This window comes from Sturnus vulgaris, chromosome 2, assembly GCF_052056855.1.
Source record: "Sturnus vulgaris isolate bStuVul1 chromosome 2, bStuVul1.hap1, whole genome shotgun sequence".
NCBI lineage: Eukaryota > Metazoa > Chordata > Aves > Passeriformes > Sturnidae > Sturnus > Sturnus vulgaris.
Genome location: NC_142244.1, coordinates 4680216 through 4750980, shown reverse-complemented (window position 1 = coordinate 4750980; position 70765 = coordinate 4680216). Strand labels below are relative to the sequence as shown.

General features: G+C 48.4%; 2 protein-coding genes across 4 annotated transcripts; one reads left to right on the top strand and one right to left on the bottom strand.

Annotated features, from left to right (window-relative positions):
• Positions 1–47937: 47937 nt before the first annotated feature.
• WDR73 (WD repeat domain 73) lies at positions 47938–53851 on the top strand. 2 transcript variants are annotated; one of them, XM_014882106.2, is made up of 8 exons: positions 47938–48003; positions 48079–48146; positions 48506–48594; positions 49266–49354; positions 50476–50543; positions 51230–51394; positions 52511–52885; positions 53454–53851. In XM_014882106.2, the coding sequence occupies exons 1-8, from the start codon at positions 47963–47965 to the stop codon at positions 53690–53692; spliced, it is 1134 nt and encodes a 377-aa protein (XP_014737592.1). In that variant the 5' UTR covers positions 47938–47962; the 3' UTR covers positions 53693–53851. The 2 variants fall into 2 exon arrangements, with proteins under 2 accessions (XP_014737592.1, XP_014737591.1); XM_014882105.2 differs by having other exon boundaries at positions 51230–51403.
• A 3443-nt stretch (positions 53852–57294) lies between these two features.
• On the bottom strand, positions 57295–70516 carry ARRB1 (arrestin beta 1). Of its 2 annotated transcripts, XM_014882088.2 has the most exons (16): positions 70246–70516; positions 65146–65176; positions 64509–64569; positions 63993–64037; positions 63422–63618; positions 62768–62827; positions 62573–62640; positions 62002–62137; positions 61838–61922; positions 61668–61740; positions 61193–61330; positions 60925–61008; positions 60704–60727; positions 59803–59873; positions 59374–59425; positions 57295–58749 (listed from the first exon to the last, which is right to left on the bottom strand). In XM_014882088.2, exons 1-16 carry the CDS (start codon positions 70263–70265, stop codon positions 58638–58640), a joined length of 1257 nt encoding a protein of 418 aa, XP_014737574.2. In that variant the 5' UTR covers positions 70266–70516; the 3' UTR covers positions 57295–58637. The 2 variants fall into 2 exon arrangements, with proteins under 2 accessions (XP_014737574.2, XP_014737575.2); XM_014882089.2 differs by lacking the exon at positions 60704–60727.
• Positions 70517–70765: the final 249 nt, after the last annotated feature.

Below are 70765 nucleotides of genomic sequence, written 5' to 3'. Positions count from 1 at the left end.
ATCAGTTTAAACTATCAAACACCATTGAAATACTCAATTTTCCCTTTTTGTTGCCCTGCCTTTCCACCTCTTTGTTTTGACTAGATGATGTCTTACTGGAGGGAAGCTATAATGAAATTATTACTGTCATTCCATGTACAAGGCCTTGAAGCTGACACAGGTAATTTTCAGATCATGGAGAAATGGATTTCACCACATTGGTTGAGAGTGTGATTTTGCTCCTTCTATGTTGTTTTTTTTAGGCAAGCGCTGAAAAGAAAAGAAATTTGCAATCATAATCCTAGGAAGAGAAGAAATTGGTTAGAAATGCTCTATTTTTGTCATGTTCCTTAAACCCTTTGATCCTTCCCATAACAAGCCCTTGTTCCATCACTATGTCATCATTTTTTTTATAGCTCACAGGTGTGTTATTTCCAAAATGCTTCTGCTTCCTGCACAGTGTGTTAGCTTTTCTTGAATAATATAACTTCCACTCAATGACATACTTCAGAATTTTTTTTTTCCATGGAGGAAAATGATTGAAACCGTGGCTTAAACCCTGAGAATGGTCCTTGCTGTGCAGACATGTGCAGTCTGTCATGGTAGTCCCTGTGTGTACTGCTTCAGGTAGAACACACTGCAGGTGGAGAAAAGTATCTGCACCATCTAGCTGATGCCCTTAAGTGACTAGCTAGAACAGAGGTCAGACAAGATTAAGAGAATGAAAAGTAGGTATTTATTAAAGGCACACCTTGGGTGTAAATAGGTACACTTTGGGCAGTCAAAAGCCCCTGAGAGAGGCTGCACCCAAGATGAATGACGGTCACGAGTTTTTCAGACAATTGTAAGTTTGGTGCATTTACATAACAGGGGTTAATCCCCCTGTTACAGCTTCAGGTAAAGAAGTCATATACCCCCCAGTTTGCTCCCTCCCCAACTTAATTTTGTTTATACTTTTTGGGCCCTGAAGCTGTAGGGTGTCCTTGAATTCCAGGCCTAGAGGGATTGTTTTGTCCGACCAAAATGTGAAGACAGTTAACTAACACTTTATATGGAGTTTAGAGTTATGCAGTAATGCAGTACAGGATTTGAAAAATATAAAGGCTAAAATACTAAGGCATCATAACAACCCCTTTGGACCAAAGAATGAAGCTGGGGATACACTGGGAGACATAGGGGAATGTTGGATTTATTTCAATGCACTGAGAAAGCAGACACAGGGCAACAATCTGAAGGTAACCATCCTGCTCATCTATCTGATTTTTCCAAACACTGAAACCTAATTTGCTGCTGAACATCTAGATTTCAGAGGTGGGATGCACTCAGCAAAAACTTCAGAGCCAGTGCACAGGCTACTTTTCCACTAGGAAGTTCAGTGCACTGGAATGATGAAATATGGGCCACACACAAGCACAGATAATTATGGTCAAATATTTATCACCAGCTCCCTGACAGGTAGAAGAAGTGATGGCAGCAGGTTTGAAGAGCTGAGTAAACTCATGGTCTCCTTTTTCTCATAGAAAATTGTAACCCCAGAATGATGCCATAGGTGAAAAAGATGTGATATCTCTGATCAAATGTAGACATGTACAAGGTTAGTATCTATCAAAGGACACATTCTGATAACCTCCACAGCTCATGGAGGGAAATAGAAGCTCTTCTTGCTTGTGATTCATCTAATTCTCCAGCAGATGAGTCACCCACAAGAAGCTCCAACCTTCTGCCGTGAACAAGGGAGTGGTGAATGACTAACACAGCCATGGATTCAAAATTAAGGGAAATTAGTCCCTCTTGTAGTCAGGAAACGGAGAATTTGGGGACTTTTTTTGCTGGTTGTGGATTTACCTCTTGCTGGTGTAAATGCCAGCTTTTCAGCCCAGGTTGGATATATCAATTCTTTCAGTTAATTTCCAGGTTTCCTTGAGAGAAGCCAGTTGGGGATGGTATCTCTGGATGTGTTGCAAACATTATAAGTGATTCTGCCACTCTATTGTTGCTTTGAGGGTCTGACATCCATCATCCCACTGAGCAAAGCCCTGAACATAATTCCTCCATGAAGAGCCTCACTACCCCCATAAAGCATGAATATGCTTTCCTCATATGAAAAGTGTAAAGATCTTTGTTAAGAAACTGGCATGCAGCTTCTGGGGTTAGATTGTACACCTTTTTTCCTCCTCAGGTGAAAGGCACTGTGTATTAGACAGTGATCCTTACAGATCTCATGGCCCATCTAGAAGGTGCATCTATGCCATATTATAAGCATCTCCTGGATGAAGGGGTGTGCATCTTTGGATTTGCTCTCTATCATCAAGATTACTGTATTTTTATCCTCTCCACGTCATGAGTGAAAAGAAGAGAAGCTCTTCTTTGTTCATTGGGCATTTTCAAAAGGTCCCTCTTGCTGAAGCACACTTCACAACTTAATAGATGAAATCAGCAGTTCCCAGGACTAAGGACTATGCGAATGGACAAACCTATCTATGCTAGGTTTAGATCTCAGCCATTTCAGCTCTCAGGTAAGACGTTCTTGATAAGGGACCACTCCTTTTACCATACATAAGTGAATACTCACTTATGCCCAATGAAAAGTGGGTAGACATACAGCTCTTACTGACCTCTCCCTTTCTCCAGACACACACATGCCAACACCCATGCCACCCGTGAAAGATTCTAGCAACAGCACTGAGGAAGTTTCTTACCTTTCACTCGTGACATTTCTTGGGGTTAACCCATGATGAACCACTCTCAGCTCAGACCATTTCATCCTTGAAAAATGCCAAGAATTTCAAAACAAAAAATAGCCATCAAACTGTGCTCTATGAGGTTGTTGTAAGGCTTGAGATTCAGGATAAAAACTTTTTAGAAGGGCCTGTTGTACTAGAACAAGGGGTAATGATTTTAAGTTAAAAGATGGATGATTTGGTTTAGATATTAAGAAATGAGAGTGGTGAGACAATGGCACAGGTTGCCCAGAGAAGCTGTGGTTGTCCCATCCCTGGAAGTGTTCAAGGCCAGGCTGGACAGGGCTCTGAGCAGCCTGGTCTAGTTGAAGATTTCGCTGCTCATTCCAGGAAGAGTGAACTAGATCACTTTGGTGCCTTTCAGACCAAACTATTCCAATGATTCTATAATAAGAAAGTCACTGGAGATGATTAAAGAGAACAGTGGTGATATTTTCTGGACACTGAATGATTTGCTCATTAGCATGTGCAGGGAACACACAGGACAATTGATTTTCATATTCTTTGTCTGCCCTCTCGTGGTGAATGAGTGCTGATTAAGTGTATGCATGCATATCTATTTCTATATACATATATGAATGTATAAGTACATATATGTGTGTGCAGTGACATATATAGCAGAAAACAATTTTGTCTGATTTGTACCTTGTGTTTGATGTTACAGAAGTGAGCAGTAGTTAATTTTTCTTTCGGTTGTTGCTGGTCTTTTTAATGCTGAAGATTCTCCTGTGATTGGTTAAAATTTAGTTCAGATAAAATATTTCAGCATGAAAATAATAGACTATAATGAAATTTTTTTTCCAGCTTGGAGAGACCAGAGAGGCCTCCATGTGTCATTTTCCTCTCTCTAAACTCTGCCGAAAATGGGCGAGCTGTACAAAATCAAGAGCAAAATGTTTTTCTAGGATGAGTTCTTATGGCAAGTACAGGGCAGCATAAAAACAACTGCTGCAGCATCAATGTGCCTTTTCCTACAATGCCAGTATGGGATAGCAGAGGGGCACAGAAGGTGAAAGTTTAGATAAGATATATTCATTCACCTTTGGTGGGGTTTATTTTCAAGTCATTTTAAACTCATTTCCCCTTGTAGGTGCAAAGAGCAGAGGGATTTGCTGCATAGCCTGTAACACCTCCTAGAAATGTGTCCAGCACCGGGTGTGAGGTACTGAGGGTAAATGTGTTCAATACTGCATCTCCTATGACTTACATAAATATCAGAGGTATTGCCTAAACATGGTGTTCCAGCCTTTTCTCTTCAGATGACCCATTACAGTGAGAAGGACAGCAAAGGTGGAATTCATATGGATGGGCCTTGTCTATGTCCAGAGGAAAGTGAACAAGAGTAACTTCTCAACACCTTAATTCACTGCTCAGTGAATTTATCATCATCCTGACTACATATTTACTTGGGATTTTGTTTTGAAGCACACTGCATAGTATCTAGATATATATCTGAACTTGTATAGTCTTAGGCAACATGGAGATTATGTCCAAAGTCCCCAGCTCCCCAAGGACATAGTCACAAAGCCTGCCAGAGCTGGAAAAATGTTTGGACAACAGTCTTAGGCACATGGTGGAGTTCTTGGGGTGCAGGGCTAGGAAACAGACTTCATAATCCATGTTGGTCCCTTCCAACTCAGGATTCTCTGTGATTCTGATCTATGATTCCATATTGTGCAAACCCACCATTTATTGCACATGGTCCAGTGGCTGGGGCAGTACTTTTTTGCCTTTCTATGGTGACTCCATCTGAACAGGTCACCAGTTCCTGAGTGCTTGATTCACCTGTTAAATTGCTACCACCAGTGGTCCCTAGCCCAACAAGCACCACCCTAAACAACCTTGGGGCATGTTTGGGGCCATGGATATTCCAAACATGTAATTTGGGTGTTTGGAAGGGGAAGGCAGTTTATCAGCTGTCTCCAGCACCAGGGAAAGGTATCAAGCAGATGCCATTTAATCACAAAGGCATCTCCAGTGCTTTCTGAACAGCATTCATTTGTGGCTTTTCTTTTCTGAGTCCACAGAAGCAACATGCAAGGCTTGCTCCTCTCATTGCTGTTGTTCAGATATGGGGAATGATCTGCTAGAGACCTCTCAGGATGTGAAGCCTACTGTCTCATTATAGCTGGAGAATTTCCTGTCTGGAGAGATTCTTCACTCGTTTTTTTCCACCTGACTCTTCTCTGATATCTGGGTACCTATGGACAACAGTGCCTGGGTGGGCAACCAAAGCAGGTTAATCCCAACTAAATGAAGACCTTTTTGTCTTCTAACCTCACCTGGTCAGGGCATTATTCTCATGTTTCCTGTTCCTCTCCACAAACAGACGCCAGTGTCCACAGTCTGCAGTCTTCATAATATCAGCCACAAGGACAAAGCTACAGCAGCAGGAGTAAAGAGGAGGTTTTTGGGCTGATCTCTCCCCTCCATGGTGTGAGAAATGGAGTTCCTGGGGTCAGCCTACAAACAGGACTTAAGGCTTGAACCCACCATGAGTAGGGAGTCATATTTCCCTCTTTTCCTGGCTGTCTTACAGTCAGACAGGGCAAACTCAATGACATCTCTCCATGAATAAACTCTGGCACCTTATTTGGATAACAACCCACAGTTATTTCCCCCAGTGCCTTCTATGTGATGATGGTGTTCAGGCAGCCAGAGTTACAGATCTGGCCAGGTAGACAATCACCTCCATGGGGCGCCCACATAAGTAGGTTAAACAAAAGTTTTGTTTCCATACAGTGTTCTCAGGATATGGTGCCAAGATTTCACAGACAGCTCAAAACAAGGATTGGCAAGGAGTGCTGTGCTCCTATGATGCTTCTTTTTGCAAACAGCCACAAGTCTCAAAATGCATATTCAGAGCCAAGAATGAATTTTCTTTAAAATCAGAACTGTTTAGATTAACAGTTCTCAGGTTTGTTCTCTAAAGCAATAATGTACCAAACCAGAGTTCACATGCAAGGGAGTATAGCTCTGTGGAGACGGACCTCGAGGTCCTGGTGGGCAACAGTCCCTGAGCCAGCAGTGCCCTGGAGGCCAAGGAGGACAGTGGGTGCACTGGGGTGCACTGGCCAATGGACCAATGGGGCAATCTCAGTGGGCATTAGGAAAAGAAAGCATTGACAGCAGGTCAAGGGAGGTGATCTATGACAGCCAATAGCTCACCTGGAGGCCTCACAGTCATAGGTAGCCCTAACTGTAACCTTACCATTAGGGTAAAGAAGTACACAGCACTAGGAGAAAGGCACGGAGAAGCCGGGAGATTCAAATCCGAACAACAGATGCCAGCCAATCCCTCATGAGCATGAACACAGGCAGCTCTTGGCTGGGTGGTAACCAAATTTAGCCAACTGGGGTCAACTGCATGGTTTTTTGAAAATCTTATAAAAGGAAGCTGCAATCAACAAAATTTGCTATTGCTATACGAACATTGGAGTGTCGAGTCGTGCCCGTCTCAACTGCAACAGTGATCCTGCCCCTCTGCTCAGCCCTAGTGAGGCACCTCTGGAGTGCTGTGTCCAGTTTTGGGCTCCTCTGGACAAGAGAGACAGGGAGCTCCTGGAGTAGGTCCAGCAGAGGCTGCAGAGATGATGGAAGAAGCCACAGGTAGAAACTGATGCCCAGGAAGTTCCACCTGAACATAAAGAACTTCTTTCCTGTGCAGTGAGGGTGTGGAGTCTTACTTGAGATATTCCAGAATTGTCTGGACACAACCCTGTGCCATGTGCTCTGGGGTGACCCTGCTTGAGCAGAAAGGTTGGAACAGATGACCCAACGTGGCACCTTCCAACCTGGCCCATTGTGTGATTCTGTGTGTAAGCAAATTCTGCAGCTGAGACAGGGCTGTGTATATGGACTGGGGAATGAGAGGCTGGAAAGCAGCTGCAGAAAGGGACCTGGGGTGCCTGGTCCATGGCCAGTTGAACACGAGTCAGCAGTGCCCTGGCAGCCAGGAGGGACATCCATGTCCTGGGGGACATCAGGGACAGCATCACCAGCCAGGCAAGGGAGGGGATTGTCCTGCTCTGCTCTACTGGGGCAGCCTCACCTCCAGTGCTGGGGGAAGTTTTGGGCATCATGAAATAAAAAAGACATTGTCATTAGAGAGCATCTGAAGGAGGGCAACAAGGATGGTGAAGGGCCTTAAGGCTCCATATGAGGAGCGGCTGAGGCCTCTCGGTCTGTTCAGCCCAGAGAAGACTGAGGAGAGACCTCGTTAAAATCTTCAACATCATCATGAGGGGAAGTGAAGGGACAGGTGTCAATCTCCTCCCTCTTGTGACCAGTGACAGAACTCAAGGGAATGGCATAAAGCTGAGTCACAGGAGGTTTAGTTTGGATATCAGGAAAAAGTCTTTCACTCAGGGTGGTCAGGTACTGAACAGGCTCCCCAGGGAATGGTTATGGCCACAATGCTGCCAGAACTCAAGGACTATTTGGACAACTCTCTCAGGTACATGGTGGGACTTTGGGGGGTTTCCTGTGTAGCTCTGGGAGTTGGACTTGAGTGGGTCCCCTCCAACTGAGGATATTCTGTGATTCTATGATTTACAGCACCAGACTCAGTCCATAGTTTAAGTCATCTGGTACAACAGCAGAAGAACTATTCAATAAACCATGGCTATTAAAGATGTTAATTTCAGTCCATCTGCATTCAGATATTATTCTGCAATGCTCAGACATTGCTCCTGGTGAGTGAAGGCCTCAAGGCTGGAGATTCAGCCATGCAGAGTGAGTTTGCTGCCTTCTCTTCCTGCCCACAGTTTTCTGACTAGAGTGGAGAAAATTTAGTTGGTTTACTGAAGCATTTCAAGATTTTGAAATGTTTTTTTAGTTCAAGCTTCTGAACAAAAAAATAAATAAAGGAGGAAATCCGACATAGAGGCTGGATCTAAGCAAACTGTCTCCAGGGTTGTTTTGGAATCAGTGACTGTGATAGCCCAGAAGACAGGCTGTTGAGGTGCCTGGTAAACAAACTTTGAAAACCAGACCATTTTCCACTTGAAAAATGTAGAACATTTGCAGCTTGGAAAATAGCAAAATAAAAAAAGTTTTATTGTTTAATAAATATTGAAGATAAATTAGAATTTCAAGCATCATATTGTGGCATTCATTTGGGCACCAGGCCTGTGTGGATATATAATATGTCAGAATTGGTCCTTGGCCCTGTATCTGCTTTGACTGAACAAATTCATGCAAGCTCCTGCTTCTCCCCATGGACTATTCAAAGTACCTGCCACAACAACTCACATCGGTTCACACATCCAATCTGGCCACGTTGAGCACTCTCGCCAGGCCCTGCAGCTCCTCATTTTCATGGGACCTGCCTAATCACTGGACTGAGCCCAGTCTCCCAACTTCTCCCTGGGACTGACTTGGAAACAAGAAATCTAAGGATGAGGAAAGGAACTCTGCCTGGCTGATGCTGTGGGCTGCAGTGGGGAAGGATTCCCTATTTTGGCTCCACTAAAGGAATAACAGTAAATTTTCATTTTACAGTTGCACTTCCTTAGCCTTGAAAAATAACCCCTTCCATGAAGCCATCTGAAATCTTGTGTGCATGGAGCTGGCTCCTGAAGATGACTGTCCACACAGTTTCAGCACTGTCATTTAACCCAGTCCTCTGTGTCAGGACAGCCCTCAGCAAACTCCTGCAAGATGCCCAAAACTTGGCCTGCTCCAGCTTATCATCCTCTTCAGGAGCTGATGGAGACTTGGTCCTTGGTGAGAGCATTGAGGCCCTGGGGCTAGGGACCTGGAACAAGCCCAAGTAGCCAGAGTTCATACACCCATCATAGCAATGCAGCGATTGTTGTACACGCACATCTCTAGGATCTCTCTTCTGTCTGGGTATCAGCAATAGTTCTGATGAGGCTCTGGATTTTCATCTGAGAGGGACACCCAGCCATGCCTAAGCCAAAAACCACCTGAGTTCATCGTCTGTGGCACAAATGGTCTCACAGAAGCATCCAGTGAACAATTATTCAATATCACCCTGAAGATGGGTTGACAAACTTTCTTTTTCTGGTTGGGCTTATTCTCTCCAGAGTATTCAGAATCTCTCCCAGACACTCCACACTGAACGAATGGTGTCCATCTACATTCTCCTTTATCCCACCTCTTCTGTTGAGGCCCGGTTTCTCACCTCCCCTTTCATAATCTATCTGGCCACATCTGCATCTTTATGAAGATTAAAGCAAAAAAAAAAAAAAAATTACCAAACTCCTCTGCATTCCCTGCAACCTCCTCTGTCCTTCTTTCCTGCTGAGCAGTGAATGAAGCTCTTTTTCATCTACCTCCCTTCATTCTGTATGGTTCCCCTGCACACAGCAGCCTTTGCTTTTCCATCAACATTCTGCTCCCTCGTGTTACACCTCCCAGTTCAGCCTCCTCATATTCTCTTCTCTCTGATGCTCTGGTGGTCAAGGATTTGTGCAGCCCCTCCACCCCTCTCCTGGCAGGCCCCATGTTTCTCCATGCTGCCAGCATTTTCCATTGTCCTGGTTTCAGCTGGGATAGAGTTCATTTTCTTCCCAGTACCTGGCAACATGCTGGGGTTTGAATTTAGTACGAGAACAAGGTTGAGAACACACTGACATTTTTGCTCAGTAGTACTTACTCTAAATCAAGGACTTTTCCTTGTCCCATGCTGTGCCAGTGAGGAGTTGCATACAGAGCTGGGAGGGAGCGTGGCCAGGACAGCTGACCCAAACTGGTCAGAGTGATCTTCCACATGTCATGGGTTGACACTGGCCAGATGCCAGGAACTCAGAAAAGCCACTTGCTCACTCCCCTGCTGCAGCTGAACAGAGGAGAGAAAATTTAATGAAGAGTCCATAAGTTGAGATGAGGACTAGGAGAAATCGCTCACTAAATACCATCAAGGGCAAAACAGGCTCAGCTTTGAGATACAATGTGAATTTATTGCTAACAAAATCAGAGCAGGATAATGAAAAGTAAAAGAAGCCCTCAAAAGCATCTTCCCTGCAGTCTTCCCTCCTTCCCAACTCTGCTGCCTACACCAGCAGTGCAAGGGGACAGAGAATGAGGGTTATGGTCAGTTCATCACCCATGGCTTCTCCCGTTGCTCAGGGAGAAGAGTTGTTCCCCCACTGCACTGTGGGATCCCTCCCATGGGAGAGAGTTCTCCATGAACATCTCTGCCATGGCTCCATCTCACGTGCAACAGCTCTCTGTGAACTGCTGCAACCAAAGTCCATCCCACAGGCAACATTCCTCTCAAAACTGCTGTGGCGTGGGTCACTCTTCCACGAGGTGCAGTCCAACAAGAACAGGCTGCTCCAGTCTGGGAGCAGGGCCCCTCTCTCCATGAAATCTCCCACAGGGTCACAGGCTCCTCTCAGTCATCCACCCACTCTGGTGTGGGTCTCCTCCACGGTCTGCAGGTGGATCTCTGCATCCCCATGGATCTCTATGGGCTGCAGGGGCACAGCTGCTTCACCATGGCCTGCAGAGGAATCTCAGCTTCAGTGCCTGCAGCACCCCCTTCCCATCCTTCTCCACTGACCTTGGTGTCTGCAGAGTTGTTTGTCTCACATATTCTCACTCTGCTCTTCTCTGACTGAAATTAAAACTGCACCCCAACCTTTGTTTTCATTTCTTCTTAAATATGTTATCACAGAGGCATTGCCACGATTTCTAATTGGCCCAGCCTTGGCCAGCTGCATGTCCACCTTTGGTGCCATTAGAGATTGGCTCCACTGGATGTTGTGGAAGCTTCTAGCACCTTCTCACAGAAACCACTTCTGTGGCTTCCCTGCTATCGAAAACCAGGCTGTCAAATCCAGTTCACCACACCACAGAACATCACATCCAGTATATAAACTGTGGGCAGTCAGCCAGGAAGGGACAGTCACCGCTCAGGGACAAGCTGTGCATCAGTCAGCAGGTGGTGAGTAACTGTCCTGTGTATCACTTGTCTCTCTGGGGCTCTCATTATTATTATTGTTGTTGTTTTTATCACTATTATCATTATTGTTAGTATTATATTTTACTTTAATTATTAAACTCGTCTTATGTCAACACACAAAAGGTTTCCTGTCTCTGATTCAACACTCAATCCAACCTGGGAGGGAGAGAGAGAGAGAGAGAGAGTGTCTTTTGAATCCTCGTGCTCCAGCTTCATTCCAACTGAAATTGGCATCAGTACCTTTTCCCTGGCAAACCCTTGCTTGAAGCTGAAAATGAGAGCTCTGTTTTAAGCATGGCATCTCTGTTTTCCACTAAAAATAAGCCTCCTCCACACACTCTTCCTTTTAGCAAGATGCAGAGAACCTGGAAAGCCACATGCCTTCAGCTCCTCACCATACATCCAGAACAACGAGGTGGTGACGCCCTCCCCAGGCTCTGGGGAAAATAGCAGAGGGTTTGAACAGCGACATGGGCAGCCAGGGCACACATCCAGGCTGGAGAGCACATAAGGGGAAGGAACAAGCATCAGCTTTCATGGCTGTCATTTCCACTGCAGAGTCACAGAATCACAGAATGAACATGGTTGGAAAAGACCTTTAAGATCATCAAGTCCAACCTATGACCTAATACCTCCTCATCAATTAAACCATGGCCCTGAGTGCCACGTCCAGTCTTTTTTTAAATATGCCCAGGGATGGTGACGCCACCACCTCCCCATGCAGACAATTCCAGTTCCCAATCACTCTTTCAGTGAAGAATTTTTTCCTCATGTCCAATCTAAACTTCCCCTGGTGCAGCTTAAGACTGTGTCCTCTCATTCTGCCAGTGGTTGACTGGGAGAAGACACAAATCCCTACCTGACTACAGCCACCTTTCAGGGAGTTGTAGAGTGATAAGGTCACCTCTGAGCCTCCTTTTCTCCAGGCTAAACAACCTCAGCACCCACAGTCGTTTCTCACAGGGTTTGTGTTCCAAGCCCCCACCAGCCTTGTTGTCTTCTCTGGACACATTCGGGCATCTCAATGTCCTTCCTAAACTGAGGGGCCCAGAACTGGACACAGCACTCAAGGTGTGGCCTCACCAGAGCCAAGTACAGGGGAAGAATGACCTCCCTGCTCCTGCTGGCCACACTGTTCCTGATACAGGCCAGGATGCCATTGGCCTTCTTGGCCACCAGGGCACACTGCAGGCATCAAGCCCAATTTGACCCCTAGGTCTCTTGCTGACCTCACCCTCCTTGATCCCCAGGCCCTCCACAGCTTTCCAATACACCCCCCTCCACCAAAACCCCTGGGTCCCCAGCAGATCTATGCCACCTTCAACCCCTTTGTCCCCTAGTCACTCCCCATTGCCTTCAACCTTGGGGTCCCCAGCTGCCCTCCATCCCCTGGATGAAGGGTGAATGTTTTATGGTAAAATCAGATGGATTTGGGGTCACCTACCTTTGCTAGAGGCCAGGGGAGTTCCCTGGCTCTGCCCACCTGTGGGGGTTGCAAAGCATGGTGGCTATCATCCCCTACTTTGGGGTACTGCCAGTTTTGGCGGGGTAGGGGCATCTCAGCTGCCATATTGGGGTGCTGTGGGAATGGAGGGGGTCTCCAGGGGTGTCAAGCAGCTGCAGAAGAGGGGCAGGAGCGTCTGGGAGACCCCCCTATGCAATTACCCAAAGTTGTGGTGCCCCCTTTACCTGTGTACCTGGCCACAGAGCTGCTGATGGGGGTGAGGAGTGTCTGGAAGGGAGGGAGAAATCTGGGTGAATCCCCACGAGGAAGGGGGAGTAGGAAGGAGGTGGAGGAGGAGGTCTAAGGGGTGGAGAACCCACTAAAAAATGTGGGGGGCCCTCACCTGTCTTTGTGGGGGAGGTGATGCACATGGGGTGGGACAGCTGCTGCAGCACTCCCTGCACCAACTTGGGGGGGAAGTTTGGGGGTGCAGGGGAATTTGTGGGTCACCCAAGTACAAGGCAGCTCTGCGTTCTCCCAGTCAAGTGAATCCATCTCCCTGTGAAGGATGTGATGCAGGCTGGGGACCCCCCCAACACAGCAGCTCAGAGAGGTGGTCTGGGAGTATCTTACTCTGTGATGCAGAGGAGGCAGAGCTAGAGACAGGCGTGGAGCTTCATGCCCTCATCATCTTTATCCTCCTCACCTGGGGATTTGGAGGGAAAAAAAGGCTTTAAATTGAGGGGAAAACCTCCTTTACTTTTTTTTTCTGTGTTTCAGTTGAGTGAGATCTTCCTTTATTTGTGATTTTAAGGATTTAAATGAGGAAAAGTTACTTTTCCCCTGGTATTATAAAGGTTTCAATTGTCTGGGAATCCAAATTTTCCATTATTTTACTGTTTATATGGAATGGGAAAGCCTTTCAGGGGGTTAAATTAAAGGCCAATACTCCTTTTTCATAACTTCGAGGCTTAAATGGAGGGTGAATCCCTCATTTTTAAAGGATTTAAATTGGGGGGAACCTCTTTATGTGCCACATTAAAACTTACATTGAGAAGAAGCCTTTACTTTTGAAAGGAAAAGTACAAATCCATTTGGAAGGGGAGCAATGCATTTCTTTCATATGAGCCATGGAATAGGGGTCATGCAGTGATGACTTGTCAGGGAGCTGTGTCACAGCAGAACATATGTGAACTGTCTATTTTAAGGGACCTTCTCAGGGCATCTATCTTTCCAATCTCTCACAGCTTCATGAGGGAAAAAAATGTCAAAAAGCTGCAAAAATTGTGGGTTTTGAGGGGAAAATCACAGAATCGCTAGGTTAGAAGAGACCTTTAAGATTATCAAGTCCAACCCATGCCCTAACACCTCAACTAAACCATGGTGGTGGGAGGGGGAAAAATTTGTGCAACTGAATTGAGGAGGGAGCGCTGTTTTTCCTCCTTTTAGAGATTTAAATTGAGGATGGATATTCAATTTTCACCATTTTAAGGGTTTAAACTGAGGAAAATTCCCCTTTTCCATCATCTGGGAGATTGGAATTAAGAGGAAACTCTCATTTTCTTTTATTTTAGTGGTTTAAATTAAGACAACATAGTGGTGAGGGTGAAAGGGGTCTAAAATGGTGGGAAATGTGAACCTGTTGTGGTGACCCAGAGAGGTGTCTCATCCAAATCCAGGAGGTTCCTATGGCACTATGGGGGCTGCCAAACCCAACTTCCTGCTGACAGGTGAGCTGAGGGTCCTTTAAAAGTGGGGGAAGGTGGCAGGGGTGACCTGGGGGAATGTGGGTCATGAGAGGGGTAGAGGGAGTTTGGGAGGGTCTTGGGTGGCACAAGGGCATTTTGAGAGGACACTAAGTGGTTTTGGGGGAGTCTCCAAGAGTGGGGGGTGGCTGGGAGGGGCAGTGGGACTTGGAGGGGATATGAGTGATGGGGACTTGGGGTGGAATCGGGGTGCACTGAGGGTTTTGTGGGACAGGTGAGGCCAGTGAGGATGATGATGGGGCAGAACCTGCCATGGGAAGAGGCTTTAGCCTTTGGGGGTGGGGGGGTTGGCTGGGCACACCTAGTGGAGGGGATGGGCTGATCCAAGGGGGTCTCTCAAGGACCAATGGTAAAATCATCTCACAGGGGTTTGGGGGAGCACTTTGCACCTGGATATGGAGACTGTGAGTTTTTCAAGCAAGATGCTGAGGGATGAGCCATGTGGCAAAGAGGAGCACAGGGGAGAGATGCAGCACACCAGAGGAGGCAAGCCTGTGTCAGGGGTAGCAGGGAAGAAGCAGCTGGTCCCTGGAGGGTGGCTGAGGACCCTGGGATAAGGGCAGCAGGACCTGGCCTCAAGTGTGGCACAGAGGGTGGTCAGGGGCCAGGGGCTGAGAGTGGCTGCCAGACCTGGAGTTTGAGGGCAACCGAAGAACCCAGGCCACAGGCAACCAAGGGACCAGGGGATTGAGGGCATACCAGGGTCAAAGCAATGGCAGAATTCGTGGGTCAAGGATAGCTGAGGACTCTGGAATCATGAGAGGCCTAGGGACTCTGGGGTCAAGGGCTGCCAAAGGCCTCAGGGTCATGAGTGGCTGCAGAACCCAAAGACATAAAGAGCCACTTTGTCTTGTTTGTTTTGATGCACCCACTGGTGGCTTCATTGGATGTCCCCAGAGTCACAGTGCAAAAGACAGGAATTTAGGTTGCCCAGAGAGGTAGTAGATACCCCATCCCTGGAAATATTCAAGGCCAGTTTGCACAGGACTTGGAGCACCTTGGTCTAGTGGAAGGTGTCCCTGCCTATGGAAAGTGTTCCTGCTCATGGCAGGGGTCTTGGAATGAGAGGAGCTTTAAAAGCCCTTCCCAACTCAAACTCTGCTGTGATTCTCTGATTTACATTAGACAGTGGGAAGAAATTCTCCCCTGTGAGGGTGGTGAGGCACTAGCACAGGTTGCCCAGAGAAGCTGTGGCTTCCATCCCTGAAAGTGTCGATGTGCCAGGGGGTGGCAGTGTTAAAGCACAGAATGAGGAAACTCCTCCATGCCAGTCGGGAGCTTTGCGAAGTCCCAGAGCTATAATGCCCGAAAATGTGAACATCCCATATCCTCCAGCCCAGCAGCTCTCCAGAGAGTCCTCTGCCTCCAGCTGAATTTTATTTCTATGCATATCTCTGGGCAAAGTGAGGAAATTAAAAATAATTACTTTAACTTAAAATTTTTACCTAAGCAAAATGAAAAATGAAACACCAAGGTCTGGGTCCCCAGTGCTCACAGATTTGTATGAGCTGGGATTGCCCACACCTACACGTTGAGTGGGTCCCATGGCTTTTTGCAAGCCTCAGTTTCCCCATCTGCCCAGTCCGGGCTGTTCAGATGAGTTGCCCCATGAATCAATCCACTGATACCCACCTCTCAACCCACTCCCCAGAAAACTTGCATCTCTGCCTATAAATTTGGGGCTGCTCACCTGAACAGCAACCTGGAGGCTGTGTGGCATGAGCTGCATGAGACTGAACATGCATTTGAGAATCACCAAGTCCTTCATCCTGTGTAACAGGATGGCACATGCTTGGTGCACAGGAAAAACACAAAGACAGTGGGGGAAGGAGGGTGTCATTGTCCCCCTGATCCTGTACCTCTCTCAGTTCTCGTTCTTGCAATTTGAGCTCTGGGTGTGATTTATATGAAATTCACATGCTGTAGGGAAATGCATTTTTATGCCATTCACATACACATTCGATTCAGCCATGTTACTCACCATATTCATAGCATATCCATTTATTAATCTGCTCTTATTCCTCTATTTTTTTAAGAACTGATTGAGCATGCTTGGTAAGACTGGAGAGCTGAAGAGTGATACCAAGTAAAAAGTAAAAAGTGATACCTCCGTAAAAAGAAATGAGCATTTTCCTACCCAGATTTTCCAAATCAGTGGTGTAGTAAATAATTTTTTAAACTGGGCCAAGCTGGGATTGTTATTCCTGAGGCATTTGTTTGGTCCTATATGGGATGATGCCCAGCTCTAGTAGGGAGCAGGGTGGAGGGGAAGAATATAAGGTGAATGCAGAGCTGACATTTGAACTCCACTCTAACCCCCACCCCTTCCCACTAAGGTAGGAGAAGGGGGTGCTCTACAAAACCAATAAAGGAATCTACTGGAGAGAATAGGGGTCTGAGTAACCTGGTCTAGTGGAATATGTCCCTGCTTATGGCAGTGGGTTGGACTAGATGACACTTAACAGCCCTTTCTACCAGGCTATGTTTTTGTGCTTCTGTGATTCTATGAATAGTTAAAAAAAGACATGCAGACATGTTATTTTAATTTTAAGAAAAAATTAAATAAAGAGTAAAAGTTAATTCATATAGCATCAATGTAAGGATTTTTTTTACATAAATTAATGCTTCACTGAATCTTTTCTCTTTAACTCTATGATCTATGTGAAAATGAAAGTATTTCCCAGCAAGCCATAATTAGGAGAATGAAAACCCTTGCTGTACCCTGGGACATGCACAGAACAGTGGTGTCCATGAGTTTGCCTACAGCTGGACAAAAAAAAAATGATTCTAGGATGATGCCCAGCATCTGCAAGGCAGCCTGAAGTGTAACCTTTCTCTGAAGTCCAAGTCCCCTGGAGATCCTTCACATGGCAGAGCTGCAAAATAAAATAGAGTTGAAAGGATTTAATCTCATTAGAAGTCCCACTGCATGCTCTCTAGGACCCAGGCCATCTGATGCTCAGGCTGCCTGAGGCTTCAGCATGCTCCAGCCCTAGCTGTGCAAGCCTTGATTGTGTTTGTCCCTGGATATTAATTATTATGAAAAGCATTCCTAAGACTCCAAAGATCTCTAAGTCACTGAGAGACCAATTTGCACTGTTTTTACTGATATTGCCACCCGAGTATTTCAAAACAACTATGCTTGGAAATACAACTTCTCCCAAATGTTTGCAGGAAAGATTTTTAATATGAGTGTCCAGGGACTCCACCATGAGGGGCACCATGTCCGCTTGTATGCAACCAGAAATCCAAGTGGGAAATTGCTCTGACAATCATAGAATATAAAATCACAGAATTATTTGGGTTGGAAAAGCCTTCTGAGATCATCAAATCCAACTGTTCCCCCAGCACTGCTAAGCCCACCACTAACCCATGTCCCCAAACACCACATCCATGTGGCTTTTAAATCCCTCCAGGGATGGGGACTCCACCAGTATTCTGCATAGACTGTTCTAGGGCTGAACAGCCTTTTCCAAGAAGAAATTTTCCTCAATATCCAACTCAAGCCTTGGCACAACTTGAGGCTCTTTCCTCTTGTCCTGTTGCTTGTTACTTGGGAGAAAAGACTGATCCTCACCTGGCTACAATATCAGAACATGGACCAACTGGATCAGGTGTAGAGGAGGTCACAAAGATATTCTGAGCGCTGGAGCACCTCTGCTCCAGAGACAGATTGGGAGAGCTGGAGGTGTTCAACCTGGAAAACAGAAGGCTTCAGGGAGACCTTAGAGCCCCTGACAGTACCTAAAGGAGCTCCAAAAGAGCTAGAGAGGGATTTTGGACAAGGGCCTGGAGTGACAGGACAAGGAGGGCGGCTTCCCACTGTGAGAGGGCAGGATTACATCAAAGATACCAGGTGGGAAGAAATGACCAATCTTCCTTCAGTTTCCCATTGGCATTGACACAACAGCCCACTTCCACTACATGACAAATGCTGGGCAGTGGAAATGCCTCTTTTGCTGCTCCTGAGTATATGGTTGTACTATCTCCATCTGCTGTGAGGGGGATTCAAAACTGTTGAGATGCTCCTTTGGGAAAATAACATGTGGATTAAATAAACGTGTGGGCTCAAGCCAAGAAGACCTCCTGGAGAGCATCTCTGGGGAGCAGGGCAGCAGGCTCAAATGTGATCAGTATCAGCAGTAGCTGTGCCTGTTGATTTATTGCAGGAGTTATGCACTTCCCACTAAGGATAACACTAAGGAAGGGCAAAACCATGTTAACTCCAAAGTACAAGTGAGTTATTGCTGCGACTATTCAGTTAATAGGAAAATATTTTTCAGACTAATTAAGTGTTTTATTGTGATTTATTTTTTCTATTGGGGCCCAGGATGGAAAAATATGATTGTAATCCATGTCTACAGGCTCCAAGGGATGAGAATTTGATCTAATACGTCTGAAAACAACTTCAAATCAATGCTAATTTTAAGGACTTTACATGCTGGGAATTTTATTTCAGAATAATAAATTATCTTGGGTTCTTTAATAGCACAGAATTTTTTGTATAAATTACATCCTCAAAGCTTACCAGTTTGGAAAAAAATGCTCAAGGAAGAGAAGTGGAGAAGGTTAGATTAGATGAGAGGTAGCAAGTAAACAAAATATCAATTGCATTTAAATCTTGCAGTGGCAGAAAATCTATTTTATTTGTAATATTAAATGGATACCTCCTATATGGTTATGGAGAGGAGTTTCTAGGTGAAAGGTAAAACTATCTGAAAATTACCAGAGATTTAATAAAGTTCGGAAATTGCATGAGATCAACCATTACTCTAAACTACTCATGGCAATGCACAAAACATTTCCAAGTGAGCTTTATTTCCCCTCTCTTAAACTGGGATAAGGAAAGGCATAAAACCTTAATTAAGCCTAATTTCTCCTTCTTTTTTTTTTAGCTTAAACCTAACAAATAGAAGGGTGGTTTTTTCTTACAAACATTATCTTAGTTATGATTTACACACTGTTAGAGAAAAGAGATAAATTCCCAATAAATTTGTGCCCATGAAAGGGCACCAGCTCTTTTCTGGCTTGAATTGAAGTTGTTGGAAGTTACCAAAATGCTGCTATTTCTTTTTCTGCAGCCAATAAGCATATTCCATAGGTTTTGAGAGAATAGTCCTTTCTGTGTGAAATCTTTATGAACAACAAATTAAGTATTTCTGTTGAGAAGGAAGAAAATCTTTGTACTTAGATAATTTTAAAAGCTCATAATGTAAAATAAATGGGAAAGATTGCACACACTGTCTTAACCTTCCTGGACAAATTCAGAAAGCATCACAAGTTTATATGAAAAAAACTTGTACTTATATGAATAATACAACTGTTGAGCTACATTACATAAAATAAAGATGTGTAAGGGCTGTAAGCTGCCAGGGTGTGTCCCTCTCCATCTAAACTGAAGTCACTAGCTCATTCCTACTTTTTTGTTACAGTGTCTTTGAATGTCATGAAACATTTCTTACTGTGGGAAAAGGCATGGTGATGACCTCCATCAGCCAAAAGAATTACAGTGAAAATTATTATCATTTGTATTTTATGTACCAGGAAACACCATGGAAGTCCAAAGAAATTTTACGTTTTCTTCTGAAATTCAGGAACAACAGAACATGACTGCAATGGCCATGGGAAATGCTGGACGTATCCAAATGGTGGCAGCTTGAGTATGAAAAACAGTGAGGAGGAGTTTGAGTAGCAAAGATGATTGTAATCTAGCAAAAAAAATGCTGGCTGATGGACTGCTCCTGAGCCGATTCCCTGAATTCCCTTAGAGAAGTGGGTATTTCCACAACATGGCTGATCTTCTCCTCAGTGCAGAAGGGGGTGAAGGACCTGCATGGCCCCAAATGTGCCTTTTCCCCACAGACCAGAAACGGGATCCCAAATGACCAGTTCATATGGGGAGACTCTGAATGGAGAACACTCAAAGCAAGGTGGGTCAAATCCTTGAATTTTGTGCCCAAAGCTGAAGAACATACAATCTACGAACTCCACATCTCCAACAGAGAACCTAAATCATCTTAACTATGAGTTAGAGACAAGGAGCTAAGTTGTATCTTGCAAAGTACTCAGCTCTACAAGCCTTGGTCCAATAAGGGTTTTCCTCACAGAAGTTCTGCAAATTTCCTTAGGGAAATATCTTGACCATTAGCCTGTTTTATGGAATCATCATTGAATCACAGAATGATTTGATTTGGGAGAGAGGTTTAAGATCATCCAATTCCACCCCACTGCCAAGGACAGGAATACCATACACTAGACTAAGGTACTCCAAGAGCCATCCAACCTGGCCTTGAAGATTTCCAGGGATGGGGCAGCCACAGCTGCTCTGGGCAAGCTGTGCTAGGGCCTCACCACCCTCATACAAAAAAAATTCTTAGCAGTGTCCAATTTAACCCTGCCCTCTGTCAGCATGAAGCCATTCCCCTTGTCCTGTCACTCCAGGCCTTTGTCCAAAATGCCTCTCCAGCTCTCTCAGAGCCCTTTCAAGCACTGGAAGGCTTATGACCATTACCCTGCCACCTGCAACCTCCCCCATTACCCAAGGTGACAAAAAGAATGAGCATCCAGCTAGCAGTGAGCACTTGGATCCCTGCACTGCTAACACCTGGGGCCATCATCACACTGACCTCTTCACTAGCTTATAGACACAAAAACATGGCTCACCTTTTGCTTTTGTGATCACCTGGCAGCTGGACCAGCCACATGCTTGGACTTCAGTGCCCATTTCTAGACATTGACATGAGGGATCCCTATTGCTGTGACAGTGCTGATCATCCCTCTGGCCTCATCATTTGTCATTTGTCCACATCATCCCCTCAATACTATAGATCAGTTCCAAAGGATGAATGAAACCTTTATTTTCTTTATCACTTCACTCCTCTGATTAATTAAGACATCATCGCCTTAAGCATTCTGTGTGGTTTCCCTGAACTCGGGCATATGCAGTTAATATATTTCAGCCTATTTCAATGATTATTTTAGTCAACTTGCTATAATATTTATAATTTTCTATTTGTCCTCTATCCTTCAGTGATTAAATCACCAGTGCACTAAATAAAGCCATGAATGCACTAAATAAAGCTGAACTAGAGCATTATACCATGTTTCTTTACACTTTTCTCCACCACGAAGGATGCATTCTTTTAATTCCTCCATTTAAGATTTTCCAGGGTGACAGAAGTTATTTTCCCTACAAATCACAGAGGTGACCCCGAACCTCATTGTTCCCAGGTAAGGAAACTACAAAATCACTTCACAGGACTGCAAAACTATGGGAAAGTAAAAGATAATTTAAAAGGGAGCAGGTACAGCTGGATGAAACCATGTCTGTGTGCAATTAACAGTGCTATTAACCACTTCTTATATCCAACAGCCTGATTCACTGGCTCCTGCACTGGGGAAGCCAACATGAAAAACAGACAATAAACCACCATGAACCACCAATTGTCAATGCTATGAAGCATCAGAAAGTGGGACTGTTCATCTAGAGTTTATTCAGTTCTTTTTTCTTCCAGAGCAGGCCATTAGTCTAGTGCAAATCTCTGCCCTTTTGAGACATGCCTGGATTTTTCTGAGATATGCAGACTGAAATTTATGTCTTTCCCATGGGATCTGTCTAACAGAACCTTTCAAAGCTCATTAAAGGTGCTGGAATGTGCAATAGATATATGGGGGTAGCCTTGTGCTATTTCCTCGCTCATTCATTAATATTTTTGAGATGATGATTCAGTCCAAATTCAACCCATTGCTTCAATAGTCCATGTAAGCCTAGAAGGGTCTCTGTTCCCTCATGCAGTGATATCATCCTCCTGTGATCAATCTCTTGCCAGCCTCCAAGCAATGGACCTCCAGCCAAGGATGCTGGAGAAGAGAATAGCCAGATGTTCTGTCTATGATGTGCACTGTCCACTACCAAAAATGTACACATAGACTGGAATTCATTGAAAAAAAGAATAAAAAAGAATTAATCTAAACATAGTGGTTGATTTGGGTGGAAGATGTTGGTTTTAAAACGTCTATAAACTTCCACAGTTTCCTGTTGAGTCCGCAGTGTAGAGAGCATCTTCTCTATCAGAAGCATGTGAGCAGGAGTTGTGTAGGAGTCACCACAAGCAAAGCCATGGCATCATCTTGGTTGTCTAAAAGTGGCTACCGTGCTCAGGGGCACATGCTCTTCTTCCACTTGAGGAGGCACTGTGGGATCCAGTTAGGGAACATAAGTGGTCCCTGTATTGGTTTGCACAAGAAAACTCAGCACTGATCCCCTGTTCGCAAGAGAGAAGACCTGCACGAATGTCAAAGGAGAGATTGCACCAGGGACCTTGCTGACATACTAACAAGCACACCACATTGCGATGCCTGAAGGGTTTTCATGGGACAAGGAGGTCTCTAATGAGCTTTGAGGAATTCCAAGATTAGCCTGAGCTAGAGGTGCCATGTATCATAAATTGTCCCTTGGTCCCAACTTTTGCAGACTGTGACCTTTGTGTCTGGAAGAGCTGACATCTAGTTTGATCTAGTTCAATTGTTTTCAGTTTTGAGTTGAAATCCTTCCCCTAACAAAGTGTTTAGCAATGAAGAACAGTTCATAATGACCAGAGAAATGTTCTTTTTGTTTTACTCTCTGTTAAAAACTTAAGCCTTATTCCCACTTTGGTGTAATTCATTTCCCACCACAAGACCTTTTTTTATTTTTTGTCTGACACCAGATCCCTGTGGCCCATGTAAATTCACACACGATGATCCAGCTCTTCCATATGAAATGAGTGCCCAGAGGCTCAGACAGTAAGACACACTTTCCAAACTTTTAACAATTCTCTGGATTTTTCTTCCAACCCTCTTTATGTTTTAACATCCTTTTTAAAGAATAACCATAAAAATTCAGTATAATAATCCTGTATTGGTTTCAACATCATAAAATAGAGATTATCCTTACCCAGTGGTTCCAGCATTTCCCTCCTGATATATATAGTATAGTTTGACTCGTCTCAATAAGTCATTTCTCAGAGATGAGTGTTCCTGAGGAAAAAGCCCTAAATATATGAATTTCAGCTACTATTTGGATTGCATGGATGTTTACAAGTGCCCCAAGGATGGGAAACAGACAGCACATCAAACAGGGAGCTGTTTAAAGTCCAGCATCATGGAGGTGCTTATCCCAGAGGGGTGTCTCCCAAGCCATCAGGGCACACATTCATAGCATTCAGGTTGAAAAACCCTCTGAGACCACTGAGTACAACCATTTTCCCAGCACTGCCAAGCCACCTCTAAACCATGTTCCCAAGTGTCACATCCACATTTCTATTAAATCCCTTCAGGGACAGGAATTTCACCACTGCCCTGGGCAGTCTGTCCTGGAACCCAACAAGCCTTTCAGGGAAGAAATTCTCCCAAGTATCCAATCTTGCTTGCATGCCTTTTTCATCCACAGCTTGAAAATTCCTCCCAAAACTGTGGGATGGGATGCTGGAAAATGATTAAAAATTCATTGTAATCCAGACGGAGAGAGAATATGGCCTGTGAGGAAATTGGGAGTGCTGTGCTCTTCCCATGGTTAGTCACCAGGAAAGAAACATTAAACCAAAGAGAAAGGACACATTTGGGTTTCCCCCAGTGCCAGCAGCAGTTTCCAGCTGCCATAAAAATCCCATGGTGGTCTTGGGGGAAGGCTCAGAACCACAAAGCACAATGGGGAATCAGCCACTGAAGCCACAGGAGTGAAATGCTAAGACACTTTAGCAGCACCACTCCTCCCCTTCCAACACCCACGGGCAAAATAAGGTAGGAGTGGGGGGGGAAAAAAGACCACAAAAAAATGAACATTGACACAGCACATCTTAGAAGGCTGCCCAGGGCAGTGGTGGAGTCACCATCCCTGGAGAATTTTAAAAGCCATGTGGACGTGGCACTTGGGGACAAGGGATCAGTGGTGGGCTTGGCAGTACTGGGGGAACAATTGGATTCAATGGTCCCTCAGAGGGCTTTTGCAACCTTGAGGATACTGTGATTCTGTGATTATAAGGGAATAAACCTCCCCCAAACACAGGTGCTTCTGGGTGCGTCACAGGGACTGTCTACAGGAGCTACACCAGAAAGCATCATTCCAGTACATTTGTCTCTTGAAATTATTAACATAAAGCCATGGCTTGAACTTCTGTCCCCCCTTGCACATTACATATCACTGGGACTTAGCCTAGAGAAGGAGGGAACCTTTCTGGGACTTCCTGAGAAGGAGAAGAGCCTGAAGTGAAGGGAAGAGTCCAAGCGCAGCCCCTCATTGCCAGCATGACTATGTGGCAGATTGGTTACATCACACTCACACAAATCCACCTAGGAAAGAGTTTCTGGTGCTTAGAGTTTTAGAAGCAACCACTGGATGGCTGGAGATGTACCCTGTGCCTGACACCACTGTCCAGAACACCATCCTGGGCCTTGAAAAGCAAGACATGGTACCCCAGAAGGAACTGAGTCAGACAAGACTAATTTCAAAAACAGTCTTGTAGAGACTTGAGCCACAGACCATGGGATTGAGTGGGTGTATCATATTCCCTGTCATGCACCAGTCTCTGGGAAAACTGAATGGTACAATGGACTATTAAAAACCACATTGAAAGCAATGGGTAGTGGGACCTTCACTAGGATATATATTTAGAGAAGGTCATGTGGTTAGCTAACAACTGAGGCTCTGCCAGTCAAGCTAGCCCTGCCCAATCAAAAACCCCATGAACCACAGAAAGGGATAAAGTCCTCATGGTGCACATGAGAAATGTGTTAGGGAAGACAGTTTGGATTAATCCTGCCTCAGGTAAAGGCAAACCCATCCTTGGGATTGCTTTTGCTCAAGGGCCTGGGTGGGTAATGCAGGGGGATGGAGAAACATAATGTGTACCTGAGTGGGAATCTGATTTTTCAGAACAGTCTGTTATGTTGAATTCTATAATATTGGTCGTTGAATGCTACTGTATGCCTCAAGTGCCATGGCCAGTGAGGACGGATTGCTCCAGATACACCAGCCGGGAGCTCCGGATGCAGCAACCAGCCAACAGCACACCAGCTCTCATGCCCTCCTTAAGAGACATCTAGAAGAGATAGAACCCACAGTAATGGACTGAATTAACTCAGCAGACATCTGGGAGGGATGGTCATGGCTACAGAAATTACACCTGTGCTTGTGTATATTTGTATGTCCATGTATATAGTTGAAGGGTTTCGTATCTGAGCATGAGTAGATGGTACAGAAAGAGGGGGGGATAATGTCCTAGCTTTTCTCACATGTACGGAGAATGGGCAAAGCCTAGAGCCATGTGGGCATGGCAAGGTCACTATTCTACATCACTCAAATCATCACCAGAGTGAGGCTTCAGGGGGAACGCACACAAGAAGTGGTGCCGTTCTCTTCCTTTTCTTCTTTGGAGAAGTTGCCACAGTTGCCACTGTGGACTCTGCTCTTCTCCCACTGCTGCCTGTCCCTTCTCATCCCTCAGGAGAACACAGCTCCAATCAGCAAACACAGCCAAGTCCAGCAGAGTGCATATGCCATGGGCACCAGTGCTGGAAGCAGCTACAGAGAACAGAGCAGCAGCAAATGGAGCTGAGCTGAGTTGAGCCAAGCTCATCTGAACACTGCCAGACACAGCCACACCCAGCAGAGCAGTCAGAGCAGCACAGCCCGGACAAGATGGCTTGGAGGGTTTGTCCGTCATTGTTTTTCTGTCTTAGGCTTGGGGAAAGGGAATGCTGACTGCGGAAACAACTGCCATCTTCACAGAATCACAAAACATTCTGAGTTGGAAGGAAGCCATAAAGATCATCGAGTCTGACTGCTGGCCCTGCACAGCACCACCCCAAGAGTCAAATCCTGTGCCTGAGAAATTGTCCAAACATATCCTGAGCTCCAGCAACCTTGGGGCTGTGACTACTTCCCTGGGGAGGCTGTTCTAGTGACCAATCACTGTCTGGCTAAAGAACCTTTTCCTAATATCCAACCTAATCTTCCCCTGACACAACTTCAGACCATTCCCTCAGGAGTGTCACTGGTCACCAGAGAGCAGGGATCAGTGTCTGCCCCTCCTCTTTCCCTCACGAGGAAGTTGTGCCTGCAATGAATTCTCCCCTCAGTCTCTTCTCTTCCAGGCTGAACTGACCAAGTGACTTCAGCCCCTCCTCAGCTTCCCCTCGAGGCCCTTCATCATTATTCTCCTCCCTTGGAATCTCTCTAATCATTAATGTCTTTCTTATATTGTGGTGCCCAAAACTGCACACAATATTCTTATCTTTGTCTCAGGAAAAACTGCACGTCCTTGCCAGGCTGTGGAAACACCCACCACTTTGTCTTCATGGCCACATGAACTGGGTCAAGGAGGTGAACATCTTTGATGTGTAAAGTGCCTTCTCTCTTGTATACTCTTGTTATTAATATTGTTGTTCCTGTTCATACTGTTCATCCCATTGCTGTTTGCTTTTGGTAAATTGTTATCTCAACCCATAGTCTCTGCCTTTGCCCCTCTCTAACTGGAGGAGGGGCGGGGGAGGGGAGGAACAGTTTATTTGGACTTTAATTTCCAGCTGGTTTTAAACCACCCCATTATGTAAAAGAAGAAAATCCACCCAGAGGATTTTACATATTTTTGAAACAGTTTTCCCCTTTTACAGAGTGACCTGTTCCCTCACTTTGAGGAACTGGACTTTTTCACCTGCAAGTGCTGTTGGCTGTTCTAAAGGGAAGCAAATACCTCAGCTGAGTCCTAACACCTGTGTCCAAGGGGAAGGACAGGGAGGGCTGAGAGGCCTGCAACGGATGAAGAATACCATCACAGAATATAACTCCCAAGATGGGATGCTAAATACTTTTCTACTTCCCTAATTCATCACATCTGACAATATGATAACTTTGCCTAACAGCTAGAAACCATTTCCAACTAATATTATTTGTTATCTGCAGCAATAGCATTATCCTAATATCCACAGGGTCACACAGCTGCCCTGTACAAGACATTGCATTCCCATAATGCATTTTCTGCTTCACACCTTCATCTGTTATATATGAAACAAAAAATAATAATAATTACATCAAGCAGAAGAAGCTGCAGGCTCTGAGCTCTGCTTTATCCAGGCCATAACTGAACCATGAGAGGCACTCTGCTGATGAATACAAACCCCCAAACACTTACAATACCCAAATATTGTATTAGTCAGAACAGCACTGCAAAATACCTTATTCTCTATCGAAGCAGCAAATTTTCTTACCTATTACTCCTTATTGCCCTTAAATTACTCCACCTAATCTTTGGGGATGTCAGCCCCCCTTCTGCAGCCCCTACCCATTCCAGAAGCTCAAGATTCTTCAACGGAGCCTACAAAAAGATGAAGAGAGACAATTTACAAGGCACTGGGGTGACAGAACAAGGGGGAATGGCCTCACACTGCCATAGGGTAGGGTTAGATGAGATATTGGGAAGGGATATAGGATATTCCCTGTGATGCTGGGGAAGCCCTAGCACAAGTTGCCCAAAGAAACTGTGGCTGCCCTGAAAGGAGTTGATCAATAGTTAACTCATGTAAGCATGAGTTAACTATTAAGAGTCAGCAAATATTAATCACAAGCTTAAAAAGCAGGATGCACCTTTAGCCTTGTCAAGATAAGAGAAAAGAATGCAGAGGAAACAGAATGAAGAGGAACAAAACCTATTGTCAGCAGAAAACACTGAACCAGCCAGCGAAGGACTGTGCATGCTTCAGAAAGAAAGCTGAAAAGTGCAAAGTGAGGAAGACTGCCAGCCTCCATCAAGACGACCCCTGAGGAAGACTCAGAGCCTTCCTCTGTGTGACCACCAGAGCACACTGTGCATCACAGAGTACAGAGTCACTGTGCTAATGATACTAATGACTTCTGAGAAGTAATTTGTATAACCACTCCCATGTAAGGAATGTAGTGAATATGCATTCAATTTAACCATATATTGTACACTGTAAAAGTGCTGGGTGTGTGTGTTAGGAGGAGCAATTCCCCACGTAGCTGGCTCTGAATAAAGCAAATACCCACCTCACTGAATCAGGTGACTTTTAGCTCACTGTTGGAACAAATCAGCCCCATCCCTGGATGTGTTCAAGGCCAGGCTGGACAGAACTTGGAGCAACCTGGTGTAGTGGAAGGCGTTCCTGCCATGGTGCTTTACAACCCAAACTATTCTGTGATTCTGTAATTCTATTATTACCTTGACATTTTCTTTTTCCTTCTCATTTCAAAATGAAAGAAAATCCAAAAATCAAATCGATGTGTGTCTAGTTTTGCATCCATATAAAAATATTTGCATGCCAAGGGGCTCATCAGTGCCCACATTCATCTGAAGGTCTCCCCTTCCATCATGAGAGCCCTCTCCCCCTCAGTTTGCTGCTGCTTCTTTCTGCCTGATACTCCCTTCCTATGTCACGAGCTTCCACATCATGCAAATTATGTATACATGGGTGCAAAGCAAAGGGCAGATTGTTTTGTGCTATTGTAACACCTTGGAGATTAGTATTTTTCTTTTTTATCCCATCTGTTGCCTAAGAGAAGATAACAACAGTACTTAGAGAGACATAACATGCAGCCAGGGAGCGGGGGAAGGGGTGCAGCTAGCTGCACTCTTGTAGCTGAGGGGCATTCTCTTGGGAAGAGCAGAGATGCCTCGAGATTTTGGCTGGGGGTGGTGAGAGACTGAGCTTGGCTCCTCTCTCTCTCAGGATTGGAGCAGAGATGGGTGCGGTTTGGTGCCAGACCATTGCTGCCCTGAGGATTCACTGCCACTGTGGAGCTTTTGTGCCCACACTGCTTCTCCTACCATGGGTAAGCCTTGCCTCGTAAGACCAGTTGTTGAACTGGGACCTTATTAACACTCAACTTCACTGGAAAAGCACCCCTCACCATCTTCTCGGGGGTCCCACAGGAAAACCTGGGACACCTCCCCCCTCCAAGGGAGCCTCTCCCAGCTGCTTGTGGGAGCCCAGCTGCCACTGCCCAGCCCTGCTATTTTCTGACGCTCATTTGGGTTTTTCATTACACTTCAATCTGATCCTCCATGTCTGCCCAACGCCTCACAGCTCCTGGCACAGCTCCGGAGTTTTTGTTACATTTTGTTTGCCACCCCAGGGTCTGTTTCTTTGTTGAAAGATTACCTCACCTACTACCTCATGCCACGGAGAATGCGCCCAAGGGTACCCTGATGCACCTCCTTCCCTCCAAAACAGACACAGTTCTCACTGGGGTCATTAAAAAGTCTGTGCAGAGTGCCACAGGCAACACACCCCTCATTTGATGTCCCCCTTCTAATCCCTCAGAGCCAACATCTCCAGCTGAGCTCCTCCGTAGCCAGCAAGGAAAAGAGCCATCCACAACGCTAAGTCATCTTGCCTCTTGTATTTTTCCATGCAGGAGGGTCTGCACCTGGAAATGTTTGGAGTCACCAGGATGAGTGGGCTGGACACCTCTCTCTGAACGCAGATCAGTTCTGCTTAGCTCACACAGTGATGATGCAGCATCCCAGTAGGGAAATACAAAGTCATGTGGTTTCCAGAGATGTTTCTAAATTTAAGAGCCATGGAAATCTAGGTTGGAAATGTCATAACATCTGCAGTAGAGTGATCCACATTTTGATTTATTGGGGTTTTTAGATTTAAAAAAAGTAAAGGTGCAGGTTGTGAAGTGGGTGTACCTGCAAGCAGAGCCCTCGTTACTCAGCTTCTCCTCTGGGATGTGCCATAGCAAAGCTCCCAGAGGATGAAGAAGGAACTCATTCTTCTGGTGGTTTAACACCATTTTTCATCAATTTACACCAACAGTGCAGCACGTGGTGACACAGAGATCTGTCTTTAGCCCTGTACTATCTGCATAGACTCTTCTGCTTTTGACTGCCTCCCTCCACTCCCAGGGAGCTATGTGACCTTTGCTGTGTGTTTACCACACCGTGAAAGTCTGAAAATAGTTGAGGAGTGATGGCAAGGCTTTTTTCTTGTACAGAGAAGAAATGCCTTATGACTTGAACCCCAGAGAGCCCAGGAACAACTAGGAAGCCATTCCCAAACCAGGCTTTACTGCAGCTTCCTGGCTTACTGGCTTTCCTCTCCATTTCTTCCTCAGAAATCTGTGCAAAGCCTGTGGACAGCTGGGCATCTTTCAGGGTCTTTCAGTGTCAGTCCCTCAGTTCAGACCTTCCAGGTCATTAAATCATTGGTCTTCCCTACCTCTGATTTGAAATGTCACCTCTCCCATATCCAGGGAGGGTGACCTGACTTTTCAGAGCAGGGATGATGCTGTATCTGAGGTGAGACAGCTCCTCTTTGACCTGACCTGATCAACAGAGACCCTCCTCCCACTTCTTGCTGCCGAGAGCATTCTCCTTGGCCCATCCCCCTAGGCTAGTGCCTACCTACATTTGGCTGTTACGCTTTTCAAATCATCTAGAATTTCTATTATGAGAGTGTTGAAGGTTTGGTTTTTTCTTTCTTTTTTTCTTGCTCTTAGGGAATTTTTCTCCCATTTGTTGCCTAAGAGATTATGAATGGCAATATTTAAGGGAAAAAAAGATGTAGCCAGGATGGGGAGGAGGAGGGAAGGGGTGCAGTTGCTGCAGTCTCTTAGCTGGGGAGTGAGCTCACTGGCTGGGAGGTTTTCTCTTGGAAAGTGCATAGATACCACGAGAGGTCGGGGTGGGAGGGGAGGGGTGCTAACCAAGACTTGACTGGGGGTCAAGGGATGGGGCTCAGTGCTCTCCTTCTCTCTCAGGGATTGGAGGGGAGATGGTTGTGGTTTTGGACTACTGCTGCTGCAGAGAGGATTCACTTCTTCTGTGGAGTTCTGCCCTTCACTGCTTCTCCTTACTGTGGGTGAGCCTCTGCTCACAAGAGTGGGACCTTTCAATGTCCAGCCCCACTGAGAGGGACCCTCACCATCTGTTTGGGTGTCTCAGAGGAAACCCAGGACCGCCTACCCCCTCGCACCTCCTGGCTACTTGTAGGAGCCCAGCTGCTGCTGCCATCACCAGGACATCACACAGGACATAAGAGAGACAAAAGCCTGTCAACTTTACTCCATCCACTTCAGACATCTCTGTATGCAATTCCTCCTACAATAATCCTTACTTTCTGACTCTTACCCACACAAAGAAGGAACAAAGCTACCAAGGGTTAAAAAAAGTCTCCTCTCAGTACCTGGTTAATAGAGACATTTTTCACAAGGATAGAAAGTAAGTGGAAGACAGTTGGGGCCTGGTTTGAATCTCATGTAGTTTGTCATGCTTCTAGCAAAGAAGGAAAAGGACAAAGGGGGGAAATTTTCTATGACACAGATATGAAGGGTAACAAAATTGATTTGGGAAGAGCTGCTGTGATCCTGTACTGTAGAGCAGTTGTGTGCTGGCTTTGATTTACACTAATGAGTTGGAAATTAAGTGTTAACGCTTGGGAAAAGGCATGAAGACAACCATGGGAGCTCTCTGAAAACATCTGCCCAGTAACATTAACTGTCCCCTAAATGGAGCAGGGCTATCACCAGCACTGGGAAGCAAACAGAGAAAGCATCATTATCTCACACAGTGCCATGAATCCCCAAATACTGCACCAATGTTTTTATCACTTTGTCCACCTCAAAACTGCTTATTTAGTGTTCCCCCTGCCAAAAACCCACCCGCAGAAGCTTTTCTCTGGCCCCAGCTGGTTCTTACATTTCACATGTTCCAATTTTGGTCCTGCAGCCTCATGCCATGACCATTGTGCTGTATCTTTTCTGCTGGGTATCACTGAAGGGTTCCTAAAAGGATGATGTCACCCTGTAATTTTTGTCTTCCCTTTGCTTCACAACCATGCTCTCAACACTACTCCTTCAAGGCTGTTACCTGAGGAGTAGTTACAGGTGACCCAGGAAGCTGGGAGCCTTCCTTACAAGTGGTCTGTCCAGGAGAGAAGCCTCATGCCTGGGCAGAAGATGGGCTGAGCTTGGCCCAGCACCAGGCCCCTGGAGGCAAGGAGAGATGGCAAGCACAAGTGATGTGGCAGTTTCCATTTAAATGCTCTGATGGGAAAAATGATGATTTCAGCATTAACAGCACCCTCATTTGTGGAATTCAGTTATGTGCTGCTGGGAACAGCACAGGCTGAGGTCTGGGGGCAGCTGGTAACCAGTGGGAGCTCAGAGGAGAGGGCCCAGGTGGTAAGTGGAGGAGGAATAGGACAAAACAAGATGGGAGAGGATGGGTAGCAGGTGAGGGAGGGATGGTGGAAGCTTGAAATGGGACAACAGTTTTGAGCTCCATCTCATAGGCTTATAGGATGATCCGGGTGGAAGGGATCTCAGGAGGTCTCAAGTTCAGCCTCCTCATCCACACAGAGTCAGCCTGACCTGGTCAAACCAGATTACTCAATGCTTTATCCGTCTGGATCTTGAAGACCTCCAAGGATGGAGATAACACCTCAAGACAATCTCCTGCAGTTGAATCTTCCTTATTAGTGTGTAAGAAAGAGATGTCCTGAGGACGTAATTCCCCTCATTTAGAAAAACGTCTGGACATCTTTCAGTGTTCTGACTTTCCCTTCCCTCCTGAAGCACCTGGGAGGTGCCAGTCTTTGGGACTACAGCTGGGTGCATCTGCTCTGAAGTCCTGTGATCAAGGAGCATGGGAGAAGATTACATTGCTTCTCTTACTGACATCAGCAACTCCTGCTTCTATGTCCTGCTTTTCATTTCCCTCATTAAACAGCAGAAGAATTTCAAGTCTCTTTTCCACACATCATGCTTCTCTGATGGACCTCTCTGCAAATCTAACAGCAGGCTGTGTTAGCTGCAGGCTGCTGGGATGGATATTGTCCTTGGGACTTCATTTAGTGCATCTTTGCACCTTGGCAATAAAGATCAATAACTGCTCTCTCTGTTGAGTATTCACCTTATAGTGAATCTAAATTCTATGGCAAATCTAAATTCTAGGGCCACAGTTTGCTTTAATAACACACCAAAAAAAAAAGCTTTAGCAATGCCAAAACGCACATTTCTGCTGTTTCTTTTCTGTTGAGAAACTCAGTTGCCATGTTTTCAAAGGAAATTAGTTTGCTCTGACATAATTTATTGGATATGACTGACATGGTTGTTTTCAGAAACACCTTGGTTTAAAAAAATAATGTATTTGCCTTGATTTATATAAATGCTTTTGAAGTTTGTGAGGACTTTTGTCATTGCTGTTCCTGCTTTCAACAAAGCTGAGATAAAATGTTATTTTTGTACCTTTGAGTGTGGAATATTTATAGCAATAGCCTGGCCTATGCCAGTGCACTGTGATTGCATTAGGTGAACAAAATAAGGAGTGACATTCAGAGATGCTGCCTCCTGATAACAGTATGAAGCATTCAGATGAAAACAAAATTACTTAGCAGCATTCACACAGTTTTAGAAATTGCTACCGTTTCAATGAATTTACTAAGAACCTACCAGACCAAGAGAAAAATTTATAATAATAATAATAACAACAACAACAATATGCTCTCTGTTCAACAGAGAGGGGAGTCTCCATGCTTAAAATGACTTTTAGTAATAGCATCTTTTTAGCCATGCAAAAGCCAAAGCATTTAGAAAGCTGTCTTTCTGAGAAAAAGCAAACCTTCCTCCTCTCTTCTACCACCAAAGCACCTAGGAACTATTCAAGGGGCATGCTAACATATCTTACTCATTTCCATCTATCTCCCAGCTTGTGCCAAAGAAGCCATCCATAATTGTGTAGGGTCAGCTTCTTATCCTCCTTGTTGCCTGACCAAATCTGCAGATCACAAATGCCACCTGGACAGTCTTACTGTACACTCCCCCTTATCAGAGAGGGGACAGTGCTGCCACTGAACAACACCCTGCTGGGAAGAAAATAATGCATACAGCTCCAGGGCCCCCAACAGTAGAGAAGGACATGGAGCTGCTGGAGGAGGCCAGAGAGATGCTCTGAGGGCTGGAGTCCCTCTGCTCTGCAGCCAGGCTAGAAGAGCCAGGAGTGTTCATTCTGGAGAAGAGAAGGCTCCAGAGAGACCTTAGAGTCCCTGCCAGTGCCTAAAGAGGCTGCAAGAGAGCTGGACAGGGGCTTTGGGCAAGGGGCTCAAGTGACAGGACAAGGGGGAATGGCTTCACACTGCCAGAGGGCAGGGTTAGATGGGATATTGAGCAGAAATTCTTCCCTGTGAAGGTGGAGAGGCACTGGCACAGGTTGTCCATAGAAGTTGTGGCTGGTCTCATCCCTGGAAATGCTCATGGCTGGATGTATCTTGGAACAACCTGGTCTAGTGGAGGGTGTCTCTGCCCATGTGTCTTGGGGTAATTTTATGATGATACTTTATTTCCTAATCATCTGTTTTATGCCCAGAAATGGCTGTGGTATCTTTTAGGTGAACCAGGGTGTGGGGCTGGAGCCTGGGAACACTGGGCATGGGCTCTGTTCAATCTCTCTCTCTGGCGTGGTCAGTGGCTATATGGATTTTTACTTCACTGTCTTTGCTGGATCAATTTCCTGAATTTAGGCAAGAAGGTTCTGGGTTTTTTGTTTTTTCCTTTCCCTGGCCTGGAGGCTTTGCACCAGAAAATCTTTTCAGCAGCTTTTTTGGGTTTTTTTACCTTGAACTGTCTCAGTTTGTTGTTTATCTTCAATCCAAGGAGTCTGCGGGGGGCAGTCACAGATGGTCCAAACCCGGGAAAGACTGAGACAGCGAAAGAAGGGACATTAAACTCTACCAACTTTGCCTGCTGCGAGGAGAAGATCCAGGCCAGAGATCCAGCGGGTTCCCAGCTGCTGCGTGAACTCTTTTTTTCTCCTCCCTTCTCACAGACAAAGAAGAGCAGCCGCCATCTTTGCCTCCCGGCCACACGGCGAGATGGAGGTGGGGAGTGTTATAGATAGGTAATACGATGATTGGCTCTCGCAATTAAGGGATAAATATCGTGTGTATGTTAAGAGAATGTTATTGATGTATTGTTACGTTATTGTATTTTCTTGTTTGGATGTCCTCTGTTCTCCCCACAGTCCCCTTTCCCCCCTTCTGTTGCCACTGGAGGGCCTTGGTTGTCAGGGTCATGGGAAAATCTTGTTGCTGGGGGGCGGGGCATGACAGCACCTGCCCTCCAATCAAGTTGCAGGAAAGTTGTCTCCACCAATGGACGGTGAGGAAGAGTTGATGGACAGGCTTTGGGCGGGGCCAGGGTTGGTGATGTAACCCCCAGGGGTATAAAAGGCAGAGCAGACATTTCGTAGATGAGCTCGTGGCTGCCTGTCACAACGGCCCAGCGCGCTGCCCTTTTTCCTTATTCAGTCCTTTGTTGTGTTTGTTAACATTTAATAAACCTTCTAAAATTTTTAAAAGTAAGGGTCATTTCTCACAGATGTAAGATTCTTTTTTTTTTCCTGTGCTTTGCAGGTATCTTGCTTTGTTAATAAACAGTTTTACTTTTTTTTTCACTTTCACCCACAGGTATTCAGTCCTCTCATCAGCAAAAAGGGATTATTGAAGCCCTTCTCTTTAGACAAAATGCTCATTCCAGTGCAATTTTCTCCTAAAATTTGTCTTTAAGCCAAGACACCATGGCAGGGGTGTTGGACTGGATGACCTTTTAAAGGCCCCTTCCAACCCAAACCGTTCTATGATTTTGGGAGTACCCTCCCCAGATTATCCATTAACCAATTGCTACCAGCAATTAACATGCTGGATGTACAAACTGTAGAAGTCAATCACCTCTACCCAGCCCAGGCCTGTCACACTTAAGAGCAAATTTTAACCATGGAGCTGCCCATAAGCAGATAAATGTGCAAAGGGCACAAATAAGAAATACTTGGCTCCACTCAATTCTCCCTTTGACACATTTTTTGTGGTGTCAAATGTAATGATTAAAAAATGGTCTAAGTACATGCAAGATCCTGCAGCAGTGAGCTGATTTAGCATGGGCAGTGCCAGTAATCCCCCAGCTGCCAAGAAAACTCCACCTAAAACTGTGCTCTGTCTCTGGATCTCTCTGCTTTCATGCTGATTACCCACTATATTCATTAATCCTTCTCTAATGCATAATTGCTCTGTGTTCTTGTACTTAAGGGAAATTCTGGATTAGTTTGAGTAACACCACTTTGGGCTTTTGCAATGTGGTGTAAGCTTTAAAGCTTCTGAACCTACGTCAATAACTGCAGAATCACTTGTTCACTTCCAGGAGGTTTCTGATCTCCAGATCCTGCCTGTGCCCACTGGACACTATCCTAATGTAGCCCTACCCTCTTTCATTTTAAAGCTAATACCTGCAACAAAACCATGATGTTACATCAGTTCATGTCCATAAAAAAACTCCTGAACACAGTGAGTTTTAATAATGTGGTAATAAAAATCACTGTTCTGCACCACTGGCTGGCTGTCCAAGCCATTGCCCTGGGAAAGGAGGAATGATCTCTGCCTGATTGAAGCCACTTCACCAGGAACCAATGCGCTCCTCAATGCTGTAACACCCACTTCAATGGATCAATTGCTTCAAACATGACTGAAGTAAGCATAAAGATAATTTTGACTCCACACTTTTAAAACACTTGCTTGGGAATACACATTATTGTTAGTAAATGCTACTAAATTGTGGCTGACCTGTATCTTCACCTCCCCCTTGCTCTGAGTCCTCCAAGGCACCACATGACTTTCCATCTTCTGCTGATTCTGGGAAAATGCACCAATAAGGTGCTGGTGCATCAGCCACAAAGTACTCAAAAATGACTGACACAGAAAGCTCAATTAAATTACTGGAATGCATGAAAATAAATGGCATGCCCAGCTCTTTCAGCTTAAGCAAGAAACTGTTTCTTGCATTAACAAAGAAGGGATAAGCATGGAGCCCGGGGTTGCTGCATACCCCATGGAAAATGCCAGCTCTCACTGTCTTCATAAAATCATAGAATAACAGAAAGGTTTGGGTTGGAAGGAACCTCAAAGCTTATCCAGCTCCATTCCCCCTGCCATGGGCAGGGACACCTTCCACTAGACCAAGTTGCTCCAAGCCCCATCCAACCTGGCCTTGAACACTTCCAGGGATGGGGCAGCCACAGCTTCTCTGGGCAACCTGTGCCAGGGCCTCCCCACCCTCACAGCCAAGAATTTCTTCCCAATATCCCATCTAACCCTGCCCTCTGGCAGTGTGAAGCCATTCCCCCTCATCCTGTCATTTGAAGCCTTTGTCCCAAGTCCCTTTCCAGCTCCCTTGGAGCGCCTTTAAGCCCTGGCAGGCAATTGGAGCCTTGTCTTCTCCAGGCTGAACACCCCTGGCTCTGCTAGCCTGGCTCCAGAGCAGAGGGGCTCCAGCCCTTGGACCATCTCTCTGGCCTCTGGACTTGCTCCAGCAGCTCCATGTCCTTCTTGTGTTGGGAGCCTGGAGCTGGAGGCAGCTCTGCAAGGTGGGGTCTTCCAGGTGTGCAAGTGCATGAAGCTGCAGACAGTGGCCAGCACATCAAGACAAGGACCAAGACAGGGCAGGTGTCGTCTGCTCCCTGCCTGGCCTGGACTGTACAGGCCTTGGCCACCAGGTGCCAGACTGCTGTCAGTCACATTAATGGTGGCCACGTCCAGTTCTTGCTGTAAGAGCCCTTCATGTTAATCACTCAACTCACACACCGGCCATGGGAGATAAGCATGGAGCAAGAATATTTTCATCTGCTTCTTTTACTAATTTTTACATGTATATGCTGATAAGTCTTTTGTCCCAGTGATATCTTGTGTGGGGGGAAAAATGTAACATTTTAATCAGGCCATGTACTAATCAGCACATATTTGTCATGTAAATTGTTACAAGAATTCATTTTTCCCTTTCAGAGTCCTCTCTTGTATTTTTCCACTCATGAACACACACAGAGGGCACAGCTCATTTCTCATTTTGATACAGCTATCTGTAATGGAATAATTTCCATCTCATTTTTAGCTTTATTAATTTTCAAATATACTGGGTTCATTCATATACACTGGGTTTGTTTGTTTTAAAGATATAATAATTTATATATGTGGTTTACAACTTTAGATTTCAATTGAACCTTTTTGATAGGATTAGGCCAGGTTGGACAGGGCTTGGAGCAACCTAGTCTAGTGGAAGGTGTCCCTGCCCATGGCAGCAGGGATGGAATGAGATTATTGTTAAAGTCCCTTCCAACTTTAACCCTTCCATGATTCTGTGTTCAATCACTTATTTCACTCACTTGCGTTTTTAGGACCTAGCAGCTTGTTTCTGGTTTGGGATTTTTTATTTTTTTTTCTGTTCCTTTTTTCTTCATTTTGGGAGAAAGAAACTTTCTGCATGGTAAAATAACTCAGAATTTATTAAACATTTATCTTTTCAAATTCAATGTATTATATTGCCAAATCTTCTAAAAATACTTTTGAATAGTTCTAGTTTACTGAATTAGCAAAATCTTTTTTGAAGGAATTTAGAGTATTTGTATTTTACTGAATATCCTATAAGGACAGTCTTCTCTTTTAAGTAGAGAGAAGGCCAGTGATATCCTTTAATATCCCTGCTAGCAGGATACATTGCTGCTCTTTGCACACTTGGCCTGTGGATACCTGCCTGACTGCTCCCAGAGGAGAAGTGGATGATGGTTGGATTTGTCCCCAAGAAAGGATTTCCTTGTTACCCAAACCCCTTATTTTCCAGGCATAATTTAGATGAAGCTTAACATTATTAAGACAAAGTTTTTCTGCATTTCTTTAATGTTCAAATATTCCTGCTGCTATTTTTTTTTCCATTAGAAGGGAAAAGAAAAAGTTTGTGCTCTTCTTTTGAGGCAATCAACCAAAGTCGAAGTTTATTTGTTGTACATTCAAATGAATTTGAGGCGTAATCCAGGGAATAGGACTAACTTCTTCCCTTTAATCCACACAGAAGACCAAGTTCCTGACAAACCAGTGACCTACTTAAGGATGCTTGTATATAGCAGGGAAAAGATTTCTAAGAAAAACAGAGGTGCTGAGTTCCACCAAAGCAGAAGGAGTTGATCAGTAGTGGTTTTAGTAGAGTTCTCCTTTCAGGAGACATGGATTTCACAGCACTAAATGCAAACAAAAATAACTAATTTACAAGGCAAAAAGTTGAAAAATCTCTTTCCTTCACTCTCCCATGGCATGGAGATTATTTGGGTCTCCCAAACCCTAAGTTATTCACTGCACACATCAAATATCTGTACCTGCAAGGTCTTGTTCACATTGTGATCTGGGCAGGACAATAATAATAACAAAATAATAATAAAAATAAGTTTCTGAGCCACACACAGGTGGGAGCTTGGGAAACAGTGTTGCATTTCTGTACCAAGTTCAGAATGGTTGTGCAGGGTCAGTCCAAGAGTCCACTCAGCCCCAGTCCCCCACCAGTCTCAGGCAGGTACCTCGAGAAGAGTATTAATAGAGCAGGAACATAGGGTACTTTCCACTAATACTGACACTAGTTTCAAGTATTTTCAACTCTTAATTACTCAGTTCCTGAGGGAGAAGTGGTTTCTTTGCATTTTATAACCCAGTTCAGTCTCCCCTTTGGTTTGTCTTGAACCTGGAACATAAGATCACCATTTTATGCTTTGTTGGAGGTTAGGGTTTTTCATTTTGTTTTCTTTCACTTAAGGAAGTTTCTCCCATTTTGTTGCTAAGAAACAATAATGACCAGGTACCTGAGAGAGACAAAAGATGTTGCCCTGGGAACGGTGCAGCTGGCTACTCTCTTATCTGAGGGTTTCTCTTGGAGGAGCAGAGATACCTCGAGAATTGGGCTGGGAAAAAGGGGGCTGAGGCAGCTGCTGGCTCTTCTTTATCTCTCAGCTTCAGAGGAGGATGGTCGAGGTGCTGCTGGGGTGGGGAGAGAGATGTGGAATTTGCTGTCACCACCAGAGCCCAGCCCTGCCTTGTTTGTCCCCTGCCGTGGGTCAGCCTTTGTTCATGAGAGCAGCCACTGAACTGGACTTATTAAGTGAACTTATTAACATCCTATCTCACCTAAAAAAGGACTTCCACCACCTGCTGGGGTGCCTCAAGGAAACACCCGGGATCCTTGAGCCCCTTTCCCCTCCTAGGGAGCTTTCTCTTTGCCCTGCTGGTGAACCAGGCTGCTGCTGCCCAGGCCCCTCAGTTCCTCCATCACTGCTCCGTGTTTTTGCTGCACTGTAGCCCTGCACCCCCTGCCTGCCGGGACACCCTGCAGTTCCAGCTACAGCTGCGGAGTTTCTGCGGCCTCTTGCTCGCTGCCCTGGGTGAGCTCGCCCTGCCATTCCAGCCCGCTGCTTCCCACGTTCCCGCTGCAGCGCCCCCTGCAGGCGGGGAGCAATCATCGCCCCTGCCCGGCCGGGAGCCACCAGCGCCCCCTGCTGGCTGTGAGCGGAACTGCACCCAGGGGAAAGCGCTTAAAGAGCGGGACGGGACTGGTTTGGTTATTGGGGTTTCTGTTTTGGTTTGTTGTTACCGTTGTTGTTTGTTTGCCTCGTTATACATACACATCCTAGTAAAGATCAGTTATTCCTTTTCTCATATCTATGTGCCTGAAAGCCCCTTCATTTCAAAGTTACAATAATTCAGAAGGGGGTCAAATTCTCTGGAAGGAGGTCATATTCTCCATTTCAAGGGAGTTTCCCACCTCCCTTGGCAGACACCTGTCATTCAAACCAAGACATGCTTGTTGGGAGAAAGAAAATTCTTGAATGAAATTAAATAATTAAATGAATGACTGAAGAGACTCAGTCCACTGTTACACACTAGTTTTATCCAGTCAATGTCCTTTCACAGCATCTGTCACGGAATCATTTCATTAATATAAATCTGCCTCTTTCTGCAGATTTGTAAGAACAAGATATGTATCAGGGCAGCTCTTATGAACAACTGTAGTGAGAAAAAAGATCGATGTCAAAGGGCTAAGTCAAAAACACCTAAGTATCCTTTGCCTAGCAGAATGTACAAAATGTAAATTTGTTTCTCAAAAGCAGTCTCAGAAGTCAAGAACCATTCCTGGGTCAGCAGTACAGGGATTATCTTGGTTTTTACCCACGACTGTCCTCACAGATCCTGCTCTGGCCACCCTCAGCTCTTCATAGCAGTGTTTGTCGCTAACTTATACCATTTTCTTCCTTGTTTCCTCAAACATTGTGAAAACCAACTTCCACAGCATAATGCTTCATTCTTCCTTGCGTCCATATTGCTACTGAATTTAAATTAGATGGAGTCAGAGAGATCTTATAAAAATGCATGCTCAAGTCTGTCACTTTGCTTTCCTTACAAATGTGACAGAAATGACACATTTTGTACAACACAGGCTGCACTTAGTCTTATATAAACCCTACTTTTCAGACATTAACGCTGGCAAAACCGTTTCACAGGTGGATTTTTCTTTTCTGACATCACTTCCAAGGCATCTGCCCCCTCCCAGACAAGTATTACTGTAGATGACTGGATCTGTCTGGGTGTTAGTGTGAATGCTAAGGTAGAATAGTGGGAAGAATGGCAACCATCTGTGCTTTATTATTGTTGAGGGCCAGTAAAAAAAGCCACTGGTAGTACGACAAGCTGTAATTGGAAGGATCTGAGGTCTGCTTTCCTTCTGCTCGGTCAACAGAAGTTACGTTCTTGGCATCAATGTTCTCAAAGTTGTTGGAGTAATGCTGGCTTTTTGCTCTCTTCTGGAGAGAAGGGTTCTAACCCCAAACTAACATGCAACAAGAGGGTTAGAGGCTCACTTCTGCAGCACCTCAAGGCATGCCACGGGCACGGGCTGAGTGCAGACCCACAAAGCAGCACGACCCAAAATCAGGGCAGTTGTCCTGCAGGAAGTCTTCCCTCTGCTCTGAGGATATTCAGACTTTGATAACAGGGAAGTGTTTTAAGATTTGGGTTTTATTTCTCATTATCTTACTCTGATTTGATTGATAATAAATGAAACCAATTTCCCCAAATCAAGTCTGTTTTGCCTGAGATGGTAACGAGTGAGTGATCTCTCTCTGATCTTATCTTGATCCATGAGCCTTTTGGTAGATTGCCCTGCTGGGGAGTGACAGAGTGCTTTTATGGGCCACACCTTCACTGCACCCCATGAGAAGCTTTTAGCTGTTACAGACCATAAATGAGAACCAAGTAACGCAGGAGCTGAGTAGTCCAGCCTGGACAGGGAAAATAAATGTGCAACTGAGGAAGTCATGACTATGTCTTGCAGGAAAACCTGTCATTTTGAAACTGAAGGTGACAATTTCATTTTGAACATACTTGTGAATGTTGTTATGGCAGAAAGAGAACATTTACAAGAGCACAGTTATTCTGCAATTAATAAAGAGTACAAAAGTGTTTTTCAACTTTGAGGTGAAAATGGCTTGAGAAATGGAAAAATTACTCCTATTAAGCTGCAAAAAGACAACTACAACCATATTTCACCTTCTGTGTACTGTCCTCTCTTCCCTGATGCCTTTGTAGCACTTTTCAACATGACCATGACCTCAGTGATGGATTGGGAATTCCCACTGTCCTCCTCTCACCAACATAGCAAACACCAACGGATCAGTACAAGCCACATAGCCCACGGCAGCCCATGACCAGGGGCATCAGACTGTCACCTTTGCACCCAACAGGTTGAACATTACTAGAGTAGCAGCTAAAGCAGAATAACAAATTTATCTCAGGAGATGGATTTCACCCACCCTGTCTCTATTGTGCAATTCCCCAGATGAACACAGGCCCACCTCAGTATTTATTTTTCTTTTAGGTATGTGACCATAAGGATTGTCACTGTGATTTTGGATGGGCCCCTCTGGAGTGCAAGCTGGAAGAATTTGAAGGCAGTGCTGAGAGTGGAGCACCTCCTCCTTTGCAGAGTCAGCACAATTTGGTGGGACCTCTCTGCACATCACGCTGCCTGTCTCAGCTTCATTTTTCCAACAAGTTCCCCATCTATACTTCTGGACCACTTCAGGCTTTGTTCATGCATCTCTTTGTCCCTTACTCTTTGGCCGTGTCAGGCTATTTATTTCCTCTTCTCCTGCCTTTTTAATCATTCCAGTTGTGCTTTTCTTGCCTGACTATCAGACTAGTCTCCCAGCTGCAGATCAATTCAATTAAGCACAGAGGCCAAGCAGCCAGCAAATAGCTCATTAAGATGTTTATGAGGAGTGTTGTTCTGAGATCATCAAAACCCTCTTGGGAAAACCCTCCTCTTCTTTTCAGATGGATATGCAGCTGAGCTCCAATTCTGAGAGGACAGGACATATAGAGGTATTTTGCTGCCTTCCTATACATTAGGTGTTCTAAGTCACTCAGCAGTGCTCCACAAACCCATCACATACAACAGATGACATTCTTCCAACTCTTCCTCAACCCTCTGCTCATTAATTAATCTACTGACAAAGAACTTCGACCTTTCTGGTGTTTATTTGGCCAGGCAGATGGCCAGTTGCTCAGGCAGGAAGAGGCCCCGTGGCACTGCAGAATGACAACTGTTTTTGGCAGGTAACAGTTTATAGATCAAATCAATCATTCTTCAATTATCAACCCATGGTGACATTTCACCTCTCTGTTCCCCTAGGAGGGAACCCAAGTGGCATTCCTTTGATTTCAACTCTATCACTTACTGAAAAATGTAAACAAATGTTGAAAAAAACAACCAACTTCAAAATAGTGTGTGGAGGATAAATTCTCTCTTATCCTCTTACAGTTTTATGCATTTTTTGCAGGTCAGTTTGGTTTATAAGCTTAACTGAAAGAATATGGAAAGGTAGCTGTAAACCCGGAGAATGTTCAAAATCCCAGATTAGGAAATGAACTGTTAAGGAATACATTTAGCACAGGTAGCTCAGTGTGCAAGCTGCAGGTGGAGCTCTGTGTGGTGGGAAATGGCAGGAGCCTGAGGCCAGAGGCAGGTGAGCAGCCACTCAGAGACATGCCAGGATCCAATGACTCCAAAGGAAGACCCCAGACTATTGCACACAGGATGCAAAAGACTTTTGCTATTAAAAAAAAAAAAAAGTAAATTAGAAAATGCTTTAAGGTTCTGTTGTGGCCTTCAGGAAGCAGAATCACAGAATCACAGGATGGTTTGGGTTGGAAGGGACCTTAAAGATCATCTCATTCCAAACTCCATGCCATGGGCAGGGATATCTTCCACTAGACCAGGTTGCTCCAAGCCCCAACCAACTTGATCTTGAACACTTCCAGGGATGGGACAGCCACAGCTTCTCTGGGCAACCTGTGCCAGGGCCTCCCCATCCTCACAGTCAAGAATTTCTTCCCAATATCCCATCTAACCCTGCTCTCTGGTAATATGAAGCTCTTACCCCTTATCCTGTGACTACATGATCTTGTAAATAGTCTCTCTCGATCTTTCTTGTAGGCTCCCTCTACGTACTGAAAGGGCTCTAAGGTTTCCCTGGAGCCTTCTCATCTCCAGGCTGAACACTCCAAATTCTCCCAGCCTTTACTCACAGCGGAGGTGCTCTACCCATCTAATCATCTCCATGATCCCCTCTGGACTTACTCCATCAGGTCCCTGTCTTTCCTGTGCTGGGACCCCAGAGCTGGATGAAGCTCTGCAGGTGGGTCTCACCTGAGTGGGGCAGAGGGACAGAATTCTCCCATTCCCTACTGCCCACAGGGCTTTGGATGCAGCCTAGCATACAGAGTTTTCTGGGCTCCCAGTGCACACAGCTGGGGCATGTTCAGCCTCTCACTCACCAGCACCCTCAAGTCCTTCTCAGCAGGGCTGCCCTCAAAACCATTCCTCACGCAGCCTGGATTTGTGCTTGGACTTGCCTCAGCCCAGATGCAGCACCTTGCACTTGAATCATGAGATTGCCATGAGCCAGTTCTTGAGATGTCCAGGTCCCTTTGAATGACATCCCATCCTTCATGTGGGTCACCTGCACTACTCAGCTTGGTGTCATCTGCAAACTGGCTGAGGGTCCACTCAATCCCTTCGTCTGTGTCATTAATGAAGATATGAAACAACACTGGCCCCAATACAGGCCCTTGAGGGACACTATTGGTCACTGATGTCCATCAGGACTGAGCAACTGATCACAACCCTCTGGATGTGACCATACAACCAATTCCCTATCCATCTCACAGCCCTGTTGTATCTGCAGAGAATTCTGGCACTAAATGCACTGCAATTAAGGGATAAAATTACTCTACTCTGTGCAGCAGACACTTTACATTACGTATTGTTCTAGCAAAAAGGTATGTCCATCCAAACTTCAGCTGTGCCAAAGGAAGGTGAAATATTTAGGCTTTACTGGGGAAGGGGCAACAAATGATAAATCCATAAATGACAGAGGCAATAATTGAACTCCCATGTCTGGTCACAAAAAGTAGGTACGAGGTTTTCTCGGAGGTGTGGTGTTTTGTTGACTGTGGACTCCAAGGTTGGAGTAAGTCTCTGACTAAAGCAACCAAGAATGAAGAGACAGAGAGCTGGCCACACCTGCACCCAGGTGCAGCAGGAGCACCAGACTGCATTAAGTTGGTGGCAGCAGCAGCAACTCTAACACTAGAACAAGCATAAGATGATTTAAGAAGATGCATCACCCGAAATCCAGTGGGCCTATTGCCTCTACCTGATTATGGAGAACATCCCAGTGTGAGCAAGTGATGCACACTTATACTGATTATGCACACCATATACTGCTTTAACTGATATTCCCTCACATTACCCAGATACAGTTGATGGCTCATCCTACTCCCTGCAAGGACATCTCATTCCAACCAAGTTGCTCCAAGCCACTTTCAGAGATGGGGCAGCTAGAGCTTCTCTGGGAAATCTGTGCCTTTTTTCCTGTTCTTTTTTAATATTTCTCTCTCTAATTTAGATCTCTTTACCCTGTGTTGTACTCCTCAGAACAGATATAATCATGCTTTCCCATTAACACAGTGATTCATGGGATCTCAACTAAGAGACAGAATTTAACTCACTTCATATTTCTATTTTCTTATAATTTTACATATTTATGTCAGAGAACATGTGACTCATCTGCATTTTGTTGAAGGTACCTAATATTTGTTTTTTGAAAGATGCCATTGCCACACAGTCACAGAACCATCAAATGGTTTGGGTTGAAAGGGACCTTAAAGTTTATCTCATTCCAAACCCATGCCATAGAGAGGGCAAAGAATTTCAAACATGAAGCATTGAAGATTCTACTGGATGTAAAGCTGAATATGACCTGGCAAATGAGAGATGTGACTGTACCTGTGTTTCTGGCTGTGGTTGCTGACAGAGAACATCCTGCAGTTATTTGGCTTGTGTCATGTCTGCAAAAGAAAACATACCAAAAGTGTCAGGAATATTAAGCCACAAATACTAGAGGTTTATGTCCAAAAAGGAGACAGAGGAGTCCTTTTACTTTATTCAAATAAAGGGAGAGGCCATGGGGCATTCCCCTGGGTTCTCTCAAATTTTTGGAGGACGCAGCCTCCTTTTTATCCTAATTTCCCAGCCACATTTCCCTCTCTCTTTCCCCATGGGCTGAGGTACTTGAGAGGTACAAACTTCCTGGAACATCTGATACCTAAGATTCCCCTCTAATGTATAACCTTCCCTTTTAATTTTTAGTTCTTATGGAATTCATGTATTTTCCCCATTGTTTCTTTCATCTTTCAATATCCAGTTTCATCTATCAGCAAACCTACAGTTTGTTTGTAAAGGCAAATATCTTTTTTTTCCATTCATCAATCAGTGGAATCCTTCCCACTGTTTATCTCTCACTGCTAGTTTTATCTACCAGCAGACTCACAGCTTGTTTGTAAAGACAAACTCTCAAAACGAAGAGGAACAAAAAGGAGAGAGGCTTGATAAGTGCCTAGAGCAACAGAACAAGGGGTAAAGCAGGTTTTATGTTTAGGAGCAACACGTCCAGCTCTGGGACTTCAAACATCAGGACATGGTGGGCAAGTGCAGGGAAAGCCATGGAGGTGCTTCAAGGGCTGGAGCCCCTCTGCTCTGGAGATATGCTGGGAGAGCTTGGGGTGTTCAGCCTGGAGAAAAGAAGGCTCCAGGGAGAAGAGAAGGAGCACCTTACAGTGCCTAACAGGGCTCCAAGAGAGCAGGAGAAAGACTTTGGGCAAGGGCCTGGAAGGACAGGAAAAGTGAAATGGCTTCCCACTGCCAGAGGGCAGAGTTAGATGGGATACTGGGACGAAATTCTTGGCTGTGAGGGTGAGGAGGCCCTTGCACATGTGACAATTGATAAAAGACTTGTGTTAATCACAAAAGCATTGGGGTTTGCATAAACCAGAATACTAAGCTCTGAAGTGAAGCATGGACACTAGATAAAGGAAATTATAGGATTAAATAATTCTGTTTAAAATCACCTTGTTATGTTATATTATGTTATATTATGTTACATTTCATTATATTATGTTTTTCAAATAAGTTGTATCGGCTACCAGCTTGCAAAATCAGACTTCCCAAAAAGCCCTTCCTGCTTTTGTCTGATCAATGCTGCCTATCTCAAGGACCAGACTTCCAGAACTTCTCTGGTGGTCATCTACAGGGACCAGATGGCTGTGACTGATTATCACCCAAAGGCTTTGTGAATTTGTGTAAGGATGTTTATTCGACCACCACTGCTTACCTGGCAAAATTATGACAATAAAAAAACCCAAACCCAAAAATTATTAATTACCACGAGGAACCACAGTATAAGAAGAGGCTGCAAACCAAGGTTCGGTGGAGCGTGGAGTGGGTGGTGACCCCTCACGTTCCCCAGCGCGCTGCTTGCTCTTTCTATATCAAATAAAGCAATCCAAAATTCTGCTGAATATCGAGACTTTTGTATCTCATTTATAACACACAGGTTGCCCATAGAAGCTGTGGCTGCCCCATCCCTGGAAGTGTTTGAGGCCAAGTTCCATGGGGCTTGGAGCAACCTGGTCTAGTGGAAGGTGTCCACTCCCCCACTCCCATGGCAGGGGAACGGAACTGGGTAAGCTTTGTCGCCCTCGCCATCCCAGCGCACTCCGCTACCCGGGCTCGCCGCACTGTCACACACATCGCCCTTGCGATCATGGCGGCGACTCAGCGCCGGTGACGTCACTGCCGCGCGTTGGCATGTGACGTCAGGCGCGCGCCGGGCGGGCGGGCGTTGCCATGGAGGCGGCGGACGAGTGGCTGCTGCAGTCGCTGCGACTGTGAGGGACCCCCGGACCCCCGGCACCCGGCACTGACCGGGCAGCGCCGGCCTCATACTCGCCCTCTCCCCGCAGGTACCGCGACCTGCACACCTTCGAGCTCCAGGCGCCCACCCGCCTCATCGAATGGGCCCGCGGGAACCGTGAGTACGAGGCGGGGAGTGCTGAGGGGAGGAGAGGCAGCGGGCAGGGGTCTGGCGGTGTGGGGTGGCTGCGCCTAGCCGAAGGAAAGGAGGAGGCCCAGGAGCCGGGAGGAAAAGGGAGAAGGGGGAAAGGAGGTTCTGGGTTTGGGCCAGTGTGGGGTCCCGAAGGGGAGGCCAGGGTGCAGCTCCCCAAAAGTGGAGCTAAGTGGCTGGAGCTGTTCCAGGTTCAGCCTGGGCTCGAGCTCAGGGTCTGGGGGTCCGTGGACTGTGAGGTAACTCGGGTTTGTCTCAGGGAGGATGGGTTGGGCAGGGGGGCAGCCCTCACCGTGTTCCTGGCTCTTCATGCCCACCCCACCAAGGTGTCTGTGTAGCCGGGTATGGACAGTCTGATGGGAACGAGATCCTGCAGCTCATCCCACCACCAACGCTGCTGACAAAGGAGGCCCAGGTGGGTGTTGCAGCCAGGGTGGCACCAGACCTCTCTGACCTCCTTGGCCTGATATTTTCAGAGACCAAGCCAGGGCTTGGTGGCCTTCATGAGCTGTTGCTGTGACAAGGGCATGGCCAGGGATTGAGCGGCTTTGGTTGAAAGGTAAAGCACATAAGTCACCTGTTTGTTGTGCAGTCATGTTATTCTGCAGCTGCTCTGCAGACAGCTTGGGTTGTGGACACTTCATCTCCAGGTATGTGAATGAAAGCATTTCATGGGGAAAGAAGACAGATGAGGACAGCAAGCCAAATGAAGAAGGGGCTTGCTGAGCAGCCTAGGCCTGAGGGACCATCCTGCAGAGCACCAAGGTTGACCATTGGGTGGATGATCTCCGTGCTAGAGTAGAAAGTGGTGTTTGGTCACTGGGTAAATAGAAAGCTCCTGAGCCAGATGTGCACAGATGGCAACAAACACAGGCAGAGCTCTTGGCAGCAGGTTTCTCCAAATTTTTGTTCTCTCTGACTATTTTGGGATCCTTCAGTCCTTATCTCCTGTTGAAAAAGGCAGCACTGGACAGGGAAGAGCTATAGCAAGCAAGAGTTTGCCTCATGTCTCTGTCATTTTTTGTGATAACTGAGCAAAAGTTGTGCACCGTTGTGTGAAGAAATGGCTTTGCCTCTGATTTCTAGGGCCTGTGTCCAGAGAGAGATTTCAAGGTAGAATGTGGTGGATTTTCAGAGCGCCCAGTGTACAGCCTGAAATATGTGCCGGACACCAGGTATGACCACAAGGCCCTTCCCAGGGTGTATTGGAGATGGAGAGGGGACTTATCCACTGAGAGCAAACTCCTTTTCCTTGCCTGCTTCCCAACCCAGCTGGCCAATCCTGCCAGCTCTGAGACCAGTGTGAATCTGGGCCAGTGACATACCAAGAACTGCTGGTGTTGCTGCTCCCTACTCCACTTGTGAGCAGCAGAGGCCTGTAGAGTTTTCCTGCTCCACCTTCCCTTCCTTCTGCATTTGGCACTGTTTGGAAGTCCTCAGCAGCAGATTAGGACTCTGGTGGCTGGTGCCATTGCTCTGCAAGAACCTCTTTGTGCAGGTTCACCAGCTTTTTCTCCTGCTCTGGATTTAGACCAAACAAACACCTCTGGCTGATTATATCCCTTGTTCAGCCTCTCTTCCTACACAAGTCCCCATTAACTACTTTGGGGCTGTCTGCATCATTCTTAGTCTAGTCCTTCTGGAAAATGTGATAATTAAATCACAGAATCATGGCATCATTTAGGTTGAAAAAGCCCTCTGAGACCATTGATTCTAACCATTCCCCTATCATTGCCAAGCCCACCACTAACTCATGTCACCAAGTGCCACACACAACTTCTAAATCCCTCGAGGGATGGGACTCCACTCCTGCCCTGGGCAGTCTGTGCCAAGGCTAGACAACACTTTCAGGGAAGGAATTTTCCCAATATCCAACCTAAACATTCCCTGGTGCAGCTTGAGGCCATTTCCTCTTGTCTTGTTCCTTGGGAGCAAAGCCCAATCCCAACCTGGCTGCATCCTCCTGTCAGGGAGTTGTAGAGAGCAAAAAGGTGCCCCCTGAGCCTTCTTTTCTTCAGGCTGAGCCCCACCACCTCCCTCAGCTACTCCTCATCAGAGCCTCATAACATATCCTCATAAATGCTGTTGCCTGGGACTGTGTTTGCATGGGCTGTGTGGAGCATCCCTGCACGAGGAGTTCTGGGATTATGGTCCTTCTAGCCACCACTCTGCTCCAAGCAGAGGCAGGAGTTTCTGCTTACAGGAACAGCAGGCCAGATTGTCCCAGGCTGGGGAAAACAAGGCTGTTCTCTGCTCCTGGGGAGGACTCTTTTGTGAGACTCTTCTGTTTCCTCAGCTTGCTGGTAACCAGTGGTCCACCCGACAGCTCCCTCCAGGTCTGGCAGGTGTCAGCAGAGGACTCTGGTAAGGGTTTCTGAGCTCAAGCAGTTTCTCAATGCAGTTGTTGCATCTCACATATCTAACTCCCTTCTTCCTGTGTGTCAAAAGAGAGGAGTGCCACTTGCATGTCCTGAGTGACCACCCTTGTATGGCACAGGCAGGAGAGGGGCACAAGACAAGGGTCTTCACCAATTTTGGTGGTTTGGACTTAACAGCTCAAACCTCGTCAGAGAATTAGGATATTGAGGCCTGTCACAGTAACCTTGTACTGCATGGAGTTGGCACACTGCCCCCTTAGTAACTCCAATGGTCAGAAATAAAGCTCCATCCATTATCTTTTGGGATAGATCATGATCCACCTTACTTGCCTCAAAAAGGATCACCATTTTTAAGACTGCTACTGGGAAATACTTGTAAACTACCAGCAAGGAAGTGCAAAAGAAGAAGAAAACTTCTTCATTGAACATAAACATTTCGATTCAGTAATTCTCATTTGTTTAGCTCAGTGTTTTGTCAGTCCTTGCTGGATGGGTTGGAAAGGGATTTTACCCTGAAGAGGGGATTAGGCACAATTAGATTTCTTACTGGTTTTGTAGGTCAGTTTTACCTTTGTGAGGAAATGTGAAGCAGCTTAATTGGATGGATTTCTTGGTTCTCAATGTGTTTTACATCTGTTTCTGTCTTCTGTCTCTTCTGTCTCATCTTAATAGATGTTATTAAATCTGTAAGCACCATAGCAACAGAAAATGGCACTGAGCAATCCTGGGCTAAAATTGCCACCATTTCAGCCAGAGCCCCATGGGTCCTTCATGGCTCAAGACTTGACAGAGTCCAAATTACAGAGGTTGAATCAAGGAAAAATGTCTACACAGCAGGTATTCAAGGCAAGCCTAATGTCTTATTTTTGGAAAGGTGGAGTTTGGGTAAAGCAATGCTAACTGCTTGAGTAGCAAACATTTCACCGAGTAGGTACTTTGGGGCACATGCAAGTGGTTATAAAGATATTTGCCACGGGTATATTGTCTTGAGGAAAGAAGTGACAATGGTCAGGTCCATAACCAGCTGCTTACTACTCACATTATACTGATTTCTCTCACTTCTACTCCAAATCTGGGCACTACCAGAGTCCTGTAGATAGTTTCAGTGTGGAGAACTGGGTTCACAGAGGGGTGCTGTGTGTGCTGTCCCAAACAAGGGAGGTGACAGCCTGGTTACAGCAGCTGGTGGGTTCAGGTCTGGTTTCCTTGGGTGCCTTGAGGACTCTGCCTTCACCTATGCAGTGAGACCCAGTCCCCACAGAGCCCATCGCTGGGGAGAGAAGAAGGGATGTGTGTGTCCAGTGACAGTATCACAGCACTGAGGAAAAGGAAGGTCTGTTTGTCACTGTCCCTGTACCGCAGGGAGTCGCAGAATCTTGGAGTGGTTTGGCTTGGAAGAAACATTTAAACCTCATCTCATTCCAACTCCCTACTATGAGCAGAGACATCTTCCACTAGATGAGATTGCTCCAAGCCCCAACCAACTTGCAGGCCACCACAGCATCTCTGGACAACCTTGTCAGGGCCTCACCACCCTAACAGACAAGAATTTCTGCCCAATACCCCATTTAACCCTGCCTTTTGTCAGTGTGAACCCATACTCCCACGTCCTGTCACTCCAGGCCGTTGCCCAAAGTCCCTCTCCAGCTCTCTTGGAGCGCCATTAGGTGCTGGAAGGGGCTTGTCTTCCCTCTGGAGCCTTCTCTTCTCCAGGCTGAACACCCCAAGCTCTCCCAGCCTGTCACCAGGGCAGAAAGGCTGTAGCCCTCAGAGCCTCTCCTTGGCCTCCTCTGGACTCATTCCAGCAGTTCCACGTCTTTCCAATGCTGGGGGCCCTGGAGCTGGACACATTACTTCTGAGCATACATTCTGCTTTCTTTCTTAGGCAATACTGCAGCACAGAAATCCTGAAAATGCTCCTCATTGGACCTGAGACCTGCCTCTCTTTTCCAGCTTCCAGAGGCAGCGAGGAGCTCAGCACCCTGGCCTTCCTGGACTGCAACACGCTGCTTCTGTGCTGTGCCACAGGCCGGCTGTGCCTGGCCGACATCCGGCAGCCGCAGAGTCTCGTGGAGGCCACGGCAGTGCCCTCGGCACCATGCACTGAGCAGTGGTGCATGGGCACCAGGCATGGAGCTCAGGGCTCCGAGCCAAGCTCCCAGCCTGTGGCTCGCCTCTCGAGCAGAGGGCTCCTAACCCTGACAGACCTCAGGAAAACCTCTGAGCTCTTGGCCTTGGCAAAGGCCAGAGTTCCCTCTCCTGGCTCAGGTGCAGAGTTCCTGTGCGTCTCCTGGGCTCCTGCTCTGGAAGGCTACCTTGCCATTTCAGGTAGGTGCTTAGGGCAGAGATCTCGCTTTTCTGGGTGCGTTTTTGATTTATATTTTTATCAAGGCCAAGTTCACTTCATCTAAAACCTCCCAGTGACAGAGTGGCTTTTCAGAGCTGCCTCTGGAGCCAGCAGAGATGCCAGCTAATTGTCCTCTGCAGCTGCCGCTTTCCAACAAGTCTGGAAGGGGCCTGGGAGGATTCTGGAAGATGCCTGCTGCCCTTCTGTGAGATGGAAGGCCTCAGGCTGACCACAAGCACTGCCCTGATAGTGCCAGTGACAGCCTGGCAGCAAGCTACAGCACTGATAATGCGAGCTGGGCAGCAAGGCTGCCTCTTGACCAGATCCCTGCATGTTCATACTCATGAATCCACAAATTTTAGGGATCTAATCTGGGCTCTTCGCAGCAGCTATTTCCTTGAGACGCTCTCCTCAGAGGCAGAGTTGCTCTCCTCACGGGTTTCTAGTCTGGGCCATTTTTCCTTGTTCCTGGTGGGAGGTGATCGTGAGCCTAGCTGGACTAGGGCAAAGCAATTAATTTCTGCACTCTCTAATTCCCTTTTATCCAAGGTTTTGATGGCACCGTGCATGTGTATGACACGCAGAGCTGGGACAGCTCTGGCAGGGAAGCAGAGCCCATCTTCATTCACAAAGGCCACGCATTTGGCGGAGCAGGTGGCAGCGGGGACCCTCCCCTGGTCACTGTGCACACGTGGCATCTGCAGAAACCCAGAACTTTGTTGTCAGCAGCAAGTGATGGTTCCTTGCATGTCTGGGACTGGGTTCAGCCCTGTGGGAAGTGTGGGTAGGTGGTGTTTTGGTGAGATGGAGCATTTCCTGCCTCTGCTCTAGTTTGCGTGGGCTGCAGGGTGTGTGTTTGCCTGCAGATACTCTTTGGAGACTGTTGCAGTGAGCAGAACAACTGTAAATTTTCTATTTTAATAATAGTAAAAATTTTGGCTATGTTACTTGTTCTCGTGTGTACCAGCCTTCAGATGAGAGCTGTACCTATGGTTCTGACTATGGCTGCTGGCAAAGGACATCCTGCTATTGTTTGATCATAGGCTTGTGTCAGTCTGCAGAAAGGGAGGGAAACAAAAAGGAGGTAACTTGACAAGGGCCTGCAGTGACAGGACAAGGAATGGCTTCACACTGCCAGAGGGCAGGGTTAGATGGGATATTGGGAAGAAATTCTTCCCTGTGAGGGTGGGGAGGCGCTGGCACAGGTTGCTCAGAGAAGCTGCTGCTGCCTCATCCCTGGATGTCCAAGGCCAGGCTGGATGGATCTTTCAGCAGCCTGTTCTAGTAGAAGGTGTCCCTGCCCATGGCAGGGAGCTGGAAGTGGATGAGCTTTGAGGTCCCTGCCAAACCAAACCATTCTCTGATTTCATGAGAAAACAGGAATTTGAGGAAACAGGCTCTTGTGTGGCATATTTACCCACTGTGTTCCAGACCCAGACCACCAAGGGGAAGCAGCACCCCCTGAGGGGTGTTGACACTTACACGTGAACGTATTTCAGAAGCAGTGACCTCCGCTCAGGAAGTTTCAGTGTGACCACTTGTGTTTCTGCTTGCAGCCTTCGAAAGGAATAGGAACAACCTTTCTAGCCCCAGCCCACTCCAAACTCTGCCCCTCCCCCTCTGGATCCTAGAGCACTTGGTCTGAGACAAAGCGTCCTTTGGCTCTTTTCCCACCAACTGCACGGCTAGATTTGATGGAACTGATGTGATTTCCTGGGCTGAGGAAGCAGGTGATGACTCCTGCAACACCCACACTGTTACAAGGGTGTTAATTGAGAAGTAACAACCTGCCTGCAAAAGGCTCCTTTCTGCTCTGGGTGTCAGCTGAGGTGAGGTGGAGTGAAGGCTGTACAAAAGCACCTGGGGAAACCTTACACTGGGAATGTGCTGTACTGACTCACTCTGTGCCATGGCAACATTTGTCTGCCTGGTGGCTGAGCCTGGAACCTGCTCCATTCTTCTCCCAGGACAAGCCATCTGGACATTTCCACTCATCCCAAAACTCCACCTGGCAGCATGTGAAGCAGGGGCAACATGTCCTGCCCAAGGCTGGAGATGTTGACGTTTTGTCACTTACTAAAGTCATGAATCTCTGTCACCACCATCAGCAAAGGGAAAAGCCTGTTTGAGTCCTAGAGGAGCTGAGCTCTCCTGCAGGAGTGCCTGAGCATCCTTTCCACTACCAAGGGTCCACAGCAAAACCAATGCAGCTGAGCCAGAGCTGAACTGGGGGAAATACCAAGAGCCTGGGAGCATTTCTGCCCTAGTGCAGGCAGCAGGGAGGGCTCCTGACTCTCTAGTGTCTCCACGTGCTCGAGTCAGTTCCTTCCGGCTGTGGTAGAGCCAGGCGTGCCCCTCGCCTGCACCAAGACCTGCAGGTTCCTGTGTTTAGGAGGTGCCCTTCTGCCCCATGACTGGGACCCATAGCAGCTCAGGAGGGGCAGCATGTAGTACACAGACATGAAGGGTTCTCAGAGAGGGATCTTGGGGCTCAATGGGTTTTCCTCAAGCACTCCTGGGAGCAGGCAATTTGGCAAACAGAAGGTGCAGAGAGTCACACTGTGCAGCTCCTCCTTCCTGGGGGAAACACCCACAGAGGGAGGGTCTCACCTTGGAGGAGGTGGGCTCTGAGGTGGAGAGAAGCCCACTGGAGCCTTGCCAGTACCCAGCTACCTTTTCCTCACTGCCTTCTTTGCCGGGACATGTGGAGGAGCTGATCCCCTCCCACAGCACAGTGATGCAGATAGTGCAACAAGGACAGGGAACCGAATTTGCTTGGCTTTCAAAATGGGGCTTAAGCAATAGCTCAGTTTGTACCCATTTAAACTTCCTTTTTTTTTCCTAAAATAACTTAAGCCTTCTTGTCCAGCTTGAACCAGATTTGACAGGGGACTGGAGATGTCAAAAATATTAAGTACTCACAGATGCTGTGGGAAGGGATTAGGCGCACAGGAGGGATCTGGAGAGTTGTGCTGGGCAATTGCTCCCAGGAATGCACCACATGGAGCCTCTGACAATGCCCATGTGGGATCAGTCTGGTTGTGTGATTTGTGGAGACTTTGGCTTTGGTGGAGCCAGATTTGTCTTTGGCAGGGAAGGTTGGGACAGCCTCTGGCACAAATGCTGACACCCATGAAGTTAACCAATTTAAGGACAGTCTCTCCCTTCCCATAGCATCAGCATGGCAAGGGGAGCTCAAGCTGCATGGGACATGAATGTGTCCAACCTCTGCTTTCCCTGGGACCACGGAAAGATCCTACAGAAGACCTGTCTTCACTGAGGCCACAGAGTTTTAGCCCCTGGGCAAGTTAACACGGCTGGGGACATAGAATCATGGAATCGTTCATTTTGGAAAAGCTCTTTAAGATCATGGAGTCCAATCTTTACCCACAAACAGCTAAGCCCACCATTAAACCGTATATGTCCTCAATTTCCACATCTACACAATTGTTAAATCCCTTCAGGGATGGGGAGTTCACCACTGCCCTGGACAGTCTGTCCGAAGGTTGAACAATCCTTTCAGGGAAGGAATTTTCCGTACTATCCAATCTAAACATCCTCTGGCACAACTTGAGGCAGGATTTCTCCTTTCTTGACTGTGAGGGGACAAGTCACAGCCCTTCCATGAGGGACTCTCTCTGAATTCAGGCCCATAAATGGAGGTGCTACTTGGCTCATTCTCCAGTCCTGGCTCTTGCTGCTCTCAAAGGGGATGAGAAGCTCCCTGCAGCATTAGCAGATGTTTGGATGTGGATCTTGGAGACATGGTTTAGTGGCCTTGGCAGGGCTAGGGGAACCACTTGACTCTATGATCTTAGAGAGTTTTTTTCCAGCCTCTACGATTCTGTGATCCTTAAAACAATCAGCTCTGAGCAATTCCTCAGCGGGACACAGACTAGACATGGCTTGTTTAACAAACAGCTCATTAGTGCCCTGTGCTCATGAGGTACTGCATGGCCATGCACTTCATTTCCAAAATAATGCCCAGTCCCTGCTGCAAGATACAGAATCCTTCATCTCTTCCTTGGTTCCTCTCTGCATGTCTCTGCACACCAGGGAGGCTGTCATCAGTGGAGGCATGGGATGGCATGAGTAGGGCAGGTAGCTGCTGCTCCCTTGTCCTTGTGCAAGAGGGAAAAAATTCCCGTGATGGTGGTGAGGCCCTGGCACAGGCTGTCCAGAGAAGCAGTGACTGCCCCATTCCTAGAAGTGTTCAAGGCCAGGTTGGATGGATCTTTCAGCAACCTGGTCTAGTGGAAGGTGTCCCTGCCCATGGCAAGGAGGATGGAACTGGATAAGCTTCAAGGTCCCTCTCAGCTCAAACCGTTCCATGGTTGCTGCCAGTTCCCCCAGCCTTAGCCAACAGAAGCGTCCAGGCATTGGGACGGTATTTTACTGTTTTTTCTTTTTTTTTTTTTTTTTTTTTTCTGAGTTTAATAAACTAGAATAATTTATTTGACAGAACACAGAAACATCACAGACAGGGTGGAGAAACCAAAGCAGCAGGTATCAATGATCAGTACAAAGGAACCACTTTACAAAAAGAAGTACCACGCTGCCCATCAGCTTTACCCAAAAATTAGGGGCGGAGGGGGGTGGGCTCAGCTCAGCACCCCACAAACTGGGTGGGGGGGATGGAGCTATCCCCACAAAATGCTCTCAGATGACAACGCTAACTGCAACAGCACAATAAATAGTGGGAATTGCCTCTCAGTGGGTGGTGAGAGACCAGAGATCCTTGGAGGGGGGAGGGGGTCCAGGCACCACCAATCCAGGAGGTAAAAGCATCCGTTGAAACACTGATTACGGTGGCAAACGCCCTGCTTCTCCCCTACCCCCAAATAGGTGCTAGATCCCATGCAGGCAGAGTGAAACATCAACCAGGAGGGCTTGGCAGGACAAAAGTATCCCTGGCAACATCCTGCTGGGGTCAAGGCTATTCTACCACAACACTGCCATGGCTGTGAAGAGGCATTTGAGGCCTCTCCCAGAGCAAGCAGTGCGTGGCCGAGGGCACAGACCCACAGGGTCTCTTCTGCTGCCTTATCCTGGCCCTAGCAGCTCCCAGCTCTGAGCTGGTTTCCTCCAGGGAGATTATTCTGGTGTGAAAACAGATGTAGCTGGGAGGACCTCTGGGGTTGGCCACTTTGAGGGGACCTGGGGGAAGAGATGGGCAGGTGCTGCCCACCCCCTTTGGAGCAGCTGGGGCAGGGGACAAAGTCAAAGCCAGGCTCGTGCATCCCAGGGAGGGAACACATGCAGCAGGGCCGGACAGAGGGGGACTGGCCATAGGTGAAAGGAGGGGACACAGGTGCACAGGTGCCTTTTCCCATGAGAAGGCTGCCTAAAAGAAACACCCTCCCCCTCATTCTGCTGCAACCCCCCCTCCCCGTAGCAAATTGGTGTTGAGACTGGGCTTATATAAAACTCATAAAAGAGGCAGCTCATAGGAAAGGGCTCTCATAAGTGGCAGGACGCTGGACAGGGATGGGGTTATAGTGAGTCCCACTGCCTCCAGCACCCCCCTGGCCGTGCCCTGCACGGGAAACAGCAGCTCTGGCAGCTGGATGAAGAGACAACACGGCACAGCTGGACGGTTATAGGTCCTGTGGCCATCGGGCGATTCGTAGGCTCCCAGTACAGGTAGAAAACAAAATTAATTAATTATAGAAAAGAGAAGCAGCCTAATGTAGGGGTGTCCCTGGGGCAGGGTGGCGAGCAGGGGGGGCTCGCTTATCTGTCGTTGAGCTGCGGGGAATTTGTCCGCTCCTCCTCATCCTCCTTGTCGTCCTTCATGCCTTTCAGTCGCTGGCGGGCGAAGTCTTCAAACACAATGTCATCATCGCTAGAGGGCACACAAGGGAGAGGGGTTTAGGTGGGGCGTAAGGTCAAACACCCCTGCCCCACAAAGCTGGCCCAGCTGGCCCAGTGAGCTCAACCTGCACTGTCACAATGTTACAGCAGCTCAGGGGGCCCCATAAACCCCCCATCCCCAGCATACAGCCTCGGTTTTCAAATCCTTATTAATAGTTGCCCAATGCACCCCAAAAAGAGCTCCCATGCTGTCCAGCAGGTGCTGGCCATTGGCATTTTCCCCACTCTGGGGGAACCGCAGACCGGCAGGGATTAGCTGGGTGGGTTAAGTATCCTAAAACCTCCCAAACATATCACCAGCCCAGGGAATGCTGTGGCTACAACCTCCCACACCCCCAACACGATCCCAGCGGCCTCTTACTGCAGTTTCTCCTGTTTTTTGGAAAGCCATGCAGGGAAGGGCGAAGGAGGAGAGAAGAGAGAGGGGAACAGCACGCGTCATGCTTTACAGGTGACATGTGTGGGGTTAATCACAGGTGCCAATCCCATGGCACAGCAGGTGTTAGAGGATTGGGGGGATGCCATGCAACCGCCATGTTTCACGTTCCCACACGAAATGTGGGAATTGGGGGAGGGGTATATTTTAGTCTCTTACTTCGTATCGAGCTCTATCAGATTTGTATCTATAGGCGCTTCATTCTCTGGAACTGAACAAAGGGATGACATAGGATTAGTCACAGGGCAGTGACTGCCATCCCACCGAGGTGGGTGACACCATCCCCAGGCTCATCTCTGCCCTCCTACCAGGGTGAGTGCGACCCCCCTTGCAGTCATCACTGCCATCCCACTGGGGTGGCTGAGATTCCCCTGTGGTCGTCACCAACCAGTTCCAGTGTGTGGAGGCAACCCCCCTGGAATTTGGCTGCACTGGGGTGATGGGAGCACCCCCATGATTTTAATGCTGAGGCCCTGTGAACAGGGTCAACAGGAGCCAAGAATCTCCCTCCACGCAGCCTCACTGGCGCCCTTTTCCCCCACCCACCCCCAGGGATGCTGTCCCTGTCACCTAGGGATAGACACTCACTGTCCCGGTGTACTGGTTCCTCCCTGGGTTTAGGATGCATCAGCGTGAAGGGCAGCTCCACTGCAACGTCGCTGCAAGAGACGCCAGGGTAAAGCACGGGCCTGCCTGCACTTTACATGCAGAGTGAGGCAAATTTGGAGAAGGGGGAGCAGAACAGCACCCCCCATTACAGCTGCTGTAGAGACCACAAAGCTGGGCAAACCCCTGTGTTATCCTCCATGGAGCTCCTTTGCAGCTCTCATGACTCTTGGCTGAGCTTGGACCCCGGGGTGGGGAGATCAGCACAAGCCCCCTGGGAAATAGAGGGGCATCAGGAGGGAGACCAGCATGGCAAAAATCTGTCTTTAGCAGCTATGGGGGGGTCCAAATCCCTTAGACTTAGGCTGCAGCCAGCAGTGCCATGGGAATGGCAGGAGGTGCACCAAGTTTTCCCAGTGCTCAGTGGGCATGGTGACATCAGGGCATGACAGCCTAAGCTGCCCTAGCGACAGGAAGGACAGAGCTCAGACAGAGAAGGTCCCAAGAGAGGATGAGTAGTCCCGTAGTCCCCATAGGAGGGAAGTGATATGAGGATGAAGACCTGGGAAGCCCCAGAGACTTGCCTCCCCACATCCAGAGATGCTCAGCCCTATGGAGCCACTTCTGTGCCCTGCTCGCTCTCCCCAACAGGCTTCTCACTCTGGTACAAGTAGGAGGATGCAAGATTCAAACCCTGCCAGCATTCCCAGCCTCACCACCTCATCCCCAGCTCTGCCAGGCTTTTTGCTTTAGGTGAGACAGCATCCCAATACAGTGGAATCTCAAAGACAGGCATGGGATCAGGTAGCACCCTGAGGGGTTGGGGGGTGCAATGGGGGGCTGCAGTGAGGATTGGAGGGCGCTGGGGGGAGTGGGGTGTTACCTGGAGGCGAGGTCTCCCAGCAGGCTGGCATGAGTCAAAGGATACAACACATTAGTCACTGTTCCCTCCCAAGGACACACAACCCCCACACACCTTTTGTCCCGCCCTGTGCTGCTTAGTCCCAGGGGAGCTTTAAGGATGATGGGGCCCCACCTGCAGCACAGACCAGTCCCAAGGTTAGAGAGGAGGGGCAGCACGGTGGGGGGTTGCCCAACACTCACCCTCCTCGTGACACTACCAGCTTCACTTTCACCTTGTAGGAGACAATGATGCCCAGGATCTCCTTGTTGGCTCCATCTCTTAACCTGAAGGAAGGGGCAGGTGGGCATCAGTGCATCAGTGAGGAAACGGCCATGGGGACCAGCCCCCTCTCGGGATCTCCTCCACCCCAAGCATCACCCCTGGAGCAGGGGCTGGATGCCCACCAGGGCCAGGTCCTGCCCCCATGCTGCAGGGGAGACAGGAGCCCTGGGGAGTAGAGGGGCTCACAGCGTGCTGGAGGCCAGGTTGGTGTCCTCATGCTTGAGCTTCCCGTCCAGCGCCAGCCCCCGCTTCTCCCGGTTGTTGGCAAGGAAGGGGGTCAGAGTGTAGACTTTGCAGAACGTTGAGCTCGGGGCCACCATGTCACTGGAGATGATTGCCACCATTAGGCAGAGCCCCAACCGCCCACAGTCCCACAGGCCACCCCAAACACCTCCACCTCAGCCTGGTGAACTGCTTCACATATTCCCATCCCTGCCCCAGCCTGATGAACATCTCCTTCCTGGAGGACGCAGAGAGTGACAGCCCCAAGATGCCACTAGAAAAAGGGTCTCCATCTCCCTACTCCTCTCACCAGTCCCTGCTTGCTAAGTGCAACATCCCAGTGGGGCTGCACTGGGGCAGGAGACCTCCAAGGTTCCTCCAAGACCCCCCCCGAGGTCTCCAGGGCTCCTCATGATGTCCCCAAGGAGCCAGAACTCACTCAGCATCCTCCACAGCCACTGGGCACTTGTATTGGGCAGTGTTGAAGAGGCAGATGTCGGCATACTGGCGCACTGGGGTGAGACACAGTGAGATGGGGATCAGGGTAGGCTCCCACGGGGATGGGGACAGGGACACCAGTGCGGATGGGGACACAGCCCTACTCCTCACCTGAGATCTTGATTTTCTTCACGGTCTTGTTGGTATTGTTGGTGACATGCACGTTGACACTGATGGGCTCCCCGTGGTAGTAGATCTGTATAGAGGCAGAGCAGGGAGGATGGTGAGATGCCCAGGGTCACCCCACCAGTGTCCATTCCCCAGTCCTTGCCCACCTCCTTGTCCAGGGATGCCTCAAGGTGCAGCGGCTTATCTGACATGAGGAACTGCCGGGTGGTCTCTGCCATGGGCTGGGGGCCGGGTCTCTCTGGTGCATACTGGACCTTACGGATCACCAAGCGCACCGAGTTCCTGAGGAAAGACAGCAAGATAAGAACTCAGGCTGCCCACAGGCCACCCTCTTTCTTGGCCCATTCTGGGTCAAATCCCTCTTTTCTTCTGTCTGCTGGGTCAGAAGGATGCCACAAAAGGTCTTGTCTGGATGCCCAGCAGGGGAAAGCCCCATGGCCCAGCCAGGTTGCCCACAGCAAGTGTTGGGCTCCTTGCAAAGTGGTGGACATCCCAGCCCCAATATGTTCTCTGACCCATCCCTACCCTGGAGAACACCTCTATCCCATCCCCATCCTGGAAAACACCTCCATCCAAGCCCCATGCTAAAAGACAACTCTATCTCATCCTGGAAAACATCTCACCCAAGGTGGGTAACAATCTGTGGTGCCCCTTTCCTGCAGTCAGCACTAGAAGGATGCAACTCCCATCCAGGCTGGATGGATCCCCTCTGCTCACCTCTTGTGGATCTTCTCCTCCAGATTCTCGGCACAGAAAGCTTTGACCTCGTAGTCCACCCCACAGGCCTGAAAACCAGGAAAGGGGGAGAAAGAGAAGAAGGGGAGGGAAACCCCTTTGCACTCCCCAAAGAAGTGACTCCAGCAGTGGCCACTCACCACAGCCTAGTGGCATGGGAACATGGGGGGACCTTACCTTCCCTGTGTCCTCTGGACCTGGCTGCAGCGTGACGGAGCAAGGCAAGTTGGGGGGGATCTGGAAGGGAAAGGGGGGTGAGGAGCTTTTTGGGGGGCTACCAGTAGTTCCCTTTCCTGTCCAAAATGGAAAGAAAGAAATCCAAGAAGGATTTCCTCATTTTACCATTGCATTTCCCAAATCCCAAAGTGTTACAAAAATACATTATTTTAGAGGGTTTTAATTAATCAGGGGGATTTTGAGAAATCAGGGCATCAGGGCCATTTTTGAGGCCATAGGATTGAGCGCCGTAAAATGTCACAGAGCTCCAGAGGGGGTGGCCACCACTGCCAAAGCTGTGCTGGGGAAACTGGAGGAGTTAGGTGCATGAAGCAGGGTGTCTACACCACCTCATTCCCTGCCAGAGCTGTCCAGTGCTGGCATGGATCCCCATTGTCAGCATGAACCCCCCAGACACAGACTGGCAGTTTCCCTACTGGTGGCTGCTTTCTGCTCATGAGTTTGAAAATGCACCACCAAAAGCTGCGTCTTGATTACAGATAGCAGCATCTCATCCCCCAAACACGACCCCACAAGGCCAGATGGGAACTTGGTGTCCCCATTGCAGAGCTCACTGTCCCTTCAAGCACCCTAGAGCACCCACTGTCACCCTACCTCAAAGGTGAAGGGGTAGGCATGCTCGCCCAGCTTCTTGATGAGCCGCTCCTGCAGCCGTGTCAGAGGCTTTTTGTCCTCGGGGATCGGGGGGAAAGCCTGGGAGTTGGCCACGAACAGGTCCTTGCGGAAGGTCAGCCCCAGAACATCCAGGTCCTCACGGCCATAGCGGAAGGCGCAGGTCAATGTCACAAAGACTGCAGAGGGTGACAAGGGGAGGTTGGTAGCAGGGTGTGGGTCATGGAGGGGATCATCATGGTGTGGGGGCGCCAAGGCAAGGTGGCATCCTGGCTCATGCCAGTCCCACCAGCACACTGGGAAGCAGTGGTGGCTTGAGGACATGCCATGTTGAGAATATGCAGATACTAACAGCCAGCTGTGTCTTGGGATGCCCACCATAGCACTCCCATTCTCCATAGGACAGGCAACCTGCCATGGGGACAAGGGACTGGAAAATGTCACGAAAGGGCCCAAAGATGCCAATGCCTGGGTAGAACTGCATGAGGATGCTAGCATCATTCTGTGGCAGTGCCAATTCTGTGGCCCCAGGGATCCCAGGGGCAGACATTACCTTTTCTCTCCTTCAGGTATTCAGGATCCACCAGCACTACTCCATCTGCAACGGAACAGCCAAGTCAGAAATGTGTCACAGGGACAGGGGAGACACACTGGCAGGGTCAGGGAATGCAATGGCAGGGTTAGGAGACACGATGGCAGGGTCAGGGGACATGCCACTGGGATGGGGGGACACTGCTGGCAGGGGGACACACACTGTCAGGGTCATGGGACATACTGGTAGGGTTAGAGGGGAATGTGCAGGCAGGGTTTGGGAGGACACCAGCACATTTAAGGGAGACATACCCTCCCTTTACACAGAAAGTCATCACCACCAAGCTGCCAGCTAGGGCTTGGGGGGAACATGCTGCCAGCAGGGACAGTCTGCACCTACTGTACCTAGGGCATATGCAAAGCCACAGTAGGACATGAATACTATCCCAAATTACCTATTTCCTGCTCCCTCAAATCCTTCCAGACAGCCCAGCCCACCCTGGCATGCAACTAAGGTCCCCTTCCTGCCACCACATACCCACGGGGTCCACCATGTCGATGTGGTCCACGAAATCCCTCTTCCCAAGGTAGACAGTGAGCTGCAAGGGGGAACAGGGTGTCAGGGGTGCACAGAGCAGACCCTCCAGGGTCCCCCCATGTTGTCACCACCCACTGGGGTCCATATTCCTCATCATCCCCAGTGTCACCCTGTCCTGTGGTATCCAAAAGCCAACCCCACCCCATTCCAGTCAAAGCCTGGAACCTTTGCACTGGAGCACTTTGCATCTGGGGACTCTTGAGTGGCACCCTAGGGGCTTGTACTCCTCTGTCAGGCAAGGATGAGCCCCCCAGAGTCACCTTCTCCTGATGGGGAAACTGAGGCACAGGGCAGGCAGCTTCCAGGCAAAAGGTTTTCTGCATCAGCTCCTGCTGCCAGACCAAAACCCCCACAGGGGGTCACCTGCACCCCAGCATTCCAAAACCTGTCTGCTTGACCGCTGACCTTGGGAAAGCCCCCCCAGCCCCACTGTGCCTCAGTTTCCCTTCTGGTGCCCTGGCAGGATGCTGAGTCAGGAAGCAGTGTGCAGGGTGGTATCTAGGGTTCAGAGACGTGCCCACCCCCAACTCCAGCCATGCTTGTAGACCCCATGGTTCCCCCTCCATGTCATGCTTACCTTCCCATTAGGACTGGCTTTCTTAAAAACCCTGAAAAACAGCAAAGGGAGGGTGAGTGCTGGAGCAGGGGGTACCCTCTATTCCTGAACCCCCCACTCTGCTCCTGGATCCCTGCCCATGGAGGTGTCCAGCTCTCCACTTCAGGAAGGGTCCCTGGGGGAAGAAGCATCCACTGGCACAGTCCTGTTGGGTGCCAGGTGCATCCAACTCTCAGCACCCAGTGCTAGGACCCAGCTTTGGATAATGGACACATCAGGACCCTAGCCCACACCTTCGCCTGAGGATGGTGCCCAGACACCCCTGTGAAGGGCAGCAGCACTCCAGCACCCACCTGGCCCTGGCACCAGGCATGCAGGATGGGAGCAACCCACAGGATGAACCCACCTCATCATTACCTCACATGGATGCATCCCAAAGCCACTGAAGAAGAAAAGTCTGGGTGCTCCTGTCCCCAGGGCTCTTTATTCCCATTCCAAACCATAAGACTAGCCCCCAGACACCCCTCTCAACTCCCAAAATCCTTCTGTGGGGAACACCCCACAGAGACATGGGAAAAAAGACGTGGGTCCAACATGCCACTGCTGGAAAATGCTGGAGCATTCCCAGCCTGTCTGCTGCAGGCAGGGAGCGGGCAGAGGCAGGTAGGGTGCCTGGCACTGCCAGATTTTTCTGAGCCTGACCTGGCACAAAGCCACCCATAATGGGTTCTCCTCAGATAATCCCTCCTCGCCTTTAAATTCCATTAAAACCATCCGGGAAGATTAGTAGCGGTTTTAGGCTAGAAAGAAACAATTTCCCAGGGCAGCTGCTTGGCTCTGCCAAAATGTCCCAGGCTGCTACTGGATGATGGACCCTCAGCCACACCAGGAGTAACCCTCAGCCACCCCAGTGCCTGATGCTGCCCACACCGAGCTAAGGGCCAGGCAGGGAAGGCAGCAGCTGGTAGGTGCCAGCTTGGGGGTGACTACCACCCCGGCAATGGGGTAGGATGCATGAGGAGATGGGTGGGCACACCCCTCACTCCCATATCCCTGAAATCCTCTGTCCCCACAGCCCTGTGTCCCTGCATCTCCATATCCCTGCATATATGTGTCCTTGCACTCCTGCATGCCCAAGTCTCCACATCCCACTCTCTTGAGAGCCATGGGGACCAGCACAGCCTGGCCAAGCTCTGCCCAGGAAGCAGGATCTAGTCTCCATGAGGGAGTGTGGGGGCTGGGGGCCCTCATTCCCTTGTCCCCAGACAAGCCGCAGGAATGCTCTGCCAGACACATAAAATATTGGGGACATCCTTCTGTCTGTCCCAAGCCACTGGGAACATCAGGAACATCCTGCCGGCTCTTCCTGGATGACTTTTCCCTGTGGAGGTTGGGGGATTGACTTTTCTCAGCTGAAATGGGAAAGCACTTTCACAGTAGGGTGTTTGTCTTGAGCGTTTGCTGGTGAAGGTGTGATCCTGTGCTGGTGCAACGAAACATGGAATTAATGGGAATGCTGCTTTAATTAAATAACTTGGGGAGTTAAAGGCCTCAACTTTCCATAGAAGGTCATCAGCACCCCACAGTTTTGGGGGTTTGAAAGCCATGGAGGTAGTCAGAGTCAGGGATGAAGGGGCAATGAACACATCCTCCTGAGAGCCCAGAGCAACTAACAGCAAAATTTTCATGGGTAATTAATGAGGCATTACTTCAAAGCAGGATGAGGAGCATCCCCTGACAGCCTGTCACCCCCTTGTCACTCCGCAGCCCACAGACCAGCTCCCAGGGGAAACCCCAAAGAGGGCCCAGCATGCTGGATCACAACCTGAGGTGTGCTAGGAAGCCCCAGAAAAGGCAGCCAAGGCTGGAGGCTCAGTGGGTGTCACTGCCAGCCCTCTGGGACACGGGTGATGTCCCACCCAGCCCTGGAGACACTACTGGAGCCGCTAATGAACCCAGTGCAAGCGAGATCGATGGCAGGTGCTGCGGGAAGCCATTCCTCACCACTCTGCCTGGCACACACTTGTGCTGGCCCCACACAGAGCCTGAGACCTGCCCAGCCACACACTACAGGTGCAGAAACCCCATGTTATGGGTGCAGAAGCTCCACAGAACTCGAGACAGCTCCACACTGTGTGTGCAGGAGCCCAGGCTGGCTGCACACTGTGGGTACATGAGCGTGCAGTGCCCTCATCTTGGGGGTGCAGCAGCCCTGCCTGGCCCCACACCGTGAGTGCAGGAGCTCACATCTCCCCTGAAGCACCACTGGAGAAGGGAAGGGACACACGGGGACACAGTGGCCTGTTGCTGCCAGCGGGGTGACCCTGGCCCGCTACCGGATCTAGAGGGAGGAAAGGAGGAAGTGTGAAGCCTTCCCTTCCCCCTCCAGCCCTTCCTGGTGTCGAAACACTGGAGACACGAGGCAGGAAGTGGCCTCCGCCGCTGCCCATCAGGGGCTTGGGGCCTCACGCCGTGGGCTGGCAGTCCCAGTGGCCCTTGAGCCTGTCATGCTGCCACATAGCCGGAACCCATCTCTCCCGCCCTCTCTCTGCCGTGGATCTCATCCCTTAATGAGCTTGCTAGGCACCCAGCCAGGGCTTACGATGGCTTTATTGGGTGGCCAATAGTTGAGTGGGGTCCGTTGGATCTTAGTCAGGAAGATTTATGAGGATTTGATTCCCCTGGGCACTGGAACAGGATCCAATGGCAACACCATTGATTGCCTTCGAACCCAGGGCGGAGAATCCAGGGGTTTTGCCAGCTTTCATGCTAACAAGGTTGGCTGGCAGATCTAATTAGCTAGAACCACGTTAAAAGGGACCTCCAGGGATAATGGAACCACCAGCAACCACATCATACGCACCGGCACAATCCCGTGGTGGCGGCCAGAAGCTCCGTGCCAGCTGTGCCGGGATAAGCCTGGAGAACCATGCCAGCCAATCCCAAAGCAAGAGCATCCCACAGGCCCAATGCTGCATTTTGCATCCCTACTGCATCCATCCATCTATCCTCTTCCAGGCTCAGCAGCAGCATCCCCCAGCTGGGTCAGAGCTCCACCAACTTCCTTGGTGAGGAAATGCCTCGGCTGTGGGATCTGGGATGTAGCTGGATCCTGCTGTTATTACCAGAGTTTGCTCTCCAAACAACAACCAGGAAGCAGGAGTCTCCTGTCCTGGTTCACCTTCCAGGGCTCTTTCTCTTCCCAGTAGAGATCCCTGTCCTGCTCCCAGATCCTATGGATTCATCCAGGGGGATGAATGGGATGGTAAATGGACTGACCAGCAGGTCTGGTGGCAGGCAAGGGTCACCCCCCTGGCAGCAAGATGGTATGGTGGAATGCTACAAAGGGGCTAGATGGGACTATGGAACCAGAGGAAAGGTGCAAGGGGTGCTTAATGCCAGCCAAGGTGGGCTCTAGTGTACTACAACCACTGCAGCACTTCCTAGCCACCAGGAAACCATGCTCAAGCCACAAGCTAGGAATCCCAGCAGTCAGGAATTCCAGTAGCTGGGCATCCTGTGTGGGGTTGCAGCTACCCTGGCTGGGTGCTGAGTGGGAAGAGCAGGAAAAGGTGACCAATGATGCCAACAGCCACCAACTCAGCTGCTTCCTCCAGCTGTTCCCACTGCAGGGCTTGGTGACTCCCAAGAAAAGTCGGGTGCCACAGCAGGAATCAGCAGAAATGAGCTTTTGGGAAAACAGATAGTAAATCAGCTCCCACAGCTGAAACCTCCTGATAACACTCGGTGGATTTGAGTTTGGAGATCCAAACTGGAAAAGAAGAGGGATTTGTCAGCCTAATTCTTGCCCCCCCCCCCCTTCCTCAGCTCCCTCCGTATACACTGCGTAGGCAGGGAGAAGATCAGCTCATGCCTCTCCTGCCGGCACGCCTGCTGATGGGAATGCCGCTCACCAAGCTCCCCCCTGGCACCCGAAAACCCTGGAAGCCAAACCAGCTGCATCCTGGGGTTTGCACCCAGATGTTGGGGGAAACCTAGCACGCAGTGCATGCTCCAGCCCTCTAATCTGTGGGGCTGTCCGCCTGCTCCAGGAGTGCAACATTAATTCTCAAGAATTCAGGATACTAAGCAGGGAGGAAGCGGATGCTGTCAGCCACGGCTGGGGCACCAACACCCGGCAGGCTGGCAGCAGCAACAGCCGCTTCCCAAAATACCGGATGAGTTGAACAGGAACCCACAACTCCTATCCTGCCACCCCAAAATACTGCAATGTTTCCGGAAGGTTCCGCCTAGGCAGGGACAGACTCCCCTCATCCTTCTCTCTTGCCGTGGCCATGGCGGTGGGGCAGATGCCGCACCGAAGCCCCCTGAGCCTGATGCCAAGGGGGCATGGGGATGAGCAAAGGGAGAACGATGGTGTTGAGGAGCACCCTGGAATCCCTGGTCCTCCATGATTAATGGGGACAGAAAGGGATTGGGGTGAAGAATGGGAGTATCAACTCCTTGACCACTCCACCAGAGCCAGCTGGTGACCAGATGTCACCTGGCCTCCCTGCAAGGGCTGGCAGGGGTCATCAGGCTTTCCCTCAATCCCAAATCCCAACAGCCCCCCGCAGGATGTGCAGCCCAGCGGGTCCTGCCACAGTCTGTACCTGGAGCCCTGGGGAGCACAGGGAAGGTCCCCATCCACCTCTGCACAGGGGCCCCCAAGAGACAGCATCCCCATGGCAGCATTCCCATGGGATGAAGGCGTCGCAAGCCCTCGTGTCCCCGGGCTCCAGGGCTGGCACGTGCTCCCTGACACCCCCAGCTGTGCCGCATGCCGGGAATGACATCAGGGCCTGGGTCCCCCGGCGTCACCGGGGTGACGACAGCCTCCCCCATCCCAAATCCATCCGTGCTCCAAATCTGATAGGGAGGGAGCAGTGACGCCCCCGATAACTCCACGGACCCAAGGCGGGACCCCCCAAACATTTCCCTACCACTCCCAGTCTCCGGGTCCTCACTACCCCTCGGTTGAGCACCATATCCCAGCAGCGGGGCCACCCCGGGGGATCCCCAGCTCCAGCGCAGGGCACCGGCAGCGCCTGTCCCACCCCTCCCCGCCATGCCAGAGCATGTACCCCCGGGATGCTCCACTCTGTCCCGGTCCTCACTCACCGGGTGCCTTTGTCTCCCATGGCCCCGCCGATCCTGCGGGCTCAGCCGGGAAGCGCCGGCTGGGCTTGGAAAATTACTGGCTGGATGGTGGAGGGAGCGGCGGCGGGGCGGGCGCGGGGCCCGGTGCGGCCCTGCTCGGGCCCGCTCGGAACCGCTCGAAATGCTCGAGCAGGCTCGGAAACACTCGGAACCGCTCGGCTCGGCCCGGGCGGACGCCACGCCGGCCGGTTCGGGGCCGCTCGGAACCGCTCGGGCAGGTTCGGAACTGCTCGGAGCCGCTCGGAGGCGCTCGGACACGCTCGGAGGCGCTCGGCAGGGCTCGGCCCGTCCCGGTTCCGGTGCGGACGCTGCTGCCGCCGCCGCCGCCGCCACCGCCGCCGCCTCCGCCCGCCCCTGAGCGGCGCGGCCCCGGGGCCGGGGGCGGCGGCGCGCGTGGGCCGCACGGGCGGGGAGAAGACACGGGGAGAGGATACGGAGAGGCGGGAGGGCGGGGGGCACGGGGCTGACAGTAGGTGGGCGG

Excerpts from the sequence above, each read along its gene's own strand:
- ARRB1 (XM_014882088.2), bottom strand. The coding sequence starts at position 70,265 with ATGGGAGACAAAGGCACCCG. Across the intron at positions 64,570-65,145 it reads AAGCCAGTCCTAATGGGAAG|CTCACTGTCTACCTTGGGAA; the intron begins GTAAGCATGACA and ends TCCCCCTTGCAG. Across the intron at positions 59,426-59,802 it reads GGAACCAGTACACCGGGACA|TTCCAGAGAATGAAGCGCCT; the intron begins GTGAGTGTCTAT and ends CCCTTTGTTCAG.
- WDR73 (XM_014882105.2), top strand. The coding sequence starts at position 47,963 with ATGGAGGCGGCGGACGAGTGGCTGCTGCAGTCGCTGCGACT. Across the intron at positions 49,355-50,475 it reads AAATATGTGCCGGACACCAG|CTTGCTGGTAACCAGTGGTC; the intron begins GTATGACCACAA and ends CTGTTTCCTCAG. Across the intron at positions 52,886-53,453 it reads AGGCTACCTTGCCATTTCAG|GTTTTGATGGCACCGTGCAT; the intron begins GTAGGTGCTTAG and ends CTTTTATCCAAG.